Source organism: Bombus flavifrons, chromosome 4 (genome assembly GCF_040668555.2).
Source record: "Bombus flavifrons isolate JBK064 chromosome 4, iyBomFlav1_principal, whole genome shotgun sequence".
Taxonomy (NCBI): domain Eukaryota; kingdom Metazoa; phylum Arthropoda; class Insecta; order Hymenoptera; family Apidae; genus Bombus; species Bombus flavifrons.
In genome coordinates, this window is record NC_138445.1 from 2,753,865 (window position 1) to 2,825,953 (window position 72,089).

Genomic DNA, 72,089 nt, shown 5'->3' on the forward strand with positions numbered 1-72,089 from the left:
ATAACGTTATAACGTATTACGTTATATGGTATAACGTTATATGGTATAACGTTATAACGTATTACGTTATATGGTATAACGTTATAACGTATTGCGTTATATAGCATAACGTTATATGGTATAACGTTATAACGTATTACGTTATATGGTATAACGTTATATGGTATAACGTTATAACGTATTACGTTATATGGTATAACGTTATAACGTATTGCGTTATATGGTACAACGTTATAACGTATTACGTTATATGGTATAACGTTATATGGTATAACGTTATAACGTATTACGTTATATGGTATAACGTTATAACGTATTACGTTATATGGTATATCGTTATATGGTATAGGGTTATAACGTAATACGTTATATAGTATAGCGTTATAACGTATTACGTTATATGGTACAACGTTATAACGTATTACGTTATATGGTATAACGTTATAACGTATTACGTTATGTAGCATAACGTTATATGGTATAACGTTATAACGTATTACGTTATATGGTATAACGTTATATGGTATAACATTATAACGTATTGCGTTATGTGGTACAACGTTATAACGTATTACGTTATATAGCATAACGTTATATGGTATAACGTTATAACGTATTATGTTATATGGTATAACGTTATATGGTATAGGGTTATAACGTAATACGTTATATAGTATAGCGTTATAACGTATTACGTTATATGGTACAACGTTATAACGTATTACGTTATATGGCATAACGTTATAACGTATTACGTTATATAGCATAACGTTATATGGTATAACGTTATAACGTATTATGTTATATGGTATATCGTTATATGGTATAGGGTTATAACGTAATACGTTATATAGTATAGCGTTATAACGTATTACGTTATATGGTAGAACGTTGTAACATATTACGTTATATGGTATAACGTTATATGGTATAACGTTATAACGTATTACATTATATGGTACAACGTTATAACGTATTACGTTACATGGTATAACGTTATATGGTATAACGAAATAACGTATTACGTTATGTAGTACAACGTTATAATGTATAACGTTATAACGTATTACGTTATATAGTACAACGTTATATTATATAACGTTATAACGTAATACGTTATATGGTACAACGTTATAACGTATTACGTTATGTGGTATAACGTTATATGGTATAACGTTATAACGTAATACGTTATATGGTAAAATGTTATAACGTATTACGTTATATGGTAGAACGTTATAACTTATTACGTTATATGGTATAACGTTATAACGTATTACGTTATATGGTATAACGTTATAACGTATTACATTATATGGTATAACGTTATAATGTATTACGTTATATGGTATAACGTTATATGGTATAACGTTATAACGTATTACGTTATATGGTACAACGTTATAACGTATTACGTTATATGGTATAACGTTATATGGTATAACGTTATTACGTAATACGTTATATAGTATAACGTTATATGGTATAACGTTATAACGTATTACGTTATACGGTATAACGTTATAATGTATTACGTTATATGGTATAACGTTATATGGTATAACGTTATAACGTATTACGTTATATGGTACAACGTTATAACGTATTACGTTATATGGTATAACGTTATATGGTATAACGTTATAACGTATTACGTTATATGGTATAACGTTATAACGTATTGCGTTATATGGTACAACGTTATAACGTATTACGTTATATGGTATAACGTTATATGGTATAACGTTATAACGTATTACGTTATATGGTATATCGTTATATGGTATAGGGTTATAACGTAATACGTTATATAGTATAGCGTTATAACGTATTACGTTATATGGTACAACGTTATAACGTATTACGTTATATGGTATAACGTTATAACGTATTACGTTATGTAGCATAACGTTATATGGTATAACGTTATAACATATTACGTTATATGGTATAACGTTATATGGTATAACATTATAACGTATTACGTTATATAGCATAACGTTATATGGTATAACGTTATAATGTATTACGTTATATGGTACAACGTTATAACGTATTGCGTTATATGGTACAACGTTATAACGTATTACGTCATATGGTATAACGTTATATGGTATGGGGTTATAACGTAATACGTTATATAGTATAACGATATAACGTATTACGTTATATGGTATAACGTTATATGGTATAACGTTATAACGTATTACGTTATATGGTATAACGTTATAACGTATTGCGTTATATGGTACAACGTTATAACGTATTACGTTATATGGTATAACGTTATATGGTATAACGTTATAACGTATTACGTTATATGTTACAACGTTATAACGTATTACGTTATATGGTACAACGTTATAACGTATTACGTCATATGGTATAACGTTATATGGTATGGGGTTATAACGTAATACGTTATATAGTATAACGATATAACGTATTACGTTATATGGTATAACGTTATATGGTATAACGTTATAACGTATTACGTTATATGGTATAACGTTATAACGTATTGCGTTATATGGTACAACGTTATAACGTATTACGTTATATGGTATAACGTTATATGGTATAACGTTATAACGTATTACGTTATATGGTATAACGTTATAACGTATTGCGTTATATAGCATAATGTTATGTGGTATAACGTTACAACGTATTATGTTATATGGTATAACGTTATATGGTATAGGGTTATAACGTAATACGTCATATAGTATAGCGTTATGACGTATTACGTTATATGGTACAACGTTATAACGTATTACGTTATATGGTGTAACGTTATACCATAATACGTTATATGGTATAACGTTATAACGTATTACGTTATATAGCATAACGTTATATGGTATAACGTTATAACGTATTATGATATATGGTATAACGTCATATGGTATAGGGTTATAACGTAATACGTTATATAGTATAACGTTATAACGTATTAAGTTATATGGTATAACGTTATAACGAACTACGTTATATGGTATAACGTTATAACGTATTACGTTATGTAGTACAAGGTTATAAGGTATAACGTTATAACGTAGTACGTTATATGGTATAACGTTATAACGTATTACGTTATGTAGTACAACGTTATAAGGTATAACGTAATAACGTATTACGTTATATAGAACAACGTTATATTGTATAACGTTATAACGTAATACGTTATATGGTACAACGTTATAACGTATTACGTTATAACGTATTACGTTATATAGCATAACGTTATATGGTATAACGTTATAACGTATTATGTTATATGGTATAACGTTATATGGTATAGGGTTATGACGTAATACATTATATAGTATAACGTTATAACGTATTACGTTATATGGTACAACGTTATAACGTATTACGTTATGTGGTATAACGTTATATGGTATAACGTTATAACGTAATACGTTATATGGTAAAATGTTATAACGTATTACGTTATATGGTAGAACGTTATAACTTATTACGTTATATGGTATAACGTTATAACGTATTACGTTATATGGTATAACGTTATAACGTATTACATTATATGGTATAACGTTATAATGTATTACGTTATATGGTATAACGTTATATGGTATAACGTTATAACGTATTACGTTATATGGTACAACGTTATAACGTATTACGTTATATGGTATAACGTTATATGGTATAACGTTATTACGTAATACGTTATATAGTATAACGTTATATGGTATAACGTAATAACGTATTACGTTATACGGTATAACGTTATAATGTATTACGTTATATGGTATAACGTTATATGGTATAACGTTATAACGTATTACGTTATATGGTACAACGTTATAACGTATTACGTTATATGGTATAACGTTATATGGTATAACGTTATAACGTATTACGTTATATGGTATAACGTTATAACGTATTGCGTTATATAGCATAACGTTATATGGTATAACGTTATAACGTATTATGTTATATGATATAACGTTATATGGTATAGGGTTATAACGTAATACGTTATATAGTATAGCGTTATAACGTATTACGTTATATGGTACAACGTTATAACGAATTACGTTATATTGTAACGTTATACCATAATACGTTATATGGTATAACGTTATAACGTATTACGTTATATAGCATAACGTTATATGGTATAACGTTATAACGTATTATGTTATATGGCATAACGTTATATGGTATAGGGTTATAACGTAATACGTTATATAGTATAGCGTTATAACGTATTACGTTATATGGTACAACGTTATAACGTATTACGTTATATGGTATAACGTTATAACGTATTACGTTATATAGCATAACGTTATATGGTATAACGTTATAACGTATTATGTTATATGGTATATCGTTATATGGTATAGGGTTATAACGTAATACGTTATATAGTATAGCGTTATAACGTATTACGTTATATGGTACAACGTTATAACGTATTACGTTATATGGTATAACGTTATAACGTATTACGTTATATAGCATAACGTTATATGGTATAACGTTATAACGTATTATGTTATATGGTATATCGTTATATGGTATAGGGTTATAACGTAATACGTTATATAGTATAGCGTTATAACGTATTACGTTATATGGTAGAACGTTGTAACATATTACGTTATATGGTATAACGTTATATGGTATAACGTTATAACGTATTACATTATATGGTACAACGTTATAACGTATTACGTTACATGGTATAACGTTATATGGTATAACGAAATAACGTATTACGTTATGTAGTACAACGTTATAATGTATAACGTTATAACGTATTACGTTATATAGTACAACGTTATATTATATAACGTTATAACGTAATACGTTATATGGTACAACGTTATAACGTATTACGTTATGTGGTATAACGTTATATGGTATAACGTTATAACGTAATACGTTATATGGTAAAATGTTATAACGTATTACGTTATATGGTAGAACGTTATAACTTATTACGTTATATGGTATAACGTTATAACGTATTACGTTATATGGTATAACGTTATAACGTATTACATTATATGGTATAACGTTATAATGTATTACGTTATATGGTATAACGTTATATGGTATAACGTTATAACGTATTACGTTATATGGTACAACGTTATAACGTATTACGTTATATGGTATAACGTTATATGGTATAACGTTATTACGTAATACGTTATATAGTATAACGTTATATGGTATAACGTTATAACGTATTACGTTATACGGTATAACGTTATAATGTATTACGTTATATGGTATAACGTTATATGGTATAACGTTATAACGTATTACGTTATATGGTACAACGTTATAACGTATTACGTTATATGGTATAACGTTATATGGTATAACGTTATAACGTATTACGTTATATGGTATAACGTTATAACGTATTGCGTTATATGGTACAACGTTATAACGTATTACGTTATATGGTATAACGTTATATGGTATAACGTTATAACGTATTACGTTATATGGTATATCGTTATATGGTATAGGGTTATAACGTAATACGTTATATAGTATAGCGTTATAACGTATTACGTTATATGGTACAACGTTATAACGTATTACGTTATATGGTATAACGTTATAACGTATTACGTTATGTAGCATAACGTTATATGGTATAACGTTATAACATATTACGTTATATGGTATAACGTTATATGGTATAACATTATAACGTATTACGTTATATAGCATAACGTTATATGGTATAACGTTATAATGTATTACGTTATATGGTACAACGTTATAACGTATTGCGTTATATGGTACAACGTTATAACGTATTACGTCATATGGTATAACGTTATATGGTATGGGGTTATAACGTAATACGTTATATAGTATAACGATATAACGTATTACGTTATATGGTATAACGTTATATGGTATAACGTTATAACGTATTACGTTATATGGTATAACGTTATAACGTATTGCGTTATATGGTACAACGTTATAACGTATTACGTTATATGGTATAACGTTATATGGTATAACGTTATAACGTATTACGTTATATGTTACAACGTTATAACGTATTACGTTATATGGTACAACGTTATAACGTATTACGTCATATGGTATAACGTTATATGGTATGGGGTTATAACGTAATACGTTATATAGTATAACGATATAACGTATTACGTTATATGGTATAACGTTATATGGTATAACGTTATAACGTATTACGTTATATGGTATAACGTTATAACGTATTGCGTTATATGGTACAACGTTATAACGTATTACGTTATATGGTATAACGTTATATGGTATAACGTTATAACGTATTACGTTATATGGTATAACGTTATAACGTATTGCGTTATATAGCATAATGTTATGTGGTATAACGTTACAACGTATTATGTTATATGGTATAACGTTATATGGTATAGGGTTATAACGTAATACGTCATATAGTATAGCGTTATGACGTATTACGTTATATGGTACAACGTTATAACGTATTACGTTATATGGTGTAACGTTATACCATAATACGTTATATGGTATAACGTTATAACGTATTACGTTATATAGCATAACGTTATATGGTATAACGTTATAACGTATTATGATATATGGTATAACGTCATATGGTATAGGGTTATAACGTAATACGTTATATAGTATAACGTTATAACGTATTAAGTTATATGGTATAACGTTATAACGAACTACGTTATATGGTATAACGTTATAACGTATTACGTTATGTAGTACAAGGTTATAAGGTATAACGTTATAAAGTAGTACGTTATATGGTATAACGTTATAACGTATTACGTTATGTAGTACAACGTTATAAGGTATAACGTAATAACGTATTACGTTATATAGAACAACGTTATATTGTATAACGTTATAACGTAATACGTTATATGGTACAACGTTATAACGTATTACGTTATAACGTATTACGTTATATAGCATAACGTTATATGGTATAACGTTATAACGTATTATGTTATATGGTATAACGTTATATGGTATAGGGTTATGACGTAATACATTATATAGTATAACGTTATAACGTATTACGTTATATGGTACAACGTTATAACGTATTACGTTATGTGGTATAACGTTATATGGTATAACGTTATAACGTAATACGTTATATGGTAAAATGTTATAACGTATTACGTTATATGGTAGAACGTTATAACTTATTACGTTATATGGTATAACGTTATAACGTATTACGTTATATGGTATAACGTTATAACGTATTACATTATATGGTATAACGTTATAATGTATTACGTTATATGGTATAACGTTATATGGTATAACGTTATAACGTATTACGTTATATGGTACAACGTTATAACGTATTACGTTATATGGTATAACGTTATATGGTATAACGTTATTACGTAATACGTTATATAGTATAACGTTATATGGTATAACGTTATAACGTATTACGTTATACGGTATAACGTTATAATGTATTACGTTATATGGTATAACGTTATATGGTATAACGTTATAACGTATTACGTTATATGGTACAACGTTATAACGTATTACGTTATATGGTATAACGTTATATGGTATAACGTTATAACGTATTACGTTATATGGTATAACGTTATAACGTATTGCGTTATATAGCATAACGTTATATGGTATAACGTTATAACGTATTATGTTATATGATATAACGTTATATGGTATAGGGTTATAACGTAATACGTTATATAGTATAGCGTTATAACGTATTACGTTATATGGTACAACGTTATAACGAATTACGTTATATTGTAACGTTATACCATAATACGTTATATGGTATAACGTTATAACGTATTACGTTATATAGCATAACGTTATATGGTATAACGTTATAACGTATTATGTTATATGGCATAACGTTATATGGTATAGGGTTATAACGTAATACGTTATATAGTATAGCGTTATAACGTATTACGTTATATGGTACAACGTTATAACGTATTACGTTATATGGTATAACGTTATAACGTATTACGTTATATAGCATAACGTTATATGGTATAACGTTATAACGTATTATGTTATATGGTATATCGTTATATGGTATAGGGTTATAACGTAATACGTTATATAGTATAGCGTTATAACGTATTACGTTATATGGTACAACGTTATAACGTATTACGTTATATGGTATAACGTTATAACGTATTACGTTATATAGCATAACGTTATATGGTATAACGTTATAACGTATTATGTTATATGGTATATCGTTATATGGTATAGGGTTATAACGTAATACGTTATATAGTATAGCGTTATAACGTATTACGTTATATGGTAGAACGTTGTAACATATTACGTTATATGGTATAACGTTATATGGTATAACGTTATAACGTATTACATTATATGGTACAACGTTATAACGTATTACGTTACATGGTATAACGTTATATGGTATAACGAAATAACGTATTACGTTATGTAGTACAACGTTATAATGTATAACGTTATAACGTATTACGTTATATAGTACAACGTTATATTATATAACGTTATAACGTAATACGTTATATGGTACAACGTTATAACGTATTACGTTATGTGGTATAACGTTATATGGTATAACGTTATAACGTAATACGTTATATGGTAAAATGTTATAACGTATTACGTTATATGGTAGAACGTTATAACTTATTACGTTATATGGTATAACGTTATAACGTATTACGTTATATGGTATAACGTTATAACGTATTACATTATATGGTATAACGTTATAATGTATTACGTTATATGGTATAACGTTATATGGTATAACGTTATAACGTATTACGTTATATGGTACAACGTTATAACGTATTACGTTATATGGTATAACGTTATATGGTATAACGTTATTACGTAATACGTTATATAGTATAACGTTATATGGTATAACGTTATAACGTATTACGTTATACGGTATAACGTTATAATGTATTACGTTATATGGTATAACGTTATATGGTATAACGTTATAACGTATTACGTTATATGGTACAACGTTATAACGTATTACGTTATATGGTATAACGTTATATGGTATAACGTTATAACGTATTACGTTATATGGTATAACGTTATAACGTATTGCGTTATATGGTACAACGTTATAACGTATTACGTTATATGGTATAACGTTATATGGTATAACGTTATAACGTATTACGTTATATGGTATATCGTTATATGGTATAGGGTTATAACGTAATACGTTATATAGTATAGCGTTATAACGTATTACGTTATATGGTACAACGTTATAACGTATTACGTTATATGGTATAACGTTATAACGTATTACGTTATGTAGCATAACGTTATATGGTATAACGTTATAACATATTACGTTATATGGTATAACGTTATATGGTATAACATTATAACGTATTACGTTATATAGCATAACGTTATATGGTATAACGTTATAATGTATTACGTTATATGGTACAACGTTATAACGTATTGCGTTATATGGTACAACGTTATAACGTATTACGTCATATGGTATAACGTTATATGGTATGGGGTTATAACGTAATACGTTATATAGTATAACGATATAACGTATTACGTTATATGGTATAACGTTATATGGTATAACGTTATAACGTATTACGTTATATGGTATAACGTTATAACGTATTGCGTTATATGGTACAACGTTATAACGTATTACGTTATATGGTATAACGTTATATGGTATAACGTTATAACGTATTACGTTATATGTTACAACGTTATAACGTATTACGTTATATGGTACAACGTTATAACGTATTACGTCATATGGTATAACGTTATATGGTATGGGGTTATAACGTAATACGTTATATAGTATAACGATATAACGTATTACGTTATATGGTATAACGTTATATGGTATAACGTTATAACGTATTACGTTATATGGTATAACGTTATAACGTATTGCGTTATATGGTACAACGTTATAACGTATTACGTTATATGGTATAACGTTATATGGTATAACGTTATAACGTATTACGTTATATGGTATAACGTTATAACGTATTGCGTTATATAGCATAATGTTATGTGGTATAACGTTACAACGTATTATGTTATATGGTATAACGTTATATGGTATAGGGTTATAACGTAATACGTCATATAGTATAGCGTTATGACGTATTACGTTATATGGTACAACGTTATAACGTATTACGTTATATGGTGTAACGTTATACCATAATACGTTATATGGTATAACGTTATAACGTATTACGTTATATAGCATAACGTTATATGGTATAACGTTATAACGTATTATGATATATGGTATAACGTCATATGGTATAGGGTTATAACGTAATACGTTATATAGTATAACGTTATAACGTATTAAGTTATATGGTATAACGTTATAACGAACTACGTTATATGGTATAACGTTATAACGTATTACGTTATGTAGTACAAGGTTATAAGGTATAACGTTATAACGTAGTACGTTATATGGTATAACGTTATAACGTATTACGTTATGTAGTACAACGTTATAAGGTATAACGTAATAACGTATTACGTTATATAGAACAACGTTATATTGTATAACGTTATAACGTAATACGTTATATGGTACAACGTTATAACGTATTACGTTATAACGTATTACGTTATATAGCATAACGTTATATGGTATAACGTTATAACGTATTATGTTATATGGTATAACGTTATATGGTATAGGGTTATGACGTAATACATTATATAGTATAACGTTATAACGTATTACGTTATATGGTACAACGTTATAACGTATTACGTTATGTGGTATAACGTTATATGGTATAACGTTATAACGTAATACGTTATATGGTAAAATGTTATAACGTATTACGTTATATGGTAGAACGTTATAACTTATTACGTTATATGGTATAACGTTATAACGTATTACGTTATATGGTATAACGTTATAACGTATTACATTATATGGTATAACGTTATAATGTATTACGTTATATGGTATAACGTTATATGGTATAACGTTATAACGTATTACGTTATATGGTACAACGTTATAACGTATTACGTTATATGGTATAACGTTATATGGTATAACGTTATTACGTAATACGTTATATAGTATAACGTTATATGGTATAACGTTATAACGTATTACGTTATACGGTATAACGTTATAATGTATTACGTTATATGGTATAACGTTATATGGTATAACGTTATAACGTATTACGTTATATGGTACAACGTTATAACGTATTACGTTATATGGTATAACGTTATATGGTATAACGTTATAACGTATTACGTTATATGGTATAACGTTATAACGTATTGCGTTATATAGCATAACGTTATATGGTATAACGTTATAACGTATTATGTTATATGATATAACGTTATATGGTATAGGGTTATAACGTAATACGTTATATAGTATAGCGTTATAACGTATTACGTTATATGGTACAACGTTATAACGAATTACGTTATATTGTAACGTTATACCATAATACGTTATATGGTATAACGTTATAACGTATTACGTTATATAGCATAACGTTATATGGTATAACGTTATAACGTATTATGTTATATGGCATAACGTTATATGGTATAGGGTTATAACGTAATACGTTATATAGTATAGCGTTATAACGTATTACGTTATATGGTACAACGTTATAACGTATTACGTTATATGGTATAACGTTATAACGTATTACGTTATATAGCATAACGTTATATGGTATAACGTTATAACGTATTATGTTATATGGTATATCGTTATATGGTATAGGGTTATAACGTAATACGTTATATAGTATAGCGTTATAACGTATTACGTTATATGGTACAACGTTATAACGTATTACGTTATATGGTATAACGTTATAACGTATTACGTTATATAGCATAACGTTATATGGTATAACGTTATAACGTATTACGTTATATGGTATAACGTTATATGGTATAACGTTATAACGTATCACGTTATATGGTATAACGTTATAACGTATTGCGTTATATGGTACAACGTTATAACGTATTACGTTATATGGTATAACGTTATATGGTATAACGTTATAACGTATTACGTTATATGGTATAACGTTATAACGTATTGCGTTATATAGCATAACGTTATATGGTATAACGTTATAACGTATTACGTTATATGGTATAACGTTATATGGTATAACGTTATAACGTATTACGTTATATGGTATAACGTTATAACGTATTGCGTTATATGGTACAACGTTATAACGTATTACGTTATATGGTATAACGTTATATGGTATAACGTTATAACGTATTACGTTATATGGTATAACGTTATAACGTATTACGTTATATGGTATATCGTTATATGGTATAGGGTTATAACGTAATACGTTATATAGTATAGCGTAATAACGTATTACGTTATATGGTACAACGTTATAACGTATTACGTTATATGGTATAACGTTATAACGTATTACGTTATGTAGCATAACGTTATATGGTATAACGTTATAACGTATTACGTTATATGGTATAACGTTATATGGTATAACATTATAACGTATTGCGTTATGTGGTACAACGTTATAACGTATTACGTTATATAGCATAACGTTATATGGTATAACGTTATAACGTATTATGTTATATGGTATAACGTTATATGGTATAGGGTTATAACGTAATACGTTATATAGTATAGCGTTATAACGTATTACGTTATATGGTACAACGTTATAACGTATTACGTTATATGGTATAACGTTATAACGTATTACGTTATATAGCATAACGTGATATGGTATAACGTTATAACGTATTATGTTATATGGTATATCGTTATATGGTATAGGGTTATAACGTAATACGTTATATAGTATAGCGTTATAACGTATTACGTTATATGGTAGAACGTTGTAACATATTACGTTATATGGTATAACGTTATATGGTATAACGTTATAACGTATTACTTTATATGGTACAACGTTATAACGTATTACGTTACATGGTATAACGTTATATGGTATAACGAAATAACGTATTACGTTATGTAGTACAACGTTATAATGTATAACGTTATAACGTATTACGTTATATAGTACAACGTTATATTATATAACGTTATAACGTAATACGTTATATGGTACAACGTTATAACGTATTACGTTATATGGTATAACGTTATATGGTATAACGTTATAACGTATTACGTTATATGGTATAACGTTATAACGTATTACGTTATATGGTATATCGTTATATGGTATAGGGTTATAACGTAATACGTTATATAGTATAGCGTTATAACGTATTACGTTATATGGTACAACGTTATAACGTATTACGTTATATAGTACAACGTTATATTATATAACGTTATAACGTAATACGTTATATGGTAAAATGTTATAACGTATTACGTTATATGGTAGAACGTTATAACTTATTACGTTATATGGTATAACGTTATAACGTATTACGTTATATGGTATAACGTTATAACGTATTACATTATATGGTATAACGTTATAATGTATTACGTTATATGGTATAACGTTATATGGTATAACGTTATAACGTATTACGTTATATGGTACAACGTTATAACGTATTACGTTATATGGTATAACGTTATATGGTATAACGTTATTACGTAATACGTTATATAGTATAACGTTATATGCTATAACGTTATAACGTATTACGTTATACGGTATAACGTTATAATGTATTACGTTATATGGTATAACGTTATATGGTATAACGTTATAACGTATTACGTTATATGGTACAACGTTATAACGTATTACGTTATATGGTATAACGTTATATGGTATAACGTTATAACGTATTACGTTATATGGTATAACGTTATAACGTATTGCGTTATATGGTACAACGTTATAACGTATTACGTTATATGGTATAACGTTATATGGTATAACGTTATAACGTATTACGTTATATGGTATATCGTTATATGGTATAGGGTTATAACGTAATACGTTATATAGTATAGCGTTATAACGTATTACGTTATATGGTACAACGTTATAACGTATTACGTTATATGGTATAACGTTATAACGTATTACGTTATGTAGCATAACGTTATATGGTATAACGTTATAACGTATTACGTTATATGGTATAACGTTATATGGTATAACATTATAACGTATTACGTTATATAGCATAACGTTATATGGTATAACGTTATAATGTATTACGTTATATGGTACAACGTTATAACGTATTGCGTTATATGGTACAACGTTATAACGTATTACGTCATATGGTATAACGTTATATGGTATGGGGTTATAACGTAATACGTTATATAGTATAACGATATAACGTATTACGTTATATAGCATAACGTTATATGGTATAACGTTATAACGTATTACGTTATATAGCATAACGTTATATGGTATAACGTTATAACGTATTACGTTATATGGTATAACGTTATATGGTATAACGTTATAACGTATCACGTTATATGGTATAACGTTATAACGTATTGCGTTATATGGTACAACGTTATAACGTATTACGTTATATGGTATAACGTTATATGGTATAACGTTATAACGTATTACGTTATATGGTATAACGTTATAACGTATTGCGTTATATAGCATAACGTTATATGGTATAACGTTATAACGTATTACGTTATATGGTATAACGTTATATGGTATAACGTTATAACGTATTACGTTATATGGTATAACGTTATAACGTATTGCGTTATATGGTACAACGTTATAACGTATTACGTTATATGGTATAACGTTATATGGTATAACGTTATAACGTATTACGTTATATGGTATAACGTTATAACGTATTACGTTATATGGTATATCGTTATATGGTATAGGGTTATAACGTAATACGTTATATAGTATAGCGTAATAACGTATTACGTTATATGGTACAACGTTATAACGTATTACGTTATATGGTATAACGTTATAACGTATTACGTTATGTAGCATAACGTTATATGGTATAACGTTATAACGTATTACGTTATATGGTATAACGTTATATGGTATAACATTATAACGTATTGCGTTATGTGGTACAACGTTATAACGTATTACGTTATATAGCATAACGTTATATGGTATAACGTTATAACGTATTATGTTATATGGTATAACGTTATATGGTATAGGGTTATAACGTAATACGTTATATAGTATAGCGTTATAACGTATTACGTTATATGGTACAACGTTATAACGTATTACGTTATATGGTATAACGTTATAACGTATTACGTTATATAGCATAACGTGATATGGTATAACGTTATAACGTATTATGTTATATGGTATATCGTTATATGGTATAGGGTTATAACGTAATACGTTATATAGTATAGCGTTATAACGTATTACGTTATATGGTAGAACGTTGTAACATATTACGTTATATGGTATAACGTTATATGGTATAACGTTATAACGTATTACTTTATATGGTACAACGTTATAACGTATTACGTTACATGGTATAACGTTATATGGTATAACGAAATAACGTATTACGTTATGTAGTACAACGTTATAATGTATAACGTTATAACGTATTACGTTATATAGTACAACGTTATATTATATAACGTTATAACGTAATACGTTATATGGTACAACGTTATAACGTATTACGTTATATGGTATAACGTTATATGGTATAACGTTATAACGTATTACGTTATATGGTATAACGTTATAACGTATTACGTTATATGGTATATCGTTATATGGTATAGGGTTATAACGTAATACGTTATATAGTATAGCGTTATAACGTATTACGTTATATGGTACAACGTTATAACGTATTACGTTATATAGTACAACGTTATATTATATAACGTTATAACGTAATACGTTATATGGTAAAATGTTATAACGTATTACGTTATATGGTAGAACGTTATAACTTATTACGTTATATGGTATAACGTTATAACGTATTACGTTATATGGTATAACGTTATAACGTATTACATTATATGGTATAACGTTATAATGTATTACGTTATATGGTATAACGTTATATGGTATAACGTTATAACGTATTACGTTATATGGTACAACGTTATAACGTATTACGTTATATGGTATAACGTTATATGGTATAACGTTATTACGTAATACGTTATATAGTATAACGTTATATGCTATAACGTTATAACGTATTACGTTATACGGTATAACGTTATAATGTATTACGTTATATGGTATAACGTTATATGGTATAACGTTATAACGTATTACGTTATATGGTACAACGTTATAACGTATTACGTTATATGGTATAACGTTATATGGTATAACGTTATAACGTATTACGTTATATGGTATAACGTTATAACGTATTGCGTTATATGGTACAACGTTATAACGTATTACGTTATATGGTATAACGTTATATGGTATAACGTTATAACGTATTACGTTATATGGTATATCGTTATATGGTATAGGGTTATAACGTAATACGTTATATAGTATAGCGTTATAACGTATTACGTTATATGGTACAACGTTATAACGTATTACGTTATATGGTATAACGTTATAACGTATTACGTTATGTAGCATAACGTTATATGGTATAACGTTATAACGTATTACGTTATATGGTATAACGTTATATGGTATAACATTATAACGTATTACGTTATATAGCATAACGTTATATGGTATAACGTTATAATGTATTACGTTATATGGTACAACGTTATAACGTATTGCGTTATATGGTACAACGTTATAACGTATTACGTCATATGGTATAACGTTATATGGTATGGGGTTATAACGTAATACGTTATATAGTATAACGATATAACGTATTACGTTATATGGTATAACGTTATATGGTATAACGTTATAACGTATTACGTTATATGGTATAACGTTATAACGTATTGCGTTATATGGTACAACGTTATAACGTATTACGTTATATGGTATAACGTTATATGGTATAACGTTATAACGTATTACGTTATATGTTACAACGTTATAACGTATTACGTTATATGGTACAACGTTATAACGTATTACGTCATATGGTATAACGTTATAGGGTATGGGGTTATAACGTAATACGTTATATAGTATAACGATATAACGTATTACGTTATATGGTATAACGTTATATGGTATAACGTTATAACGTATTACGTTATATGGTATAACGTTATAACGTATTGCGTTATATGGTACAACGTTATAACGTATTACGTTATATGGTATAACGTTATATGGTATAACGTTATAACGTATTACGTTATATGGTATAACGTTATAACGTATTACGTTATGTAGCATAACGTTATATGGTATAACGTTATAACGTATTACGTTATATGGTATAACGTTATATGGTATAACATTATAACGTATTGCGTTATGTGGTACAACGTTATAACGTATTACGTTATATAGCATAACGTTATATGGTATAACGTTATAACGTATTATGTTATATGGTATAACGTTATATGGTATAGGGTTATAACGTAATACGTTATATAGTATAGCGTTATAACGTATTACGTTATATGGTACAACGTTATAACGTATTACGTTATATGGTATAACGTTATAACGTATTACGTTATATAGCATAACGTGATATGGTATAACGTTATAACGTATTATGTTATATGGTATATCGTTATATGGTATAGGGTTATAACGTAATACGTTATATAGTATAGCGTTATAACGTATTACGTTATATGGTAGAACGTTGTAACATATTACGTTATATGGTATAACGTTATATGGTATAACGTTATAACGTATTACATTATATGGTACAACGTTATAACGTATTACGTTACATGGTATAACGTTATATGGTATAACGAAATAACGTATTACGTTATGTAGTACAACGTTATAATGTATAACGTTATAACGTATTACGTTATATAGTACAACGTTATATTATATAACGTTATAACGTAATACGTTATATGGTACAACGTTATAACGTATTACGTTATATGGTATAACGTTATATGGTATAACGTTATAACGTATTACGTTATATGGTATAACGTTATAACGTATTACGTTATATGGTATATCGTTATATGGTATAGGGTTATAACGTAATACGTTATATAGTATAGCGTTATAACGTATTACGTTATATGGTACAACGTTATAACGTATTACGTTATATAGTACAACGTTATATTATATAACGTTATAACGTAATACGTTATATGGTAAAATGTTATAACGTATTACGTTATATGGTAGAACGTTATAACTTATTACGTTATATGGTATAACGTTATAACGTATTACGTTATATGGTATAACGTTATAACGTATTACATTATATGGTATAACGTTATAATGTATTACGTTATATGGTATAACGTTATATGGTATAACGTTATAACGTATTACGTTATATGGTACAACGTTATAACGTATTACGTTATATGGTATAACGTTATATGGTATAACGTTATTACGTAATACGTTATATAGTATAACGTTATATGCTATAACGTTATAACGTATTACGTTATACGGTATAACGTTATAATGTATTACGTTATATGGTATAACGTTATATGGTATAACGTTATAACGTATTACGTTATATGGTACAACGTTATAACGTATTACGTTATATGGTATAACGTTATATGGTATAACGTTATAACGTATTACGTTATATGGTATAACGTTATAACGTATTGCGTTATATGGTACAACGTTATAACGTATTACGTTATATGGTATAACGTTATATGGTATAACGTTATAACGTATTACGTTATATGGTATATCGTTATATGGTATAGGGTTATAACGTAATACGTTATATAGTATAGCGTTATAACGTATTACGTTATATGGTACAACGTTATAACGTATTACGTTATATGGTATAACGTTATAACGTATTACGTTATGTAGCATAACGTTATATGGTATAACGTTATAACGTATTACGTTATATGGTATAACGTTATATGGTATAACATTATAACGTATTACGTTATATAGCATAACGTTATATGGTATAACGTTATAATGTATTACGTTATATGGTACAACGTTATAACGTATTGCGTTATATGGTACAACGTTATAACGTATTACGTCATATGGTATAACGTTATATGGTATGGGGTTATAACGTAATACGTTATATAGTATAACGATATAACGTATTACGTTATATGGTATAACGTTATATGGTATAACGTTATAACGTATTACGTTATATGGTATAACGTTATAACGTATTGCGTTATATGGTACAACGTTATAACGTATTACGTTATATGGTATAACGTTATATGGTATAACGTTATAACGTATTACGTTATATGTTACAACGTTATAACGTATTACGTTATATGGTACAACGTTATAACGTATTACGTCATATGGTATAACGTTATAGGGTATGGGGTTATAACGTAATACGTTATATAGTATAACGATATAACGTATTACGTTATATGGTATAACGTTATATGGTATAACGTTATAACGTATTGCGTTATATAGCATAATGTTATGTGGTATAACGTTACAACGTATTATGTTATATGGTATAACGTTATATGGTATAGGGTTATAACGTAATACGTCATATGGTATAGCGTTATGACGTATTACGTTATATGGTACAACGTTATAACGTATTACGTTATATGGTGTAACGTTATACCATAATACGTTATATGGTACAACGTTATAACGTATTACGTTATATGGTATAACGTTATAACGTATTACGTTATATGGTATAACGTTATAACGTATTGCGTTATATAGCATAATGTTATGTGGTATAACGTTACAACGTATTATGTTATATGGTATAACGTTATATGGTATAGGGTTATAACGTAATACGTCATATAGTATAGCGTTATGACGTATTACGTTATATGGTACAACGTTATAACGTATTACGTTATATGGTGTAACGTTATACCATAATACGTTATATGGTATAACGTTATAACGTATTACGTTATATAGCATAACGTTATATGGTATAACGTTATAACGTATTATGATATATGGTATAACGTTATAATGTATTACGTTATATGGTATAACGTTATATGGTATAACGTTATAACGTATTACGTTATATGGTACAACGTTATAACGAACTACGTTATATGGTATAACGTTATAACGTATTACGTTATGTAGTACAAGGTTATAAGGTATAACGTTATAACGTAGTACGTTATATGGTATAAGGTTATAACGTATTACGTTATGTAGTACAACGTTATAAGGTATAACGTAATAACGTATTACGTTATATAGAACAACGTTATATTGTATAACGTTATAACGTAATACGTTATATGGTACAACGTTATAACGTATTACGTTATAACGTATTACGTTATATAGCATAACGTTATATGGTATAACGTTATAACGTATTATGTTATATGGTATAACGTTATATGGTATAGGGTTATGACGTAATACATTATATAGTATAACGTTATAACGTATTACGTTATATGGTATAACGTTATAATGTACTACGTTATATAGTATAACGTTATAACGTGTTACGTTATAAGGTATAACGTTATATGGTATAACGTTATAACATAATACGTTATATGGTATAACGTTATAACGTATTAAGTTATATATCATAACGTTATATGGTATAACGTTATAACGTATTACGTTATATGGTATAACGTTATAATGTACTACGTTATATAGTATAACGTTATAACGTGTTACGTTATAAGGTATAACGTTATATGGTATAACGTTATAACGTATTACGTTATATAGCATAACATTACATGGTATAACGTTATAACGTATTATGTTATATGGTATAACGTTATATGGTATGGGGTTATAACGTAATACGTTATATAGTATAACGATATAACGTATTACGTTATATGGTATAACGTTATATGGTATAACGTTATAACGTATTACGTTGTATGGTATAACGTTATAACGTATTGCGTTATATAGCATAATGTTATATGGTATAACGTTACAACGTATTATGTTATATGGTATAACGTTATATGGTATAGGGTTATAACGTAATGCGTTATATAGTATAGCGTTATAACGTATTACGTTATATGGTACAACGTTATAACGTATTACGTTATATGGTACAACGTTATAACGTATTACGTCATGTGGTATAACGTTATATGGTATGGGGTTATAACGTAATACGTTATATAGTATAACGATATAACGTATTACGTTATATGGTATAACGTTATATGGTATAACGTTATAACGTATTACGTTATATGGTATAACGTTATAACGTATTGCGTTATATGGTACAACGTTATAACGTATTACGTTATATGGTGTAACGTTATATGGTATAACGTTATAACGTATTACGTTATATAGCATAACATTACATGGTATAACGTTATAACGTATTATGTTATATGGTATAACGTTATATGGTATGGGGTTATAACGTAATACGTTATATAGTATAACGATATAACGTATTACGTTATATGGTATAACGTTATATGGTATAACGTTATAACGTATTACGTTGTATGGTATAACGTTATAACGTATTGCGTTATATAGCATAATGTTATATGGTATAACGTTACAACGTATTATGTTATATGGTATAACGTTATATGGTATAGGGTTATAACGTAATGCGTTATATAGTATAGCGTTATAACGTATTACGTTATATGGTATAACGTTATAATGTACTACGTTATATAGTATAACGTTATAACGTGTTACGTTATAAGGTATAACGTTATATGGTATAACGTTATAACGTATTACGTTATATAGCATAACATTACATGGTATAACGTTATAACGTATTATGTTATATGGTATAACGTTATATGGTATGGGGTTATAACGTAATACGTTATATAGTATAACGATATAACGTATTACGTTATATGGTATAACGTTATATGGTATAACGTTATAACGTATTACGTTGTATGGTATAACGTTATAACGTATTGCGTTATATAGCATAATGTTATATGGTATAACGTTACAACGTATTATGTTATATGGTATAACGTTATATGGTATAGGGTTATAACGTAATGCGTTATATAGTATAGCGTTATAACGTATTACGTTATATGGTACAACGTTATAACGTATTACGTTATATGGTACAACGTTATAACGTATTACGTCATGTGGTATAACGTTATATGGTATGGGGTTATAACGTAATACGTTATATAGTATAACGATATAACGTATTACGTTATATGGTATAACGTTATATGGTATAACGTTATAACGTATTACGTTATTTGGTATAACGTTATAACGTATTGCGTTATATGGTACAACGTTATAACGTATTACGTTATATGGTGTAACGTTATATGGTATAACGTTATAACGTATTACGTTATATGGTATAACGTTATAACGTATTGCGTTATATAGCATAATGTTATGTGGTATAACGTTACAACGTATTATGTTATATGGTATAACGTTATATGGTATAGGGTTATAACGTAATACGTCATATAGTATAGCGTTATGACGTATTACGTTATATGGTACAACGTTATAACGTATTACGTTATATGGTGTAACGTTATACCATAATACGTTATATGGTATAACGTTATAACGTATTACGTTATATAGCATAACGTTATATGGTATAACGTTATAACGTATTATGTTATATGGTATAACGTCATATGGTATAGGGTTATAACGTAATACGTTATATAGTATAGCGTTATAACGTATTACGTTATATGGTACAACGTTATAACGTATTACGTTATATGGTATAACGTTATAACGTATTACGTTATATAGCATAACGTTATATGGTATAACGTTATAACGTATTATGTTATATGGTATAACGTTATATGGTATAGGGTTATAACGTAATACGTTATACAGTATAACGTTATAACGTATAACGTTATATTTTACAACGTTATAACGTATTACGTTATATGGTGTAACGTTATATGGTATAACGTTATAACGTATTACGTTATATAGTACAACGTTATATTGTATAACGTTATAACGTAATACGTTATATGGTACAACGTTATAACGTATTACGTTATATGATATAACGTTATAACATAATACGTTATATGTTATAACGTTATAACGTATTACGTTATATAGCATAACGTTATATGGTATAACGTTATAACGTATTACGTTATATGGTATAACGTTATATGGTATAACGTTATAACGTATTACGTTATATGGTATAACGTTATAACGTATTGCGTTATATGGTACAACGTTATAACGTATTACGTTATATGGTATAACGTTATATGGTATAACGTTATAACGTATTACGTTATATGGTATAACGTTATAACGTATTGCGTTATATAGCATAATGTTATGTGGTATAACGTTACAACGTATTATGTTATATGGTATAACGTTATATGGTATAGGGTTATAACGTAATACGTCATATAGTATAGCGTTATGACGTATTACGTTATATGGTACAACGTTATAACGTATTACGTTATATGGTGTAACGTTATACCATAATACGTTATATGGTATAACGTTATAACGTATTACGTTATATAGCATAACGTTATATGGTATAACGTTATAACGTATTATGTTATATGGTATAACGTTATATGGTATAGGGTTATAACGTAATACGTTATACAGTATAACGTTATAACGTAATACGTTATATGGTAAAATGTTATAACGTATTACGTTATATGGTAGAACGTTATAACTTATTACGTTATATGGTATAACGTTATAACGTATTACGTTATATGGTATAACGTTATAACGTATTACATTATATGGTATAACGTTATAATGTATTACGTTATATGGTATAACGTTATATGGTATAACGTTATAACGTATTACGTTATATGGTACAACGTTATAACGTATTACGTTATATGGTATAACGTTATATGGTATAACGTTATTACGTAATACGTTATATAGTATAACGTTATATGGTATAACGTTATAACGTATTACGTTATACGGTATAACGTTATAATGTATTACGTTATATGGTATAACGTTATATGGTATAACGTTATAACGTATTACGTTATATGGTACAACGTTATAACGTATTACGTTATATGGTATAACGTTATATGGTATAACGTTATAACGTATTACGTTATATGGTATAACGTTATAACGTATTGCGTTATATGGTACAACGTTATAACGTATTACGTTATATGGTATAACGTTATATGGTATAACGTTATAACGTATTACGTTATATGGTATATCGTTATATGGTATAGGGTTATAACGTAATACGTTATATAGTATAGCGTTATAACGTATTACGTTATATGGTACAACGTTATAACGTATTACGTTATATGGTATAACGTTATAACGTATTACGTTATGTAGCATAACGTTATATGGTATAACGTTATAACGTATTACGTTATATGGTATAACGTTATATGGTATAACATTATAACGTATTACGTTATATAGCATAACGTTATATGGTATAACGTTATAATGTATTACGTTATATGGTACAACGTTATAACGTATTGCGTTATATGGTACAACGTTATAACGTATTACGTCATATGGTATAACGTTATATGGTATGGGGTTATAACGTAATACGTTATATAGTATAACGATATAACGTATTACGTTATATGGTATAACGTTATATGGTATAACGTTATAACGTATTACGTTATATGGTATAACGTTATAACGTATTGCGTTATATGGTACAACGTTATAACGTATTACGTTATATGGTATAACGTTATATGGTATAACGTTATAACGTATTACGTTATATGTTACAACGTTATAACGTATTACGTTATATGGTACAACGTTATAACGTATTACGTCATATGGTATAACGTTATAGGGTATGGGGTTATAACGTAATACGTTATATAGTATAACGATATAACGTATTACGTTATATGGTATAACGTTATATGGTATAACGTTATAACGTATTGCGTTATATAGCATAATGTTATGTGGTATAACGTTACAACGTATTATGTTATATGGTATAACGTTATATGGTATAGGGTTATAACGTAATACGTCATATAGTATAGCGTTATGACGTATTACGTTATATGGTACAACGTTATAACGTATTACGTTATATGGTGTAACGTTATACCATAATACGTTATATGGTACAACGTTATAACGTATTACGTTATATGGTATAACGTTATATGGTATAACGTTATAACGTATTACGTTATATGGTATAACGTTATAACGTATTGCGTTATATAGCATAATGTTATGTGGTATAACGTTACAACGTATTATGTTATATGGTATAACGTTATATGGTATAGGGTTATAACGTAATACGTCATATAGTATAGCGTTATGACGTATTACGTTATATGGTACAACGTTATAACGTATTACGTTATATGGTGTAACGTTATACCATAATACGTTATATGGTATAACGTTATAACGTATTACGTTATATAGCATAACGTTATATGGTATAACGTTATAACGTATTATGATATATGGTATAACGTCATATGGTATAGGGTTATAACGTAATACGTTATATAGTATAACGTTATAACGTATTAAGTTATATGGTATAACGTTATAACGAACTACGTTATATGGTATAACGTTATAACGTATTACGTTATGTAGTACAAGGTTATAAGGTATAACGTTATAACGTAGTACGTTATATGGTATAAGGTTATAACGTATTACGTTATGTAGTACAACGTTATAAGGTATAACGTAATAACGTATTACGTTATATAGAACAACGTTATATTGTATAACGTTATAACGTAATACGTTATATGGTACAACGTTATAACGTATTACGTTATAACGTATTACGTTATATAGCATAACGTTATATGGTATAACGTTATAACGTATTATGTTATATGGTATAACGTTATATGGTATAGGGTTATGACGTAATACATTATATAGTATAACGTTATAACGTATTACGTTATATGGTATAACGTTATAATGTACTACGTTATATAGTATAACGTTATAACGTGTTACGTTATAAGGTATAACGTTATATGGTATAACGTTATAACATAATACGTTATATGGTATAACGTTATAACGTATTAAGTTATATATCATAACGTTATATGGTATAACGTTATAACGTATTACGTTATATGGTATAACGTTATAATGTACTACGTTATATAGTATAACGTTATAACGTGTTACGTTATAAGGTATAACGTTATATGGTATAACGTTATAACGTATTACGTTATATAGCATAACATTACATGGTATAACGTTATAACGTATTATGTTATATGGTATAACGTTATATGGTATGGGGTTATAACGTAATACGTTATATAGTATAACGATATAACGTATTACGTTATATGGTATAACGTTATATGGTATAACGTTATAACGTATTACGTTGTATGGTATAACGTTATAACGTATTGCGTTATATAGCATAATGTTATATGGTATAACGTTACAACGTATTATGTTATATGGTATAACGTTATATGGTATAGGGTTATAACGTAATACGTTATATAGTATAGCGTTATAACGTATTACGTTATATGGTACAACGTTATAACGTATTACGTTATATGGTACAACGTTATAACGTATTACGTCATGTGGTATAACGTTATATGGTATGGGGTTATAACGTAATACGTTATATAGTATAACGATATAACGTATTACGTTATATGGTATAACGTTATATGGTATAACGTTATAACGTATTACGTTATATGGTATAACGTTATAACGTATTGCGTTATATGGTACAACGTTATAACGTATTACGTTATATGGTGTAACGTTATATGGTATAACGTTATAACGTATTACGTTATATGGTATAACGTTATAACGTATTGCGTTATATAGCATAATGTTATGTGGTATAACGTTACAACGTATTATGTTATATGGTATAACGTTATATGGTATAGGGTTATAACGTAATACGTCATATAGTATAGCGTTATGACGTATTACGTTATATGGTACAACGTTATAACGTATTACGTTATATGGTGTAACGTTATACCATAATACGTTATATGGTATAACGTTATAACGTATTACGTTATATAGCATAACGTTATATGGTATAACGTTATAACGTATTATGTTATATGGTATAACGTCATATGGTATAGGGTTATAACGTAATACGTTATATAGTATAGCGTTATAACGTATTACGTTATATGGTACAACGTTATAACGTATTACGTTATATGGTATAACGTTATAACGTATTACGTTATATAGCATAACGTTATATGGTATAACGTTATAACGTATTATGTTATATGGTATAACGTTATATGGTATAGGGTTATAACGTAATACGTTATACAGTATAACGTTATAACGTATAACGTTATATTTTACAACGTTATAACGTATTACGTTATATGGTGTAACGTTATATGGTATAACGTTATAACGTATTACGTTATATAGTACAACGTTATATTGTATAACGTTATAACGTAATACGTTATATGGTACAACGTTATAACGTATTACGTTATATGATATAACGTTATAACATAATACGTTATATGTTATAACGTTATAACGTATTACGTTATATAGCATAACGTTATATGGTATAACGTTATAACGTATTACGTTATATGGTATAACGTTATATGGTATAACGTTATAACGTATTACGTTATATGGTATAACGTTATAACGTATTGCGTTATATGGTACAACGTTATAACGTATTACGTTATATGGTATAACGTTATATGGTATAACGTTATAACGTATTACGTTATATGGTATAACGTTATAACGTATTGCGTTATATAGCATAATGTTATGTGGTATAACGTTACAACGTATTATGTTATATGGTATAACGTTATATGGTATAGGGTTATAACGTAATACGTCATATAGTATAGCGTTATGACGTATTACGTTATATGGTACAACGTTATAACGTATTACGTTATATGGTGTAACGTTATACCATAATACGTTATATGGTATAACGTTATAACGTATTACGTTATATAGCATAACGTTATATGGTATAACGTTATAACGTATTATGTTATATGGTATAACGTTATATGGTATAGGGTTATAACGTAATACGTTATACAGTATAACGTTATAACGTATAACGTTATATTTTACAACGTTATAACGTATTACGTTATATGGTGTAACGTTATATGGTATAACGTTATAACGTATTACGTTATATAGTACAACGTTATATTGTATAACGTTATAACGTAATACGTTATATGGTACAACGTTATAACGTATTACGTTATATGATATAACGTTATAACATAATACGTTATATGTTATAACGTTATAACGTATTACGTTATATAGCATAACGTTATATGGTATAACGTTATAACGTATTACGTTATATAGTACAACGTTATATTGTATAACGTTATAACGTAATACGTTATATGGTACAACGTTATAACGTATTACGTCATATGGTATAACGTTATATGGTATAGGGTAAGCAACGCAGCATCGAAGGAATAGAATCTGAAAAATTACAGACAACAGGATGCTATACTGTACTAACCTACGTAATACCGTTATACTATTATATCTAACATATAGAAACAGATTTTGTAATGCACAATAGCGGTGGCACAGGCAATGGATTACACACATATTAAATTAAATGAATTAAATGATACCTTTATGCTCACAGATGTAGGACGATTGAAGGCACCCGCAGTACGTATTTAAGGTGTAACGAAGAACCAGATAATGCCGCAGGAATGTTCCAGGTAAGCAACGCAGCATCGAAGGAATAGAATCTGAAAAATTACAGACAACAGGATGCTATACTGTACTAACCTACGTAATACCGTTATACTATTATATCTAACATATAGAAACAGATTTTGTAATGCACAATAGCAGTCGCACAGGCAATGCATTACACACATATTAAATTAAATGAATTAAATGATACCTTTATGCTCACAGATGTAGGACGATTGAAGGCACCCGCAGTAAGTATTTAAGGTGTAACGAAGAACCAGATAATGCTGTAGGAATGTTCCAGGTAAGCAACGCAGCATCGAAGGAATAGAATCTGAAAAATTACAGACAACAGGATGCTATACTGTACTACCCTACGTAATACTTTTATACTATTATATCTAACACATAGAAACAGATTTTGTAATGCACAATAGCGGTCGCACAGGCAATGCATTACACACATATTAAATTAAATGAAATAAATGATACCTTTATGCTCACAGATGTAGGACGATTGAAGGCACCCGCAGTAAGTATTTAAGGTGTAACGAAGAACCAGATAATGCTGTAGGAATGTTCCAGGTAAGCAACGCAGCATCGAAGGAATAGAATCTGAAAAATTACAGACAACAGGATGCTATACTGTACTAACCTACGTAATACTTTTATACTATTATATCTAACATATAGGAACAGATATTGTAATGCACAATAGCGGTCGCACAGGCAATGCATTACACACATATTAAATTAAATGAATTAAATGATACCATTATGCTCACAGATGTAGGACGATTGAAGACACCCGCAGTAAGTATTTAAGGTGTAACGAAGAACCAGATAATGCTGTAGGAATGTTCCAGGTAAGCAACGCAGCATCGAAGGAATAGAATCTGAAAAATTACAGACAACAGGATGCTATACTGTACTAACATACGTAATACTTTTATACTATTATATCTAACATATAGAAACAGATTTTGTAATGCACAATAGCGGTCGCACAGGCAATGCATTACACACATATTAAATTAAATGAATTAAATGATACCTTTATGCTCACAGATGTAGGACGATTGAAGGCACCCGCAGTAAGTATTTAAGGTGTAACGAAGAACCAGATAATGCTGTAGGAATGTTCCAGGTAAGCAACGCAGCATCGAAGGAATAGAATCTGAAAAATTACAGACAACAGAATGCTATACTGGACTAACCTACGTAATACCGTTATACTATTATATCTAACATATAGAAACAGATTTTGTAATGCACAATAGCGGTGGCACAGGCAATGGATTACACACATATTAAATTAAATGAATTAAATGATACCTTTATGCTCACAGATGTAGGACGATTGAAGGCACCCGCAGTAAGTATTTAAGGTGTAACGAAGAACCAGATAATGCCGCAGGAATGTTCCATGTAAGGAACGCAGCATCGAAGGAATAGAATCTGAAAAATTACAGACAACAGGATGCTATACTGTACTAATCTACGTAATACCGTTATACTATTATATCTAACATATAGAAACAGATTTTGTAATGCACAATAGCGGTGGCACAGGCAATGGATTACACACATATTAAATTAAATGAATTAAATGATACCTTTATGCTCACAGATGTAGGACGATTGAAGGCACCCGCAGTACGTATTTAAGGTGTAACGAAGAACCAGATAATGCCGCAGGAATGTTCCAGGTAAGCAACGCAGCATCGAAGGAATAGAATCTGAAAAATTACAGACAACAGGATGCTATACTGTACTAACCTACGTAATACTTTTATACTATTATATCTAACATATAGAAACAGATTTTGTAATGCACAATAGCGGTCGCACAGGCAATGCATTACACACATATTAAATTAAATGAATTAAATGATACCATTATGCTCACAGATGTAGGACGATTGAAGGCACCCGCAGTAAGTATTTAAGGTGTAACGAAGAACCAGATAATGCTGTAGGAATGTTCCAGGTAAGCAACGCAGCATCGAAGGAATAGAATCTGAAAAATTACAGACAACAGGATGCTATATTGTACTAACCTACGTAATACTTTTATACTATTATATCTAACATATAGAAACAGATTTTGTAATGCACAATAGCGGTCGCACAGGCAATGCATTACACACATATTAAATTAAATGAATTAAATGATACCATTATGCTCACAGATGTAGGACGATTGAAGACACCCGCAGTAAGTATTTAAGGTGTAACGAAGAACCAGATAATGCTGTAGGAATGTTCCAGGTAAGCAACGCAGCATCGAAGGAATAGAATCTGAAAAATTACAGACAACAGGATGCTATACTGTACTAACATACGTAATACTTTTATACTATTATATCTAACATATAGAAACAGATTTTGTAATGCACAATAGCGGTCGCACAGGCAATGCATTACACACATATTAAATTAAATGAATTAAATGATACCTTTATGCTCACAGATGTAGGACGATTGAAGGCACCCGCAGTAAGTATTTAAGGTGTAACGAAGAACCAGATAATGCTGTAGGAATGTTCCAGGTAAGCAACGCAGCATCGAAGGAATAGAATCTGAAAAATTACAGACAACAGAATGCTATACTGTACTAACCTACGTAATACCGTTATACTATTATATCTAACATATAGAAACAGATTTTGTAATGCACAATAGCGGTGGCACAGGCAATGGATTACACACATATTAAATTAAATGAATTAAATGATACCTTTATGCTCACAGATGTAGGACGATTGAAGGCACCCGCAGTAAGTATTTAAGGTGTAACGAAGAACCAGATAATGCTGTAGGAATGTTCCAGGTAAGCAAGGCAGCATCGAAGGAATAGAATCTGAAAAATTACAGACATCAGGATGCTATACTGTACTAACCTACGCAATATCGTTATACTATTATATCTAACATATAGAAACAGATTTTGTAATGCACAATAGCGGTCGCACAGGCAATGGATTACACACATATTAAATTAAATGAATTAAATGATACCTTTATGCTCACAGATGTAGGACGATTGAAGGCAACCGCAGAGTGTATTTAAGGTGTAACGAAGAACCAGATAATGCTGTAGGAATGTTCCATGTAAGGAACGCAGCATCGAAGGAATAGAATCTGAAAAATTACAGACAACAGGATGCTATACTGTACTAATCTACGTAATACCGTTATACTATTATATCTAACATATAGAAACAGATTTTGTAATGCACAATAGCGGTGGCACAGGCAATGGATTACACACATATTAAATTAAATGAATTAAATGATACCTTTATGCTCACAGATGTAGGACGATTGAAGGCACCCGCAGTACGTATTTAAGGTGTAACGAAGAACCAGATAATGCCGCAGGAATGTTCCAGGTAAGCAACGCAGCATCGAAGGAATAGAATCTGAAAAATTACAGACAACAGGATGCTATACTGTACTAACCTACGTAATACTTTTATACTATTATATCTAACATATAGAAACAGATTTTGTAATGCACAATAGCGGTCGCACAGGCAATGCATTACACACATATTAAATTAAATGAATTAAATGATACCTTTATGCTCACAGATGTAGGACGATTGAAGGCACCCGCAGTAAGTATTTAAGGTGTAACGAAGAACCAGATAATGCTGTAGGAATGTTCCTGGTAAGCAACGCAGCATCGAAGGAATAGAATCTGAAAAATTACAGACAACAGGATGCTATACTGTACTAACCTACGTAATACTTTTATACTATTATATCTAACATATAGAAACAGATTTTGTAATGCACAATAGCGGTCGCACAGGCAATGCATTACACACATATTAAATTAAATGAATTAAATGATACCATTATGCTCACAGATGTAGGACGATTGAAGGCACCCGCAGTAAGTATTTAAGGTGTAACGAAGAACCAGATAATGCTGTAGGAATGTTCCAGGTAAGCAACGCAGCATCGAAGGAATAGAATCTGAAAAATTACAGACAACAGGATGCTATATTGTACTAACCTACGTAATACTTTTATACTATTATATCTAACATATAGAAACAGATTTTGTAATGCACAATAGCGGTCGCACAGGCAATGCATTACACACATATTAAATTAAATGAATTAAATGATACCTTTATGCTCACAGATGTAGGACGATTGAAGGCACCCGCAGTAAGTATTTAACGTGTAACGAAGAACCAGATAATGCTGTAGGAATGCTCCAGGTAAGCATAGCAGCATCGAAGGAATAGAATCTGAAAAATTACAGACAACAGGATGCTATACTGTACTAACCTACGTAATACTGTTATACTATTATATCTAACATATAGAAACAGATTTTGTAATGCACAATAGCGGTCGCACAGGCAATGCATTACACACATATTAAATTAAATGAATTAAATGATACCTTTATGCTCACAGATGTAGGACGATTGAAGGCAACCGCAGTATGTATTTAAGGTGTAACGAAGAACCAGATAATGCTGTAGGAATGTTCCATGTAAGCAACGCAGCATCGAAGGAATAGAATCTGAAAAATTACAGACAACAGGATGCTATACTGTACAAATCTACGTAATACTGTTATACTATTATATCTAACATATAGAAATAGATTTTGTAATGCACAATAGCGGTCGCACAGGCAATGCATTACACACATATTAAATTAAATGAATTAAATGATACCTTTATGTTCACAGATGTAGGACGATTGAAGGCACCCTCAGTAAGTATTTAAGGTGTAACGAAGAACCAGATAATGCTGTAGGAATGATCCAGGTAAGCAACGCAGCATCGAAGGAATAGAATCTGAAAAATTACAGACAACAGGATGCTATACTGTACAAATCTACGTAATACTGTTATACTATTATATCTAACATATAGAAATAGATTTTGTAATGCACAATAGCGGTCGCACAGGCAATGCATTACACACATATTAAATTAAATGAATTAAATGATACCTTTATGCTCACAGATGTAGGACGATTGAAGGCACCCGCAGTAAGTATTTAAGGTGTAACGAAGAACCAGATAATGGTGTAGGAATGTTCCAGGTAAGCAACGCAGCATCGAAGGAATAGAATCTGAAAAATTACAGACAACAGGATGCTATACTGTACTAACCTACGTAATACTTTTATACTATTATATCTAACATATAGGAACAGATTTTGTAATGCACAATAGCGGTCGCACAGGCAATGCATTACACACATATTAAATTAAATGAATTAAATGATACCATTATGCTCACAGATGTAGGACGATTGAAGACACCCGCAGTAAGTATTTAAGGTGTAACGAAGAACCAGATAATGCTGTAGGAATGTTCCAGGTAAGCAACGCAGCATCGAAGGAATAGAATCTGAAAAATTACAGACAACAGGATGCTATACTATACTAACATACGTAATACTTTTATACTATTATATCTAACATATAGAAACAGATTTTGTAATGCACAATAGCGGTCGCACAGGCAATGCATTACACACATATTAAATTAAATGAATTAAATGATACCATTATGCTCACAGATGTAGGACGATTGAAGACACCCGCAGTAAGTATTTAAGGTGTAACGAAGAACCAGATAATGCTGTAGGAATGTTCCAGGTAAGCAACGCAGCATCGAAGGAATAGAATCTGAAAAATTACAGACAACAGGATGCTATACTGTACTAACATACGTAATACTTTTATACTATTATATCTAACATATAGAAACAGATTTTGTAATGCACAATAGCGGTCGCACAGGCAATGCATTACACACATATTAAATTAAATGAATTAAATGATACCTTTATGCTCACAGATGTAGGACGATTGAAGGCACCCGCAGTAAGTATTTAAGGTGTAACGAAGAACCAGATAATGCTGTAGGAATGTTCCAGGTAAGCAACGCAGCATCGAAGGAATAGAATCTGAAAAATTACAGACAACAGAATGCTATACTGTACTAACCTACGTAATACCGTTATACTATTATATCTAACATATAGAAACAGATTTTGTAATGCACAATAGCGGTGGCACAGGCAATGGATTACACACATATTAAATTAAATGAATTAAATGATACCTTTATGCTCACAGATGTAGGACGATTGAAGGCACCCGCAGTAAGTATTTAAGGTGTAACGAAGAACCAGATAATGCTGTAGGAATGTTCCAGGTAAGCAAGGCAGCATCGAAGGAATAGAATCTGAAAAATTACAGACATCAGGATGCTATACTGTACTAACCTACGCAATATCGTTATACTATTATATCTAACATATAGAAACAGATTTTGTAATGCACAATAGCGGTCGCACAGGCAATGGATTACACACATATTAAATTAAATGAATTAAATGATACCTTTATGCTCACAGATGTAGGACGATTGAAGGCAACCGCAGAGTGTATTTAAGGTGTAACGAAGAACCAGATAATGCTGTAGGAATGTTCCATGTAAGGAACGCAGCATCGAAGGAATAGAATCTGAAAAATTACAGACAACAGGATGCTATACTGTACTAATCTACGTAATACCGTTATACTATTATATCTAACATATAGAAACAGATTTTGTAATGCACAATAGCGGTGGCACAGGCAATGGATTACACACATATTAAATTAAATGAATTAAATGATACCTTTATGCTCACAGATGTAGGACGATTGAAGGCACCCGCAGTACGTATTTAAGGTGTAACGAAGAACCAGATAATGCCGCAGGAATGTTCCAGGTAAGCAACGCAGCATCGAAGGAATAGAATCTGAAAAATTACAGACAACAGGATGCTATACTGTACTAACCTACGTAATACTTTTATACTATTATATCTAACATATAGAAACAGATTTTGTAATGCACAATAGCGGTCGCACAGGCAATGCATTACACACATATTAAATTAAATGAATTAAATGATACCTTTATGCTCACAGATGTAGGACGATTGAAGGCACCCGCAGTAAGTATTTAAGGTGTAACGAAGAACCAGATAATGCTGTAGGAATGTTCCATGTAAGCAACGCAGCATCGAAGGAATAGAATCTGAAAAATTACAGACAACAGGATGCTATACTGTACAAATCTACGTAATACTGTTATACTATCATATCTAACATATAGAAATAGATTTTGTAATGCACAATAGCGGTCGCACAGGCAATGCATTACACACATATTAAATTAAATGAATTAAATGATACCTTTATGCTCACAGATGTAGGACGATTGAAGGCACCCGCAGTAAGTATTTAAGGTGTAACGAAGAACCAGATAATGCTGTAGGAATGTTCCAGGTAAGCAAGGCAGCATCGAAGGAATAGAATCTGAAAAATTACAGACAACAGGATGCTATACTGTACTAACCTACGTAATATCGTTATACTATTATATCTAACATATAGAAACAGATTTTGTAATGCACAATAGCGGTGGCACAGGCAATGGATTACAAACATATTAAATTAAATGAATTAAATGATACCTTTATGCTCACAGATGTAGGACGATTGAAGGCACCCGCAGTACGTATTGAAGGTGTAACGAAGAACCAGATAATGCTGTAGGAATGTTCCAGGTAAGCAACGCAGCATCGAAGGAATAGAATCTGAAAAATTACAGACAACAGGCTGCTATACTGTACTACCCTACGTAATATCGTTATACTATTATATCTAACATATAGAAACAGATTTTGTAATGCACAATAGCGGTGGCACAGGCAATGGATTACACACATATTAAATTAAATGAATTAAATGATACCTTTATGCTCACAGATGTAGGACGATTGAAGGCACCCGCAGTAAGTATTTAAGGTGTAACGAAGAACCAGATAATGCTGTAGGAATGTTCCAGGTAAGCAAGGCAGCATCGAAGGAATAGAATCTGAAAAATTACAGACAACAGGATGCTATACTGTACTAACCTACGTAATATCGTTATACTATTATATCTAACATATAGAAACAGATTTTGTAATGCACAATAGCGGTGGCACAGGCAATGGATTACACACATATTAAATTAAATGAATTAAATGATACCTTTATGCTCACAGATGTAGGACGATTGAAGGCACCCGCAGTAAGTATTTAAGGTGTAACGAAGAACCAGATAATGCTGTAGGAATGTTCCAGGTAAGCAAGGCAGCATCGAAGGAATAGAATCTGAAAAATTACAGACAACAGGATGCTATACTGTACTAACCTACGTAATATCGTTATACTATTATATCTAACATATAGAAACAGATTTTGTAATGCACAATAGCGGTGGCACAGGCAATGGATTACAAACATATTAAATTAAATGAATTAAATGATACATTTATGCTCACAGATGTAGGACGATTGAAGGCACCCGCAGTACGTATTTAAGGTGTAACGAAGAACCAGATAATGCTGTAGGAATGTTCCAGGTAAGCAAGGCAGCATCGAAGGAATAGAATCTGAAAAATTACAGACATCAGGATGCTATACTGTACTAATCTACGTAATACTGTTATACTATTATATCTAACATATAGAAATAGATTTTGTAATGCACAATAGCGGTCGCACAGGCAATGCATTACACACATATTAAATTAAATGAATTAAATGATACCTTTATGCTCACAGATGTAGGACGATTGAAGGCACCCGCAGTAAGTATTTAAGGTGTAACGAAGAACCAGATAATGCTGTAGGAATGCTCCAGGTAAGCAACGCAGCATCGAAGGAATAGAATCTGAAAAATTACAGACAACAGGATGCTATACTGTACTAACCTACGTAATACTTTTATACTATTATATCTAACATATAGAAACAGATTTTGTAATGCACAATAGCGGTCGCACAGGCAATGCATTACACACATATTAAATTAAATGAATTAAATGATACCTTTATGCTCACAGATGTAGGACGATTGAAGGCACCCGCAGTAAGTATTTAAGGTGTAACGAAGAACCAGATAATGCTGTAGGAATGTTCCATGTAAGCAACGCAGCATCGAAGGAATAGAATCTGAAAAATTACAGACAACAGGATGCTATACTGTACAAATCTACGTAATACTGTTATACTATCATATCTAACATATAGAAATAGATTTTGTAATGCACAATAGCGGTCGCACAGGCAATGCATTACACACATATTAAATTAAATGAATTAAATGATACCTTTATGCTCACAGATGTAGGACGATTGAAGGCACCCGCAGTAAGTATTTAAGGTGTAACGAAGAACCAGATAATGCTGTAGGAATGTTCCAGGTAAGCAAGGCAGCATCGAAGGAATAGAATCTGAAAAATTACAGACAACAGGATGCTATACTGTACTAACCTACGTAATATCGTTATACTATTATATCTAACATATAGAAACAGATTTTGTAATGCACAATAGCGGTGGCACAGGCAATGGATTACAAACATATTAAATTAAATGAATTAAATGATACCTTTATGCTCACAGATGTAGGACGATTGAAGGCACCCGCAGTACGTATTGAAGGTGTAACGAAGAACCAGATAATGCTGTAGGAATGTTCCAGGTAAGCAACGCAGCATCGAAGGAATAGAATCTGAAAAATTACAGACAACAGGCTGCTATACTGTACTACCCTACGTAATATCGTTATACTATTATATCTAACATATAGAAACAGATTTTGTAATGCACAATAGCGGTGGCACAGGCAATGGATTACACACATATTAAATTAAATGAATTAAATGATACCTTTATGCTCACAGATGTAGGACGATTGAAGGCACCCGCAGTAAGTATTTAAGGTGTAACGAAGAACCAGATAATGCTGTAGGAATGTTCCAGGTAAGCAAGGCAGCATCGAAGGAATAGAATCTGAAAAATTACAGACAACAGGATGCTATACTGTACTAACCTACGTAATATCGTTATACTATTATATCTAACATATAGAAACAGATTTTGTAATGCACAATAGCGGTGGCACAGGCAATGGATTACAAACATATTAAATTAAATGAATTAAATGATACATTTATGCTCACAGATGTAGGACGATTGAAGGCACCCGCAGTACGTATTTAAGGTGTAACGAAGAACCAGATAATGCTGTAGGAATGTTCCAGGTAAGCAAGGCAGCATCGAAGGAATAGAATCTGAAAAATTACAGACATCAGGATGCTATACTGTACTAATCTACGTAATACTGTTATACTATTATATCTAACATATAGAAATAGATTTTGTAATGCACAATAGCGGTCGCACAGGCAATGCATTACACACATATTAAATTAAATGAATTAAATGATACCTTTATGCTCACAGATGTAGGACGATTGAAGGCACCCACAGTAAGTATTTAAGGTGTAACGAAGAACCAGATAATGCTGTAGGAATGTTCCAGGTAAGCAAGGCAGCATCGAAGGAATAGAATCTGAAAAATTACAGACAACAGGATGCTATACTGTACTAACCTACGTAATACCGTTATACTATTATATCTAACATATAGAAACAGATTTTGTAATGCACAATAGCGGTGGCACAGGCAATGGATTACACACATATTAAATTAAATGAATTGAATGATACCTTTATGCTCACAGATGTAGGACGATTGAAGGCACCCGCAGTAAGTATTTAAGGTGTAACGAAGAACCAGATAATGCTGTAGGAATGCTCCAGGTAAGCAACGCAGCATCGAAGGAATAGAATCTGAAAAATTACAGACAACAGGATGCTATACTGTACTAACCTACGTAATGCTGTTATACTATCATATCTAACATATAGAAACAGATTTTGTAATGCACAATAGCGGTCGCACAGGCAATGCATTACACTCATATTAAATTAAATGAATTAAATGATACCTTTATGCTCACAGATGTAGGACCATTGAAGGCACCCGCATAAGTATTTAAGGTGTAACGAAGAACCAGATAATGCTGTAGGAATGTTCCAGGTAAGCAACGCAGCATCGAAGGAATAGAATCTGAAAAATTACAGACAACAGAATGCTATACTGTACTAATCTACGTAATACTGTTATACTATTATATCTAACATATAGAAATAGATTTTGTAATGCACAATAGCGGTCGCACAGGCAATGCATTACACACATATTAAATTAAATGAATTAAATGATACCTTTATGCTCACAGATGTAGGACGATTGAAGGCACCCACAGTAAGTATTTAAGGTGTAACGAAGAACCAGATAATGCTGTAGGAATGTTCCAGGTAAGCAAGGCAGCATCGAAGGAATAGAATCTGAAAAATTACAGACAACAGGATGCTATACTGTACTAACCTACGTAATACCGTTATACTATTATATCTAACATATAGAAACAGATTTTGTAATGCACAATAGCGGTGGCACAGGCAATGGATTACACACATATTAAATTAAATGAATTAAATGATACCTTTATGCTCACAGATGTAGGATGATTGACGGCACCCGCAGTAAGTATTTAAGGTGTAACGAAGAACCAGATAATGCTGTAGGAATGTTCCAGGTAAGCAAGGCAGCATCGAAGGAATAGAATCAGAAAAATTACAGACAACAGGATGCTATACTGTACTAATCTACGTAATACTGTTATACTATTATATCTAACATATAGAAATAGATTTTGTAATGCACAATAGCGGTCGCACAGGCAATGCATTACACACATATTAAATTAAATGAATTAAATGATACCTTTATGCTCACAGATGTAGGACGATTGAAGGCACCCGCAGTAAGTATTTAAGGTGTAACGAAGAACCAGATAATGCTGTAGGAATGCTCCAGGTAAGCAACGCAGCATCGAAGGAATAGAATCTGAAAAATTACAGACAACAGGATGCTATACTGTACAAATCTACGTAATACTGTTATACTATTATATCTAACATATAGAAATAGATTTTGTAATGCACAATAGCGGTCGCACAGGCAATGCATTACACACATATTAAATTAAATGAATTAAATGATACCTTTATGCTCACAGATGTAGGACGATTGAAGGCACCCGCAGTAAGTATTTAAGGTGTAACGAAGAACCAGATAATGCTGTAGGAATGTTCCAGGTAAGCAAGGCAGCATCGAAGGAATAGAATCTGAAAAATTACAGACAACAGGATGCTATACTGTACTAATCTACGTAATACTGTTATACTATTATATCTAACATATAGAAATAGATTTTGTAATGCACAATAGCGGTCGCACAGGCAATGCATTACACACATATTAAATTAAATGAATTAAATGATACCTTTATGCTCACAGATGTAGGACGATTGAAGGCACGCGCAGTAAGTATTTAAGGTGTAACGAAGAACCAGATAATGCTGTAGGAATGTTCCAGGTAAGCAAGGCAGCATCGAAGGAATAGAATCTGAAAAATTACAGACAACAGGATGCTATACTGTACTAACCTACGTAATACCGTTATACTATTATATCTAACATATAGAAACAGATTTTGTAATGCACAATAGCGGTGGCACAGGCAATGGATTACAAACATATTAAATTAAATGAATTAAATGATACATTTATGCTCACAGATGTAGGACGATTGAAGGCACCCGCAGTACGTATTTAAGGTGTAACGAAGAACCAGATAATGCTGTAGGAATGATCCAGGTAAGCAACGCAGCATCGAAGGAATAGAATCAGAAAAATTACAGACAACAGGATGCTATACTGTACTAATCCACGTAATACTGTTATACTATTATATCTAACATATAGAAATAGATTTTGTAATGCACAATAGCGGTCGCACAGGCAATGCATTACACACATATTAAATTAAATGAATTAAATGATACCTTTATGCTCACAGATGTAGGACGATTGAAGGCACCCGCAGTAAGTATTTAAGGTGTAACGAAGAACCAGATAATGCTGTAGGAATGTTCCATGTAAGCAACGCAGCATCGAAGGAATAGAATCTGAAAAATTACAGACAACAGGATGCTATACTGTACAAATCTACGTAATACTGTTATACTATTATATCTAACATATAGAAATAGATTTTGTAATGCACAATAGCGGTCGCACAGGCAATGCATTACACACATATTAAATTAAATGAATTAAATGATACCTTTATGCTCACAGATGTAGGACGATTGAAGGCACTCGCATTAAGTATTTAAGGTGTAACGAAGAACCAGATAATGCTGTAGGAATGATCCAGGTAAGCAACGCAGCATCGAAGGAATAGAATCTGAAAAATTACAGACAACAGGATGCTATACTGTACTAACCTACGTAATACTGTTATACTATTATATCTAACATATAGAAACAGATTTTGTAAAGCACAATAGCAGTCGCACAGGCAATGCATTACACACATATTAAATTAAATGAATTAAATGATACCTTTATGCTCACAGATGTAGGACGATTGAAGGCACCCGCAGTAAGTATTTAAGGTGTAACGAAGAACCAGATAATGCTGTAGGAATGTTCCAGGTAAGCAAGGCAGCATCGAAGGAATAGAATCTGAAAAATTACAGACATCAGGATGCTATACTGTACTAATCTACGTAATACTGTTATACTATTATATCTAACATATAGAAATAGATTTTGTAATGCACAATAGCGGTCGCACAGGCAATGCATTACACACATATTAAATTAAATGAATTAAATGATACCTTTATGCTCACAGATGTAGGACGATTGAAGGCACCCGCAGTAAGTATTTAAGGTGTAACGAAGAACCAGATAATGCTGTAGGAATGCTCCAGGTAAGCAACGCAGCATCGAAGGAATAGAATCTGAAAAATTACAGACAACAGGATGCTATACTGTACTAACCTACGTAATACTGTTATACTATCATATCTAACATATAGAAACAGATTTTGTAATGCACAATAGCGGTCGCACAGGCAATGCATTACACTCATATTAAATTAAATGAATTAAATGATACCTTTATGCTCACAGATGAAGGACGATTGAAGGCACCCACAGTAAGTATTTAAGGTGTAACGAAGAACCAGATAATGCTGTAGGAATGTTCCAGGTAAGCAAGGCAGCATCGAAGGAATAGAATCTGAAAAATTACAGACAACAGGATGCTATACTGTACTAACCTACGTAATACCGTTATACTATTATATCTAACATATAGAAACAGATTTTGTAATGCACAATAGCGGTGGCACAGGCAATGGATTACACACATATTAAATTAAATGAATTAAATGATACCTTTATGCTCACAGATGTAGGATGATTGACGGCACCCGCAGTAAGTATTTAAGGTGTAACGAAGAACCAGATAATGCTGTAGGAATGTTCCAGGTAAGCAAGGCAGCATCGAAGGAATAGAATCAGAAAAATTACAGACAACAGGATGCTATACTGTACTAATCTACGTAATACTGTTATACTATTATATCTAACATATAGAAATAGATTTTGTAATGCACAATAGCGGTCGCACAGGCAATGCATTACACACATATTAAATTAAATGAATTAAATGATACCTTTATGCTCACAGATGTAGGACGATTGAAGGCACCCGCAGTAAGTATTTAAGGTGTAACGAAGAACCAGATAATGCTGTAGGAATGCTCCAGGTAAGCAACGCAGCATCGAAGGAATAGAATCTGAAAAATTACAGACAACAGGATGCTATACTGTACAAATCTACGTAATACTGTTATACTATTATATCTAACATATAGAAATAGATTTTGTAATGCACAATAGCGGTCGCACAGGCAATGCATTACACACATATTAAATTAAATGAATTAAATGATACCTTTATGCTCACAGATGTAGGACGATTGAAGGCACCCGCAGTAAGTATTTAAGGTGTAACGAAGAACCAGATAATGCTGTAGGAATGTTCCAGGTAAGCAAGGCAGCATCGAAGGAATAGAATCTGAAAAATTACAGACAACAGGATGCTATACTGTACTAATCTACGTAATACTGTTATACTATTATATCTAACATATAGAAATAGATTTTGTAATGCACAATAGCGGTCGCACAGGCAATGCATTACACACATATTAAATTAAATGAATTAAATGATACCTTTATGCTCACAGATGTAGGACGATTGAAGGCACGCGCAGTAAGTATTTAAGGTGTAACGAAGAACCAGATAATGCTGTAGGAATGTTCCAGGTAAGCAAGGCAGCATCGAAGGAATAGAATCTGAAAAATTACAGACAACAGGATGCTATACTGTACTAACCTACGTAATACCGTTATACTATTATATCTAACATATAGAAACAGATTTTGTAATGCACAATAGCGGTGGCACAGGCAATGGATTACAAACATATTAAATTAAATGAATTAAATGATACATTTATGCTCACAGATGTAGGACGATTGAAGGCACCCGCAGTACGTATTTAAGGTGTAACGAAGAACCAGATAATGCTGTAGGAATGATCCAGGTAAGCAACGCAGCATCGAAGGAATAGAATCAGAAAAATTACAGACAACAGGATGCTATACTGTACTAATCCACGTAATACTGTTATACTATTATATCTAACATATAGAAATAGATTTTGTAATGCACAATAGCGGTCGCACAGGCAATGCATTACACACATATTAAATTAAATGAATTAAATGATACCTTTATGCTCACAGATGTAGGACGATTGAAGGCACCCGCAGTAAGTATTTAAGGTGTAACGAAGAACCAGATAATGCTGTAGGAATGTTCCATGTAAGCAACGCAGCATCGAAGGAATAGAATCTGAAAAATTACAGACAACAGGATGCTATACTGTACAAATCTACGTAATACTGTTATACTATTATATCTAACATATAGAAATAGATTTTGTAATGCACAATAGCGGTCGCACAGGCAATGCATTACACACATATTAAATTAAATGAATTAAATGATACCTTTATGCTCACAGATGTAGGACGATTGAAGGCACTCGCATTAAGTATTTAAGGTGTAACGAAGAACCAGATAATGCTGTAGGAATGATCCAGGTAAGCAACGCAGCATCGAAGGAATAGAATCTGAAAAATTACAGACAACAGGATGCTATACTGTACTAACCTACGTAATACTGTTATACTATTATATCTAACATATAGAAACAGATTTTGTAAAGCACAATAGCAGTCGCACAGGCAATGCATTACACACATATTAAATTAAATGAATTAAATGATACCTTTATGCTCACAGATGTAGGACGATTGAAGGCACCCGCAGTAAGTATTTAAGGTGTAACGAAGAACCAGATAATGCTGTAGGAATGTTCCAGGTAAGCAAGGCAGCATCGAAGGAATAGAATCTGAAAAATTACAGACATCAGGATGCTATACTGTACTAATCTACGTAATACTGTTATACTATTATATCTAACATATAGAAATAGATTTTGTAATGCACAATAGCGGTCGCACAGGCAATGCATTACACACATATTAAATTAAATGAATTAAATGATACCTTTATGCTCACAGATGTAGGACGATTGAAGGCACCCGCAGTAAGTATTTAAGGTGTAACGAAGAACCAGATAATGCTGTAGGAATGCTCCAGGTAAGCAACGCAGCATCGAAGGAATAGAATCTGAAAAATTACAGACAACAGGATGCTATACTGTACTAACCTACGTAATACTGTTATACTATCATATCTAACATATAGAAACAGATTTTGTAATGCACAATAGCGGTCGCACAGGCAATGCATTACACTCATATTAAATTAAATGAATTAAATGATACCTTTATGCTCACAGATGAAGGACGATTGAAGGCACCCACAGTAAGTATTTAAGGTGTAACGAAGAACCAGATAATGCTGTAGGAATGTTCCAGGTAAGCAAGGCAGCATCGAAGGAATAGAATCAGAAAAATTACAGACAACAGGATGCTATACTGTACTAACCTACGTAATATCGTTATACTATTATATCTAACATATAGAAACAGATTTTGTAATGCACAATAGCGGTGGCACAGGCAATGGATTACAAACATATTAAATTAAATGAATTAAATGATACCTTTATGCTCACAGATGTAGGACGATTGAAGGCACCCGCAGTAAGTATTTAAGGTGTAACGAAGAACCAGATAATGCTGTAGGAATGCTCAAGGTAAGCAACGCAGCATCGAAGGAATAGAATCTGAAAAATTACAGACAACAGGATGCTATACTGTACAAATCTACGTAATACTGTTATACTATTATATCTAACATATAGAAACAGATTTTGTAATGCACAATAGCGGTGGCACAGGCAATGGATTACAAACATATTAAATTAAATGAATTAAATGATACATTTATGCTCACAGATGTAGGACGATTGAAGGCACCCGCAGTACGTATTTAAGGTGTAACGAAGAACCAGATAATGCTGTAGGAATGATCCAGGTAAGCAACGCAGCATCGAAGGAATAGAATCTGAAGAATTACAGACAACAGGATGCTATACTGTACTAACCTACGTAATACTGTTATACTATTATATCTAACATATAGAAACAGATTTTGTAAAGCACAATAGCAGTCGCACAGGCAATGCATTACACACATATTAAATTAAATGAATTAAATGATACCTTTATGCTCACAGATGTAGGACGATTGAAGGCACCCGCAGTAAGTATTTAAGGTGTAACGAAGAACCAGATAATGCTGTAGGAATGTTCCAGGTAAGCAAGGCAGCATCGAAGGAATAGAATCTGAAAAATTACAGACAACAGGATGCTATACTGTACTAACCTACGTAATATCGTTATACTATTATATCTAACATATAGAAACAGATTTTGTAATGCACAATAGCGGTGGCACAGGCAATGGATTACAAACATATTAAATTAAATGAATTAAATGATACATTTATGCTCACAGATGTAGGACGATTGAAGGCACCCGCAGTACGTATTTAAGGTGTAACGAAGAACCAGATAATGCTGTAGGAATGTTCCATGTAAGCAACGCAGCATCGAAGGAATAGAATCTGAAAAATTACAGACAACAGGATGCTATACTGTACTACCCTACGTAATATCGTTATACTATTATATCTAACATATAGAAACAGATTTTGTAATGCACAATAGCGGTGGCACAGGCAATGGATTACAAACATATTAAATTAAATGAATTAAATGATACATTTATGCTCACAGATGTAGGACGATTGAAGGCACCCGCAGTACGTATTTAAGGTGTAACGAAGAACCAGATAATGCTGTAGGAATGATCCAGGTAAGCAACGCAGCATCGAAGGAATAGAATCTGAAAAATTACAGACAACAGGATGCTATACTGTACTAACCTACGTAATACTGTTATACTATTATATCTAACATATAGAAACAGATTTTGTAAAGCACAATAGCAGTCGCACAGGCAATGCATTACACACATATTAAATTAAATGAATTAAATGATACCTTTATGCTCACAGATGTAGGACGATTGAAGGCACCCGCAGTAAGTATTTAAGGTGTAACGAAGAACCAGATAATGCTGTAGGAATGTCCAGGTAAGCAAGGCAGCATCGAAGGAATAGAATCTGAAAAATTACAGACAACAGGATGCTATACTGTACTAACCTACGTAATATCGTTATACTATTATATCTAACATATAGAAACAGATTTTGTAATGCACAATAGCGGTGGCACAGGCAATGGATTACAAACATATTAAATTAAATGAATTAAATGATACATTTATGCTCACAGATGTAGGACGATTGAAGGCACCCGAAGTACGTATTTAAGGTGTAACGAAGAACCAGATAATGCTGTAGGAATGATCCAGGTAAGCAACGCAGCATCGAAGGAATAGAATCTGAAAAATTACAGACAACAGGATGCTATACTGTACTAACCTACGTAATACTGTTATACTATTATATCTAACATATAGAAACAGATTTTGTAAAGCACAATAGCAGTCGCACAGGCAATGCATTACACACATATTAAATTAAATGAATTAAATGATACCTTTATGCTCACAGATGTAGGACGATTGAAGGCACCCGCAGTAAGTATTTAAGGTGTAACGAAGAACCAGATAATGCTGTAGGAATGTTCCAGGTAAGCAAGGCAGCATCGAAGGAATAGAATCTGAAAAATTACAGACATCAGGATGCTATACTGTACTAATCTACGTAATACTGTTATACTATTATATCTAACATATAGAAATAGATTTTGTAATGCACAATAGCGGTCGCACAGGCAATGCATTACACACATATTAAATTAAATGAATTAAATGATACCTTTATGCTCACAGATGTAGGACGATTGAAGGCACCCGCAGTAAGTATTTAAGGTGTAACGAAGAACCAGATAATGCTGTAGGAATGCTCCAGGTAAGCAACGCAGCATCGAAGGAATAGAATCTGAAAAATTACAGACAACAGGATGCTATACTGTACTAACCTACGTAATACTGTTATACTATCATATCTAACATATAGAAACAGATTTTGTAATGCACAATAGCGGTCGCACAGGCAATGCATTACACTCATATTAAATTAAATGAATTAAATGATACCTTTATGCTCACAGATGTAGGACGATTGAAGGCACCCACAGTAAGTATTTAAGGTGTAACGAAGAACCAGATAATGCTGTAGGAATGTTCCAGGTAAGCAAGGCAGCATCGAAGGAATAGAATCTGAAAAATTACAGACAACAGGATGCTATACTGTACTAACCTACGTAATACCGTTATACTATTATATCTAACATATAGAAACAGATTTTGTAATGCACAATAGCGGTGGCACAGGCAATGGATTACACACATATTAAATTAAATGAATTGAATGATACCTTTATGCTCACAGATGTAGGACGATTGAAAGCACCCGCAGTAAGTATTTAAGGTGTAACGAAGAACCAGATAATGCTGTAGGAATGCTCCAGGTAAGCAACGCAGCATCGAAGGAATAGAATCTGAAAAATTACAGACAACAGGATGCTATACTGTACTAACCTACGTAATGCTGTTATACTATCATATCTAACATATAGAAACAGATTTTGTAATGCACAATAGCGGTCGCACAGGCAATGCATTACACTCATATTAAATTAAATGAATTAAATGATACCTTTATGCTCACAGATGTAGGACCATTGAAGGCACCCGCATAAGTATTTAAGGTGTAACGAAGAACCAGATAATGCTGTAGGAATGTTCCAGGTAAGCAACGCAGCATCGAAGGAATAGAATCTGAAAAATTACAGACAACAGAATGCTATACTGTACTAATCTACGTAATACTGTTATACTATTATATCTAACATATAGAAATAGATTTTGTAATGCACAATAGCGGTCGCACAGGCAATGCATTACACACATATTAAATTAAATGAATTAAATGATACCTTTATGCTCACAGATGTAGGATGATTGACGGCACCCGCAGTAAGTATTTAAGGTGTAACGAAGAACCAGATAATGCTGTAGGAATGTTCCAGGTAAGCAAGGCAGCATCGAAGGAATAGAATCAGAAAAATTACAGACAACAGGATGCTATACTGTACTAATCTACGTAATACTGTTATACTATTATATCTAACATATAGAAATAGATTTTGTAATGCACAATAGCGGTCGCACAGGCAATGCATTACACACATATTAAATTAAATGAATTAAATGATACCTTTATGCTCACAGATGTAGGACGATTGAAGGCACCCGCAGTAAGTATTTAAGGTGTAACGAAGAACCAGATAATGCTGTAGGAATGCTCCAGGTAAGCAACGCAGCATCGAAGGAATAGAATCTGAAAAATTACAGACAACAGGATGCTATACTGTACAAATCTACGTAATACTGTTATACTATTATATCTAACATATAGAAATAGATTTTGTAATGCACAATAGCGGTCGCACAGGCAATGCATTACACACATATTAAATTAAATGAATTAAATGATACCTTTATGCTCACAGATGTAGGACGATTGAAGGCACCCGCAGTAAGTATTTAAGGTGTAACGAAGAACCAGATAATGCTGTAGGAATGTTCCAGGTAAGCAAGGCAGCATCGAAGGAATAGAATCTGAAAAATTACAGACAACAGGATGCTATACTGTACTAATCTACGTAATACTGTTATACTATTATATCTAACATATAGAAATAGATTTTGTAATGCACAATAGCGGTCGCACAGGCAATGCATTACACACATATTAAATTAAATGAATTAAATGATACCTTTATGCTCACAGATGTAGGACGATTGAAGGCACGCGCAGTAAGTATTTAAGGTGTAACGAAGAACCAGATAATGCTGTAGGAATTTTCCAGGTAAGCAAGGCAGCATCGAAGGAATAGAATCTGAAAAATTACAGACAACAGGATGCTATACTGTACTAACCTACGTAATACCGTTATACTATTATATCTAACATATAGAAACAGATTTTGTAATGCACAATAGCGGTGGCACAGGCAATGGATTACAAACATATTAAATTAAATGAATTAAATGATACATTTATGCTCACAGATGTAGGACGATTGAAGGCACCCGCAGTACGTATTTAAGGTGTAACGAAGAACCAGATAATGCTGTAGGAATGATCCAGGTAAGCAACGCAGCATCGAAGGAATAGAATCAGAAAAATTACAGACAACAGGATGCTATACTGTACTAATCCACGTAATACTGTTATACTATTATATCTAACATATAGAAATAGATTTTGTAATGCACAATAGCGGTCGCACAGGCAATGCATTACACACATATTAAATTAAATGAATTAAATGATACCTTTATGCTCACAGATGTAGGACGATTGAAGGCACCCGCAGTAAGTATTTAAGGTGTAACGAAGAACCAGATAATGCTGTAGGAATGTTCCATGTAAGCAACGCAGCATCGAAGGAATAGAATCTGAAAAATTACAGACAACAGGATGCTATACTGTACAAATCTACGTAATACTGTTATACTATTATATCTAACATATAGAAATAGATTTTGTAATGCACAATAGCGGTCGCACAGGCAATGCATTACACACATATTAAATTAAATGAATTAAATGATACCTTTATGCTCACAGATGTAGGACGATTGAAGGCACTCGCATTAAGTATTTAAGGTGTAACGAAGAACCAGATAATGCTGTAGGAATGATCCAGGTAAGCAACGCAGCATCGAAGGAATAGAATCTGAAAAATTACAGACAACAGGATGCTATACTGTACTAACCTACGTAATACTGTTATACTATTATATCTAACATATAGAAACAGATTTTGTAAAGCACAATAGCAGTCGCACAGGCAATGCATTACACACATATTAAATTAAATGAATTAAATGATACCTTTATGCTCACAGATGTAGGACGATTGAAGGCACCCGCAGTAAGTATTTAAGGTGTAACGAAGAACCAGATAATGCTGTAGGAATGTTCCAGGTAAGCAAGGCAGCATCGAAGGAATAGAATCTGAAAAATTACAGACATCAGGATGCTATACTGTACTAATCTACGTAATACTGTTATACTATTATATCTAACATATAGAAATAGATTTTGTAATGCACAATAGCGGTCGCACAGGCAATGCATTACACACATATTAAATTAAATGAATTAAATGATACCTTTATGCTCACAGATGTAGGACGATTGAAGGCACCCGCAGTAAGTATTTAAGGTGTAACGAAGAACCAGATAATGCTGTAGGAATGCTCCAGGTAAGCAACGCAGCATCGAAGGAATAGAATCTGAAAAATTACAGACAACAGGATGCTATACTGTACTAACCTACGTAATACTGTTATACTATCATATCTAACATATAGAAACAGATTTTGTAATGCACAATAGCGGTCGCACAGGCAATGCATTACACTCATATTAAATTAAATGAATTAAATGATACCTTTATGCTCACAGATGTAGGACGATTGAAGGCACTCGCATTAAGTATTTAAGGTGTAACGAAGAACCAGATAATGCTGTAGGAATGTTCCAGGTAAGCAAGGCAGCATCGAAGGAATAGAATCTGAAAAATTACAGACAACAGGATGCTATACTGTACTAACCTACGTAATACTGTTATACTATCATATCTAACATATAGAAACAGATTTTGTAATGCACAATAGCGGTCGCACAGGCAATGCATTACACTCATATTAAATTAAATGAATTAAATGATACCTTTATGCTCACAGATGTAGGACGATTGAAGGCACTCGCATTAAGTATTTAAGGTGTAACGAAGAACCAGATAATGCTGTAGGAATGTTCCAGGTAAGCAAGGCAGCATCGAAGGAATAGAATCTGAAAAATTACAGACAACAGGATGCTATACTGTACTAACCTACGTAATACCGTTATACTATTATATCTAACATATAGAAACAGATTTTGTAATGCACAATAGCGGTGGCACAGGCAATGGATTACAAACATATTAAATTAAATGAATTAAATGATACATTTATGCTCACAGATGTAGGACGATTGAAGGCACCCGCAGTACGTATTTAAGGTGTAACGAAGAACCAGATAATGCTGTAGGAATGATCCAGGTAAGCAACGCAGCATCGAAGGAATAGAATCAGAAAAATTACAGACAACAGGATGCTATACTGTACTATTCCACGTAATACTGTTATACTATTATATCTAACATATAGAAATAGATTTTGTAATGCACAATAGCGGTCGCACAGGCAATGCATTACACACATATTAAATTAAATGAATTAAATGATACCTTTATGCTCACAGATGTAGGACGATTGAAGGCACCCGCAGTAAGTATTTAAGGTGTAACGAAGAACCAGATAATGCTGTAGGAATGTTCCATGTAAGCAACGCAGCATCGAAGGAATAGAATCTGAAAAATTACAGACAACAGGATGCTATACTGTACAAATCTACGTAATACTGTTATACTATTATATCTAACATATAGAAATAGATTTTGTAATGCACAATAGCGGTCGCACAGGCAATGCATTACACACATATTAAATTAAATGAATTAAATGATACCTTTATGCTCACAGATGTAGGACGATTGAAGGCACTCGCATTAAGTATTTAAGGTGTAACGAAGAACCAGATAATGCTGTAGGAATGTTCCAGGTAAGCAAGGCAGCATCGAAGGAATAGAATCTGAAAAATTACAGACAACAGGATGCTATACTGTACTAACCTACGTAATATCGTTATACTATTATATCTAACATATAGAAACAGATTTTGTAATGCACAATAGCGGTGGCACAGGCAATGGATTACAAACATATTAAATTAAATGAATTAAATGATACCTTTATGCTCACAGATGTAGGACGATTGAAGGCACCCGCAGTACGTATTTAAGGTGTAACGAAGAACCAGATAATGCTGTAGGAATGTTCCAGGTAAGCAACGCAGCATCGAAGGAATAGAATCTGAAGAATTACAGACAACAGGCTGCTATACTGTACTAACCTACGTAATACTGTTATACTATCATATCTAACATATAGAAACAGATTTTGTAATGCACAATAGCGGTCGCACAGGCAATGCATTACACACATATTAAATTAAATGAATTAAATGATACCTTTATGCTCACAGATGTAGGACGATTGAAGGCACCCGCAGTAAGTATTTAAGGTGTAACGAAGAACCAGATAATGCTGTAGGAATGTTCCAGGTAAGCAAGGCAGCATCGAAGGAATAGAATCTGAAAAATTACAGACAACAGGATGCTATACTGTACTAACCTACGTAATACTGTTATACTATTATATCTAACATATAGAAACAGATTTTGTAATGCACAATAGCGGTCGCACAGGCAATGCATTACACACATATTAAATTAAATGAATTAAATGATACCTTTTTGCTCGCAGATGTAGGACGATTGAAGGCAACCGCAGTATGTATTTAAGGTGTAACGAAGAACCAGATAATGCTGTAGGAATGTTCCATGTAAGCAACGCAGCATCGAAGGAATAGAATCTGAAAAATTACAGACAACAGGATGCTATACTGTACAAATCTACGTAATACTGTTATACTATTATATCTAACATATAGAAATAGATTTTGTAATGCACAATAGCGGTCGCACAGGCAATGCATTACACACATATTAAATTAAATGAATTAAATGATACCTTTATGCTCACAGATGTAGGACGATTGAAGGCACCCGCATTAAGTATTTAAGGTGTAACGAAGAACCAGATAATGCTGTAGGAATGTTCCAGGTAAGCAAGGCAGCATCGAAGGAATAGAATCTGAAAAATTACAGACAACAGGATGCTATACTGTACTAACCTACGTAATATCGTTATACTATTATATCTAACATATAGAAATAGATTTTGTAATGCACAATAGCGGTCGCACAGGCAATGCATTACACACATATTAAATTAAATGAATTAAATGATACCTTTATGCCCACAGATGTAGGACGATTGAAGGCACCCGCAGTATGTATTTAAGGTGTAACGAAGAAACAGATAATGCTGTAGGAATGTTCCATGTAAGCAACGCAGCATCGAAGGAATAGAATCTGAAAAATTACAGACTACAGGATGCTATACTGTACTAATCTACGTAATACTGTTATACTATGATATCTAACATATAGAAATAGATTTTGTAATGCACAATAGCGGTCGCACAGGCAATGCATTACACACATATTAAATTAAATGAATTAAATGATACCTTTATGCTCACAGATGTAGGACGATTGAAGGCACCCGCAGTAAGTATTTAAGGTGTAACGAAGAACCAGATAATGCTGTAGGAATGTTCCAGGTAAGCAAGGCAGCATCGAAGGAATAGAATCTGAAAAATTACAGACAACAGGATGCTATACTGTACTAATCTACGTAATACTGTTATACTATTATATCTAACATATAGAAATAGATTTTGTAATGCACAATAGCGGTCGCACAGGCAATGCATTACACACATATTAAATTAAATGAATTAAATGATACCTTTATGCTCACAGATGTAGGACGATTGAAGGCACCCGCAGTAAGTATTTAAGGTGTAACGAAGAACCAGATAATGCTGTAGGAATGTTCCAGGTAAGCAAGGCAGCATCGAAGGAATAGAATCTGAAAAATTACAGACAACAGGATGCTATACTGTACTAACCTACGTAATACCGTTATACTATTATATCTAACATATAGAAACAGATTTTGTAATGCACAATAGCGGTGGCACAGGCAATGGATTACACACATATTAAATTAAATGAATTAAATGATACCTTTATGCTCACAGATGTAGGACGATTGAAGGCACCCGCAGTAAGTATTTAAGGTGTAACGAAGAACCAGATAATGCTGTAGGAATGTTCCAGGTAAGCAACGCAGCATCGAAGGAATAGAATCTGAAAAATTACAGACAACAGGATGCTATACTGTACTAACCTACGTAATACCGTTATACTATTATATCTAACATATAGAAACAGATTTTGTAATGCACAATAGCGGTGGCACAGGCAATGGATTACACACATATTAAATTAAATGAATTAAATGATACCTTTATGCTCACAGATGTAGGATGATTGAAGGCACCCGCAGTAAGTATTTAAGGTGTAACGAAGAACCAGATAATGCTGTAGGAATGTTCCAGGTAAGCAAGGCAGCATCGAAGGAATAGAATCAGAAAAATTACAGACAACAGGATGCTATACTGTACTAATCCACGTAATACTGTTATACTATTATATCTAACATATAGAAATAGATTTTGTAATGCACAATAGCGGTCGCACAGGCAATGCATTACACACATATTAAATTAAATGAATTAAATGATACCTTTATGCTCACAGATGTAGGACGATTGAAGGCACCCGCAGTAAGTATTTAAGGTGTAACGAAGAACCAGATAATGCTGTAGGAATGCTCTAGGTAAGCAACGCAGCATCGAAGGAATAGAATCTGAAAAATTACAGACAACAGGATGCTATACTGTACTAACCTACGTAATACTGTTATACTATTATATCTAACATATAGAAACAGATTTTGTAATGCACAATAGCGGTCGCACAGGCAATGCATTACACACATATTAAATTAAATGAATTAAATGATACCTTTATGCTCACAGATGTAGGACGATTGAAGGCAACCGCAGTATGTATTTAAGGTGTAACGAAGAACCAGATAATGCTGAAGGAATGTTCCATGTTAGAAACGCAGCATCGAAGGAATAGAATCTGAAAAATTACAGACAACAGGATGCTATACTGTACAAATCTACGTAATACTGTTATACTATTATATCTAACATATAGTAATAGATTTTGTAATGCACAATAGCGGTCGCACAGGCAATGCATTACACACATATTAAATTAAATGAATTAAATGATACCTTTATGCTCACAGATGTAGGACGATTGAAGGCACCCGCAGTAAGTATTTAAGGTGTAACGAAGAACCAGATAATGCTGTAGGAATGTTCCAGGTAAGCAAGGCAGCATCGAAGGAATAGAATCTGAAAAATTAGAGACATCAGGATGCTATACTGTACTAATCTACGTAATACTGTTATACTATTATATCTAACATATAGAAACAGATTTTGTAATGCACAATAGCGGTCGCACAGGCAATGCATTACACACATATTAAATTAAATGAATTAAATGATACCTTTATGCTCACAGATGTAGGACGATTGAAGGCAACCGCAGTATGTATTTAAGGTGTAACGAAGAACCAGATAATGCTGTAGGAATGATCCAGGTAAGCAACGCAGCATCGAAGGAATAGAATCAGAAAAATTACAGACAACAGGATGCTATACTGTACTAACCTACGTAATATCGTTATACTATTATATCTAACATATAGAAACAGATTTTGTAATGCACAATAGCGGTGGCACAGGCAATGGATTACAAACATATTAAATTAAATGAATTAAATGATACCTTTATGCTCACAGATGTAGGACGATTGAAGGCACCCGCAGTACGTATTTAAGGTGTAACGAAGAACCAGATAATGCTGTAGGAATGTTCCAGGTAAGCAACGCAGCATCGAAGGAATAGAATCTGAAAAATTACAGACAACAGGCTGCTATACTGTACTAACCTACGTAATACTGTTATACTATCATATCTAACATATAGAAACAGATTTTGTAATGCACAATAGCGGTCGCACAGGCAATGCATTACACACATATTAAATTAAATGAATTAAATGATACCTTTATGCTCACAGATGTAGGACGATTGAAGGCACCCGCAGTAAGTATTTAAGGTGTAACGAAGAACCAGATAATGCTGTAGGAATGTTCCAGGTAAGCAAGGCAGCATCGAAGGAATAGAATCTGAAAAATTACAGACAACAGGATGCTATACTGTACTAACCTACGTAATACTGTTATACTATTATATCTAACATATAGAAACAGATTTTGTAATGCACAATAGCGGTCGCACAGGCAATGCATTACACACATATTAAATTAAATGAATTAAATGATACCTTTTTGCTCGCAGATGTAGGACGATTGAAGGCAACCGCAGTATGTATTTAAGGTGTAACGAAGAACCAGATAATGCTGTAGGAATGTTCCATGTAAGCAACGCAGCATCGAAGGAATAGAATCTGAAAAATTACAGACAACAGGATGCTATACTGTACAAATCTACGTAATACTGTTATACTATTATATCTAACATATAGAAATAGATTTTGTAATGCACAATAGCGGTCGCACAGGCAATGCATTACACACATATTAAATTAAATGAATTAAATGATACCTTTATGCTCACAGATGTAGGACGATTGAAGGCACCCGCATTAAGTATTTAAGGTGTAACGAAGAACCAGATAATGCTGTAGGAATGTTCCATGTTAGAAACGCAGCATCGAAGGAATAGAATCTGAAAAATTACAGACAACAGGATGCTATACTGTACAAATCTACGTAATACTGTTATACTATTATATCTAACATATAGTAATAGATTTTGTAATGCACAATAGCGGTCGCACAGGCAATGCATTACACACATATTAAATTAAATGAATTAAATGATACCTTTATGCTCACAGATGTAGGACGATTGAAGGCACCCGCAGTAAGTATTTAAGGTGTAACGAAGAACCAGATAATGCTGTAGGAATGTTCCAGGTAAGCAAGGCAGCATCGAAGGAATAGAATCTGAAAAATTAGAGACATCAGGATGCTATACTGTACTAATCTACGTAATACTGTTATACTATTATATCTAACATATAGAAATAGATTTTGTAATGCACAATAGCGGTCGCACAGGCAATGCATTACACACATATTAAATTAAATGAATTAAATGATACCTTTATGCCCACAGATGTAGGACGATTGAAGGCACCCGCAGTATGTATTTAAGGTGTAACGAAGAAACAGATAATGCTGTAGGAATGTTCCATGTAAGCAACGCAGCATCGAAGGAATAGAATCTGAAAAATTACAGACTACAGGATGCTATACTGTACTAATCTACGTAATACTGTTATACTATGATATCTAACATATAGAAATAGATTTTGTAATGCACAATAGCGGTCGCACAGGCAATGCATTACACACATATTAAATTAAATGAATTAAATGATACCTTTATGCTCACAGATGTAGGACGATTGAAGGCACCCGCAGTAAGTATTTAAGGTGTAACGAAGAACCAGATAATGCTGTAGGAATGTTCCAGGTAAGCAAGGCAGCATCGAAGGAATAGAATCTGAAAAATTACAGACAACAGGATGCTATACTGTACTAATCTACGTAATACTGTTATACTATTATATCTAACATATAGAAATAGATTTTGTAATGCACAATAGCGGTCGCACAGGCAATGCATTACACACATATTAAATTAAATGAATTAAATGATACCTTTATGCTCACAGATGTAGGACGATTGAAGGCACCCGCAGTAAGTATTTAAGGTGTAACGAAGAACCAGATAATGCTGTAGGAATGTTCCAGGTAAGCAAGGCAGCATCGAAGGAATAGAATCTGAAAAATTACAGACAACAGGATGCTATACTGTACTAACCTACGTAATACCGTTATACTATTATATCTAACATATAGAAACAGATTTTGTAATGCACAATAGCGGTGGCACAGGCAATGGATTACACACATATTAAATTAAATGAATTAAATGATACCTTTATGCTCACAGATGTAGGACGATTGAAGGCACCCGCATTAAGTATTTAAGGTGTAACGAAGAACCAGATAATGCTGTAGGAATGTTCCAGGTAAGCAAGGCAGCATCGAAGGAATAGAATCTGAAAAATTACAGACAACAGGATGCTATACTGTACTAACCTACGTAATACCGTTATACTATTATATCTAACATATAGAAACAGATTTTGTAATGCACAATAGCGGTGGCACAGGCAATGGATTACAAACATATTAAATTAAATGAATTAAATGATACATTTATGCTCACAGATGTAGGACGATTGAAGGCACCCGCAGTACGTATTTAAGGTGTAACGAAGAACCAGATAATGCTGTAGGAATGATCCAGGTAAGCAACGCAGCATCGAAGGAATAGAATCAGAAAAATTACAGACAACAGGATGCTATACTGTACTATTCCACGTAATACTGTTATACTATTATATCTAACATATAGAAATAGATTTTGTAATGCACAATAGCGGTCGCACAGGCAATGCATTACACACATATTAAATTAAATGAATTAAATGATACCTTTATGCTCACAGATGTAGGACGATTGAAGGCACCCGCAGTAAGTATTTAAGGTGTAACGAAGAACCAGATAATGCTGTAGGAATGTTCCATGTAAGCAACGCAGCATCGAAGGAATAGAATCTGAAAAATTACAGACAACAGGATGCTATACTGTACAAATCTACGTAATACTGTTATACTATTATATCTAACATATAGAAATAGATTTTGTAATGCACAATAGCGGTCGCACAGGCAATGCATTACACACATATTAAATTAAATGAATTAAATGATACCTTTATGCTCACAGATGTAGGACGATTGAAGGCACTCGCATTAAGTATTTAAGGTGTAACGAAGAACCAGATAATGCTGTAGGAATGTTCCAGGTAAGCAAGGCAGCATCGAAGGAATAGAATCTGAAAAATTACAGACAACAGGATGCTATACTGTACTAACCTACGTAATATCGTTATACTATTATATCTAACATATAGAAACAGATTTTGTAATGCACAATAGCGGTGGCACAGGCAATGGATTACAAACATATTAAATTAAATGAATTAAATGATACCTTTATGCTCACAGATGTAGGACGATTGAAGGCACCCGCAGTACGTATTTAAGGTGTAACGAAGAACCAGATAATGCTGTAGGAATGTTCCAGGTAAGCAACGCAGCATCGAAGGAATAGAATCTGAAAAATTACAGACAACAGGCTGCTATACTGTACTAACCTACGTAATACTGTTATACTATCATATCTAACATATAGAAACAGATTTTGTAATGCACAATAGCGGTCGCACAGGCAATGCATTACACACATATTAAATTAAATGAATTAAATGATACCTTTATGCTCACAGATGTAGGACGATTGAAGGCACCCGCAGTAAGTATTTAAGGTGTAACGAAGAACCAGATAATGCTGTAGGAATGTTCCAGGTAAGCAAGGCAGCATCGAAGGAATAGAATCTGAAAAATTACAGACAACAGGATGCTATACTGTACTAACCTACGTAATACTGTTATACTATTATATCTAACATATAGAAACAGATTTTGTAATGCACAATAGCGGTCGCACAGGCAATGCATTACACACATATTAAATTAAATGAATTAAATGATACCTTTTTGCTCGCAGATGTAGGACGATTGAAGGCAACCGCAGTATGTATTTAAGGTGTAACGAAGAACCAGATAATGCTGTAGGAATGTTCCATGTAAGCAACGCAGCATCGAAGGAATAGAATCTGAAAAATTACAGACAACAGGATGCTATACTGTACAAATCTACGTAATACTGTTATACTATTATATCTAACATATAGAAATAGATTTTGTAATGCACAATAGCGGTCGCACAGGCAATGCATTACACACATATTAAATTAAATGAATTAAATGATACCTTTATGCTCACAGATGTAGGACGATTGAAGGCACCCGCATTAAGTATTTAAGGTGTAACGAAGAACCAGATAATGCTGTAGGAATGTTCCAGGTAAGCAAGGCAGCATCGAAGGAATAGAATCTGAAAAATTACAGACAACAGGATGCTATACTGTACTAACCTACGTAATATCGTTATACTATTATATCTAACATATAGAAACAGATTTTGTAATGCACAATAGCGGTGGCACAGGCAATGGATAACAAACATATTAAATTAAATGAATTAAATGATACCTTTATGCTCACAGATGTAGGACGATTGAAGGCACCCGCAGTACGTATTTAAGGTGTAACGAAGAACCAGATAATGCTGTAGGAATGTTCCAGGTAAGCAACGCAGCATCGAAGGAATAGAATCTGAAAAATTACAGACAACAGGCTGCTATACTGTACTAACCTACGTAATACTGTTATATTATCATATCTAACATATAGAAACAGATTTTGTAATGCACAATAGCGGTCGCACAGGCAATGCATTACACACATATTAAATTAAATGAATTAAATGATACCTTTATGCCCACAGATGTAGGACGATTGAAGGCACCCGCAGTATGTATTTAAGGTGTAACGAAGAAACAGATAATGCTGTAGGAATGTTCCATGTAAGCAACGCAGCATCGAAGGAATAGAATCTGAAAAATTACAGACTACAGGATGCTATACTGTACTAATCTACGTAATACTGTTATACTATGATATCTAACATATAGAAATAGATTTTGTAATGCACAATAGCGGTCGCACAGGCAATGCATTACACACATATTAAATTAAATGAATTAAATGATACCTTTATGCTCACAGATGTAGGACGATTGAAGGCACCCGCAGTAAGTATTTAAGGTGTAACGAAGAACCAGATAATGCTGTAGGAATGTTCCAGGTAAGCAAGGCAGCATCGAAGGAATAGAATCTGAAAAATTACAGACAACAGGATGCTATACTGTACTAATCTACGTAATACTGTTATACTATTATATCTAACATATAGAAATAGATTTTGTAATGCACAATAGCGGTCGCACAGGCAATGCATTACACACATATTAAATTAAATGAATTAAATGATACCTTTATGCTCACAGATGTAGGACGATTGAAGGCACCCGCAGTAAGTATTTAAGGTGTAACGAAGAACCAGATAATGCTGTAGGAATGTTCCAGGTAAGCAAGGCAGCATCGAAGGAATAGAATCTGAAAAATTACAGACAACAGGATGCTATACTGTACTAACCTACGTAATACCGTTATACTATTATATCTAACATATAGAAACAGATTTTGTAATGCACAATAGCGGTGGCACAGGCAATGGATTACACACATATTAAATTAAATGAATTAAATGATACCTTTATGCTCACAGATGTAGGATGATTGAAGGCACCCGCAGTAAGTATTTAAGGTGTAACGAAGAACCAGATAATGCTGTAGGAATGTTCCAGGTAAGCAAGGCAGCATCGAAGGAATAGAATCAGAAAAATTACAGACAACAGGATGCTATACTGTACTAATCCACGTAATACTGTTATACTATTATATCTAACATATAGAAATAGATTTTGTAATGCACAATAGCGGTCGCACAGGCAATGCATTACACACATATTAAATTAAATGAATTAAATGATACCTTTATGCTCACAGATGTAGGACGATTGAAGGCACCCGCAGTAAGTATTTAAGGTGTAACGAAGAACCAGATAATGCTGTAGGAATGCTCCAGGTAAGCAACGCAGCATCGAAGGAATAGAATCTGAAAAATTACAGACAACAGGATGCTATACTGTACTAACCTACGTAATACTGTTATACTATTATATCTAACATATAGAAACAGATTTTGTAATGCACAATAGCGGTCGCACAGGCAATGCATTACACACATATTAAATTAAATGAATTAAATGATACCTTTATGCTCACAGATGTAGGACGATTGAAGGCAACCGCAGTATGTATTTAAGGTGTAACGAAGAACCAGATAATGCTGTAGGAATGTTCCATGTTAGCAACGCAGCATCGAAGGAATAGAATCTGAAAAATTACAGACAACAGGATGCTATACTGTACAAATCTACGTAATACTGTTATACTATTATATCTAACATATAGTAATAGATTTTGTAATGCACAATAGCGGTCGCACAGGCAATGCATTACACACATATTAAATTAAATGAATTAAATGATACCTTTATGCTCACAGATGTAGGACGATTGAAGGCAACCGCAGTATGTATTTAAGGTGTAACGAAGAACCAGATAATGCTGTAGGAATGTTCCAGGTAAGCAACGCAGCATCGAAGGAATAGAATCTGAAATATTACAGACAACAGGATGCTATACTGTACTAACCTGCGTAATACTGTTATACTATTATATCTAACATATAGAAACAGATTTTGTAATGCACAATAGCGGTCGCACAGGCAATGCATTACAAACATATTAAATTAAATGAATTAAATGATACATTTATGCTCACAGATGTAGGACGATTGAAGGCACCCGCAGTACGTATTTAAGGTGTAACGAAGAACCAGATAATGCTGTAGGAATGATCCAGGTAAGCAACGCAGCATCGAAGGAATAGAATCAGAAAAATTACAGACAACAGGATGCTATACTGTACTAATCCACGTAATACTGTTATACTATTATATCTAACATATAGAAATAGATTTTGTAATGCACAATAGCGGTCGCACAGGCAATGCATTACACACATATTAAATTAAATGAATTAAATGATACCTTTATGCTCACAGATGTAGGACGATTGAAGGCACCCGCAGTAAGTATTTAAGGTGTAACGAAGAACCAGATAATGCTGTAGGAATGTTCCATGTAAGCAACGCAGCATCGAAGGAATAGAATCTGAAAAATTACAGACAACAGGATGCTATACTGTACTAACCTACGTAATATCGTTATACTATTATATCTAACATATAGAAACAGATTTTGTAATGCACAATAGCGGTGGCACAGGCAATGGATTACAAACATATTAAATTAAATGAATTAAATGATACCTTTATGCTCACAGATGTAGGACGATTGAAGGCACCCGCAGTAAGTATTTAAGGTGTAACGAAGAACCAGATAATGCTGTAGGAATGTTCCATGTAAGCAACGCAGCATCGAAGGAATAGAATCTGAAAAATTACAGACAACAGGATGCTATACTGTACTAACCTACGTAATATCGTTATACTATTATATCTAACATATAGAAACAGATTTTGTAATGCACAATAGCGGTGGCACAGGCAATGGATTACAAACATATTAAATTAAATGAATTAAATGATACCTTTATGCTCACAGATGTAGGACGATTGAAGGCACCCGCAGTAAGTATTTAAGGTGTAACAAAGAACCAGATAATGCTGTAGGAATGTTCCAGGTAAGCAACGCAGCATCGAAGGAATAGAATCTGAAAAATTACAGACAACAGGATGCTATACTGTACTAACCTGCGTAATACTGTTATACTATTATATCTAACATATAGAAACAGATTTTGTAATGCACAATAGCGGTCGCACAGGCAATGCATTACACACATATTAAATTAAATGAATTAAATGATACCTTTATGCTCACAGATGTAGGACGATTGAAGGCAACCGCAGTATGTATTTAAGGTGTAACGAAGAACCAGATAATGCTGTAGGAATGTTCCATGTAAGCAACGCAGCATCGAAGGAATAGAATCTGAAAAATTACAGACAACAGGATGCTATACTGTACAAATCTACGTAATACTGTTATACTATTATATCTAACATATAGAAATAGATTTTGTAATGCACAATAGCGGTCGCACAGGCAATGCATTACACACATATTAAATTAAATGAATTAAATGATACCTTTATGCTCACAGATGTAGGACGATTGAAGGCACCCGCAGTAAGTATTTAAGGTGTAACGAAGAACCAGATAATGCTTTAGGAATGTTCCAGGTAAGCAAGGCAGCATCGAAGGAATAGAATCTGAAAAATTAGAGACATCAGGATGCTATACTGTACTAATCTACGTAATACTGTTATACTATTATATCTAACATATAGAAATAGATTTTGTAATGCACAATAGCGGTCGCACAGGCAATGCATTACACACATATTAAATTAAATGAATTAAATGATACCTTTATGCTCACAGATGTAGGACGATTGAAGGCACCCGCAGTAAGTATTTAAGGTGTAACGAAGAACCAGATAATGCTGTAGGAATGCTCCAGGTAAGCAACGCAGCATCGAAGGAATAGAATCTGAAAAATTACAGACAACAGGATGCTATACTGTACTAATCTACGTAATACTGTTATACTATTATATCTAACATATAGAAATAGATTTTGTAATGCACAATAGCGGTCGCACAGGCAATGCATTACACACATATTAAATTAAATGAATTAAATGATACCTTTATGCTCACAGATGTAGGACGATTGAAGGCACCCGCAGTAAGTATTTAAGGTGTAACGAAGAACCAGATAATGCTGTAGGAATGCTCCAGGTAAGCAACACAGCATCGAAGGAATAGAATCTGAAAAATTACAGACAACAGGATGCTATACTGTACTAACCTACGTAATACTGTTATACTATCATATCTAACATATAGAAACAGATTTTGTAATGCACAATAGCGGTCGCACAGGCAATGCATTACACTCATATTAAATTAAATGAATTAAATGATACCTTTATGCTCACAGATGTAGGACGATTGAAGGCACCCGCATAAGTATTTAAGGTGTAACGAAGAACCAGATAATGCTGTAGGAATGTTCCAGGTAAGCAACGCAGCATCGAAGGAATAGAATCTGAAAAATTACAGACAACAGAATGCTATACTGTACTAATCTACGTAATACTGTTATACTATTATATCTAACATATAGAGATAGGTTTTGTAATGCACAATAGCGGTCGCACAGGCAATGCATTACACACATATTAAATTAAATGAATTAAATGATACCTTTATGCTCACAGATGTAGGACGATTGAAGGCACCCGCAGTAAGTATTTAAGGTGTAACGAAGAACCAGATAATGCTGTAGGAATGCTCCAGGTAAGCAACGCAGCATCGAAGGAATAGAATCTGAAAAATTACAGACAACAGGATGCTATACTGTACTAATCTACGTAATACTGTTATACTATTATATCTAACATATAGAAATAGATTTTGTAATGCACAATAGCGGTCGCACAGGCAATGCATTACACACATATTAAATTAAATGAATTAAATGATACCTTTATGCTCACAGATGTAGGACGATTGAAGGCACCCGCAGTAAGTATTTAAGGTGTAACGAAGAACCAGATAATGCTGTAGGAATGCTCCAGGTAAGCAACACAGCATCGAAGGAATAGAATCTGAAAAATTACAGACAACAGGATGCTATACTGTACTAACCTACGTAATACTGTTATACTATCATATCTAACATATAGAAACAGATTTTGTAACGCACAATAGCGGTCGCACAGGCAATGCATTACACTCATATTAAATTAAATGAATTAAATGATACCTTTATGCTCACAGATGTAGGACGATTGAAGGCACCCGCAGTAAGTATTTAAGGTGTAACGAAGAACCAGATAATGCTGTAGGAATGATCCAGGTAAGCAACGCAGCATCGAAGGAATAGAATCAGAAAAATTACAGACAACAGGATGCTATACTGTACTAATCCACGTAATACTGTTATACTATTATATCTAACATATAGAAATAGATTTTGTAATGCACAATAGCGGTCGCACAGGCAATGCATTACACACATATTAAATTAAATGAATTAAATGATACCTTTATGCTCACAGATGTAGGACGATTGAAGGCACCCGCAGTAAGTATTTAAGGTGTAACGAAGAACCAGATAATGCTGTAGGAATGTTCCATGTAAGCAACGCAGCATCGAAGGAATAGAATCTGAAAAATTACAGACAACAGGATGCTATACTGTACTAACCTACGTAATATCGTTATACTATTATATCTAACATATAGAAACAGATTTTGTAATGCACAATAGCGGTGGCACAGGCAATGGATTACAAACATATTAAATTAAATGAATTAAATGATACCTTTATGCTCACAGATGTAGGACGATTGAAGGCACCCGCAGTAAGTATTTAAGGTGTAACGAAGAACCAGATAATGCTGTAGGAATGTTCCATGTAAGCAACGCAGCATCGAAGGAATAGAATCTGAAAAATTACAGACAACAGGATGCTATACTGTACTAACCTACGTAATATCGTTATACTATTATATCTAACATATAGAAACAGATTTTGTAATGCACAATAGCGGTGGCACAGGCAATGGATTACAAACATATTAAATTAAATGAATTAAATGATACCTTTATGCTCACAGATGTAGGACGATTGAAGGCACCCGCAGTAAGTATTTAAGGTGTAACAAAGAACCAGATAATGCTGTAGGAATGTTCCAGGTAAGCAACGCAGCATCGAAGGAATAGAATCTGAAAAATTACAGACAACAGGATGCTATACTGTACAAATCTACGTAATACTGTTATACTATTATATCTAACATATAGAAATAGATTTTGTAATGCACAATAGCGGTCGCACAGGCAATGCATTACACACATATTAAATTAAATGAATTAAATGATACCTTTATGCTCACAGATGTAGGACGATTGAAGGCACCCGCAGTAAGTATTTAAGGTGTAACGAAGAACCAGATAATGCTTTAGGAATGTTCCAGGTAAGCAAGGCAGCATCGAAGGAATAGAATCTGAAAAATTAGAGACATCAGGATGCTATACTGTACTAATCTACGTAATACTGTTATACTATTATATCTAACATATAGAAATAGATTTTGTAATGCACAATAGCGGTCGCACAGGCAATGCATTACACACATATTAAATTAAATGAATTAAATGATACCTTTATGCTCACAGATGTAGGACGATTGAAGGCACCCGCAGTAAGTATTTAAGGTGTAACGAAGAACCAGATAATGCTGTAGGAATGTTCCATGTAAGCAACGCAGCATCGAAGGAATAGAATCTGAAAAATTACAGACAACAGGATGCTATACTGTACTAACCTACGTAATATCGTTATACTATTATATCTAACATATAGAAACAGATTTTGTAATGCACAATAGCGGTGGCACAGGCAATGGATTACAAACATATTAAATTAAATGAATTAAATGATACCTTTATGCTCACAGATGTAGGACGATTGAAGGCACCCGCAGTAAGTATTTAAGGTGTAACGAAGAACCAGATAATGCTGTAGGAATGTTCCATGTAAGCAACGCAGCATCGAAGGAATAGAATCTGAAAAATTACAGACAACAGGATGCTATACTGTACTAACCTACGTAATATCGTTATACTATTATATCTAACATATAGAAACAGATTTTGTAATGCACAATAGCGGTGGCACAGGCAATGGATTACAAACATATTAAATTAAATGAATTAAATGATACCTTTATGCTCACAGATGTAGGACGATTGAAGGCACCCGCAGTAAGTATTTAAGGTGTAACAAAGAACCAGATAATGCTGTAGGAATGTTCCAGGTAAGCAACGCAGCATCGAAGGAATAGAATCTGAAAAATTACAGACAACAGGATGCTATACTGTACTAACCTGCGTAATACTGTTATACTATTATATCTAACATATAGAAACAGATTTTGTAATGCACAATAGCGGTCGCACAGGCAATGCATTACACACATATTAAATTAAATGAATTAAATGATACCTTTATGCTCACAGATGTAGGACGATTGAAGGCAACCGCAGTATGTATTTAAGGTGTAACGAAGAACCAGATAATGCTGTAGGAATGTTCCATGTAAGCAACGCAGCATCGAAGGAATAGAATCTGAAAAATTACAGACAACAGGATGCTATACTGTACAAATCTACGTAATACTGTTATACTATTATATCTAACATATAGAAATAGATTTTGTAATGCACAATAGCGGTCGCACAGGCAATGCATTACACACATATTAAATTAAATGAATTAAATGATACCTTTATGCTCACAGATGTAGGACGATTGAAGGCACCCGCAGTAAGTATTTAAGGTGTAACGAAGAACCAGATAATGCTTTAGGAATGTTCCAGGTAAGCAAGGCAGCATCGAAGGAATAGAATCTGAAAAATTAGAGACATCAGGATGCTATACTGTACTAATCTACGTAATACTGTTATACTATTATATCTAACATATAGAAATAGATTTTGTAATGCACAATAGCGGTCGCACAGGCAATGCATTACACACATATTAAATTAAATGAATTAAATGATACCTTTATGCTCACAGATGTAGGACGATTGAAGGCACCCGCAGTAAGTATTTAAGGTGTAACGAAGAACCAGATAATGCTGTAGGAATGCTCCAGGTAAGCAACGCAGCATCGAAGGAATAGAATCTGAAAAATTACAGACAACAGGATGCTATACTGTACTAATCTACGTAATACTGTTATACTATTATATCTAACATATAGAAATAGATTTTGTAATGCACAATAGCGGTCGCACAGGCAATGCATTACACACATATTAAATTAAATGAATTAAATGATACCTTTATGCTCACAGATGTAGGACGATTGAAGGCACCCGCAGTAAGTATTTAAGGTGTAACGAAGAACCAGATAATGCTGTAGGAATGCTCCAGGTAAGCAACACAGCATCGAAGGAATAGAATCTGAAAAATTACAGACAACAGGATGCTATACTGTACTAACCTACGTAATACTGTTATACTATCATATCTAACATATAGAAACAGATTTTGTAATGCACAATAGCGGTCGCACAGGCAATGCATTACACTCATATTAAATTAAATGAATTAAATGATACCTTTATGCTCACAGATGTAGGACGATTGAAGGCACCCGCATAAGTATTTAAGGTGTAACGAAGAACCAGATAATGCTGTAGGAATGTTCCAGGTAAGCAACGCAGCATCGAAGGAATAGAATCTGAAAAATTACAGACAACAGAATGCTATACTGTACTAATCTACGTAATACTGTTATACTATTATATCTAACATATAGAAATAGGTTTTGTAATGCACAATAGCGGTCGCACAGGCAATGCATTACACACATATTAAATTAAATGAATTAAATGATACCTTTATGCTCACAGATGTAGGACGATTGAAGGCACCCGCAGTAAGTATTTAAGGTGTAACGAAGAACCAGATAATGCTGTAGGAATGCTCCAGGTAAGCAACGCAGCATCGAAGGAATAGAATCTGAAAAATTACAGACAACAGGATGCTATACTGTACTAATCTACGTAATACTGTTATACTATTATATCTAACATATAGAAATAGATTTTGTAATGCACAATAGCGGTCGCACAGGCAATGCATTACACACATATTAAATTAAATGAATTAAATGATACCTTTATGCTCACAGATGTAGGACGATTGAAGGCACCCGCAGTAAGTATTTAAGGTGTAACGAAGAACCAGATAATGCTGTAGGAATGCTCCAGGTAAGCAACACAGCATCGAAGGAATAGAATCTGAAAAATTACAGACAACAGGATGCTATACTGTACTAACCTACGTAATACTGTTATACTATCATATCTAACATATAGAAACAGATTTTGTAACGCACAATAGCGGTCGCACAGGCAATGCATTACACTCATATTAAATTAAATGAATTAAATGATACCTTTATGCTCACAGATGTAGGACGATTGAAGGCACCCGCATAAGTATTTAAGGTGTAACGAAGAACCAGATAATGCTGTAGGAATGTTCCAGGTAAGCAACGCAGCATCGAAGGAATAGAATCTGAAAAATTACAGACAACAGAATGCTATACTGTACTAATCTACGTAATACTGTTATACTATTATATCTAACATATAGAAATAGGTTTTGTAATGCACAATAGCGGTCGCACAGGCAATGCATTACACACATATTAAATTAAATGAATTAAATGATACCTTTATGCTCACAGATGTAGGACGATTGAAGGCACCCGCAGTAAGTATTTAAGGTGTAACGAAGAACCAGATAATGCTGTAGGAATGTTCCAGGTAAGCAAGGCAGCATCGAAGGAATAGAATCTGAAAAATTACAGACAACAGGATGCTATACTGTACTAACCTACGTAATACCGTTATACTATTATATCTAACATATAGAAACAGATTTTGTAATGCACAATAGCGGTGGCACAGGCAATGGATTACACACATATTAAATTAAATGAATTAAATGATACCTTTATGCTCACAGATGTAGGATGATTGAAGGCACATGCAGTAAGTATTTGAGGTGTAACGAAGAACCAGATAATGCTGTAGGAATGTTCCAGGTAAGCAAGGCAGCATCGAAGGAATAGAATCCGCAAAATTACAGACAACAGGATGCTATACTGTACTAATCTACGTAATACTGTTATACTATTATATCTAACATATAGAAATAGATTTTGTAATGCACAATAGCGGTCGCACAGGCAATGCATTACACACATATTAAATTAAATGAATTAAATGATACCTTTATGCTTACAGATGTAGGACGATTGAAGGCACCCGCAGTAAGTATTTAAGGTGTAACGAAGAACCAGATAATGCTGTAGGAATGCTCCAGGTAAGCAACGCAGCATCGAAGGAATAGAATCTGAAAAATTACAGACAACAGGATGCTATACTGTACTAATCTACGTAATACTGTTATACTATTATATCTAACATATAGAAACAGATTTTGTAATGCA